Source organism: Nicotiana sylvestris, chromosome 3, assembly GCF_000393655.2.
Source record: "Nicotiana sylvestris chromosome 3, ASM39365v2, whole genome shotgun sequence".
Classification (NCBI taxonomy): domain Eukaryota; kingdom Viridiplantae; phylum Streptophyta; class Magnoliopsida; order Solanales; family Solanaceae; genus Nicotiana; species Nicotiana sylvestris.
The window spans coordinates 161460917-161533005 of record NC_091059.1 but is presented as its reverse complement, the minus strand read 5'-3'; the positions used below and the strand labels follow the sequence as shown (position 1 = coordinate 161533005).

Below are 72089 nucleotides of genomic sequence, written 5' to 3'. Positions count from 1 at the left end.
AAATTTCCAGGGGAAGTTGGAGAAAAATGGAAAAGAAACAGTTAAAAGGTTATGGGAATCCCCAGCAGATTTGCGAGATACAGGAACAACTCTGACAGGTTCTCGACCAAGCTCTGCAATGGTCGGACAACACAGAGCGGGGAAGGAAGAGAAAAGAAAAATCATCCCCAGCATGAGTATCACCCTCAGCAAATAATATCATCCTCAGCAAGTTTTGTAGCAAAGTAGGGAAAGGATAAAAGAAAAACCATCCCCAGTAGAAGTGGCATGACCACTCACCACGTTTTAAACTAACAAATTTCTCTTTGATTTTAAGCAGGGAAAGGAAATATTATTGACAGCAGGAAGACAGGGTCACAAAGAAGATTATCAAATTGGGGCAGAAAATTTTCTCTCATTACGAAAATTTTCTTGAAATTAGATAGCCATATGGGAAAGAGAGAAGATAACACAAGTTTTGAAGGAAGTAAAATCCCCAGCAATATACGAGAAGGGAGATACAAGTTTTAAAAGAAAAGCAATCTTGGAAGAAGCAAGATGACATATTGGTGAAATAAAATATTGGTGTTATCCCAGAAGGTTGCAGAGGAATAAAACATCAGTTTTAAGAAATTGTAGAAGTCAGGAGCCCGCCCGGAGAATGGAGGTGTTATTTTTAAGAAATTGTTGAAGTCAGGAGCCCACATGGAGAATGGAGTTGTTATTTTTAAGAAGTTGTTGAAGTCAGAAGCCCGCCTGGAGAATGGAGGCTGAATTATTTTTAAGAAGTTATTGAAGTCAGGAGCCCGCTTGGAGAATGGAGGTGTTATTTTAAGAAGTTGTTGAAGTCAGGAGCCCGTCTGGAGAATGGAGGCTGAATTATTTTTAAGAAGTTGTTGAAGTCAGGAGCCCTCCTGGAGAATGGAGGTGTTACATTTAAAAATTGGAGAAGTCAGGAGCTCGCCTGGAGAACGGAGGTGTTATTTTAAGAAGTTGTTGAAGTCAGGAGCCCGTCTGGAGAATGGAGGCTGAATTATTTTTAAGAAGTTGTTGAAGTCAGGAGCCCTCCTGGAGAATGGAGGTGTTACATTTAAAAATTGGAGAAGTCAGGAGCTCGCCTGGAGAACGGAGGTGTTATTTTAAGAAATTGTTGAAGTCAGGAGCCCGCCTGTAGAATGGAGGTGTTATTTGAAGAAATTGTTGAAGTCAGGAGCCCGCCTGGAGAATGGAGGCTGAATTATTTTGAAGAAATTGTTGAAGTCAGGAGCCCGCCTGTAGAACGGAGGTTGTTAAATGTTAAGTTGAAGTCAGGAGCCCACCTGTAGAACGGAGGTTGTTTATTTTAAGATGGAGAAGTCAGGAGCCCGCTTGTAGAACGGAGGTTGTTATATTTTTTTAAGTTGAAGAAGTCAGGACCCCGCCTGGAGAATGGAGGTTGTGTTATCTTTCAAAAGTCAAGTTGGAGTCAGGAGCGTCCCCGCCTGCAGAATGGAGGAATACATTTCATGATCAAATCAGAAGTCAGTAATGAGGAAGGTTACAACAAAAATCCCCAGCATAACAAGCTCTAATGTAGGAAGAAGTGTCCCTAGCAGACAGAGCGGAATGATAAAACTTATGTTCAGAAAGGCAAAAGGCCAGTGTCATCCCCAGCAGTTTTCGAAAGAAAAGCACCAGAGGAAACACAAGCCGACTAGAAAGCAAGGCAACTAGAGCAAGTGGAAGATAGATAAGATTTTGTAATTCCTAGTTTAGTCTAATTTCTTGTTTTCTTTTGGCACGGTGTAATAAGGAGATCGGTAAGCAGTAGCAACATCATGCAGCAGCAGTAATAACAAAATTGCAGTTCCATGGTAGTCCCAGCTACCAAAACTTCCCGAACTACATCAACCTGATTCCCTTCTAGCCAGGGATATGTAGGAAACCTTTGAAGCAAAGGTTCGGTTAAATCTTTTTTCAAAAAATGCTTCACACGGAGTATTCCAACGAGCAAAAATAGCTCGTATCCGCTCACTTTATCTTTGCACGAAAACCCTTCATGTTTTCGGACAAAGAGGGGCAGCTGTGAGCACGTGATTTTTGCTTCACGAAAAACTACTCCAAAAGAAATCAAAAAAAATAAAACATAATTCTCTTGGTGAGCAATTTTTAGGATTTGCGTGGCATTTTTGGATAATTGTTTGTGTTTTTTTCCTTAAATGTTTACTTTGTTGTAGTTAATTGGAAAATACAAAAAAAATACATGTTGCATATCTAGGATTTAATTATGCATTTAAGAATTAATTAAACCATTAATTGGCTATAAAAGGAAAATCATAAAAATATGCGTTTTATTCTATTTGTTGTCATTGTGTGATTTTATTTTAAGATTTTAATTTGTGTGTTAATTGTTGTAAGTGGTTAATTAATATTTGTGTAGTTTTATTTTTGATTTTACAATTTAATTAGGAATTGTTTTTAAATTAAATTAAAGAAGGAAAAGGAAAAGAGTTCAAAAAAATGAAGTAAATTCGGACTGGGCCAGTTTTAAAAAGAGAGTTCAGGCCCAAAAGTCACACGCCCACCCGGCCCAGGTCTGTAAACCCAAAAGATCATCAAACGACGTAGTCTAGGGTAAGAGCTATGTCGTTTTGATGGTGCCCGTCCAGATAATCTCAAAAGACAACCAAACGACGCCCTATTGGCATTTTCCATCTGGACCGTTGATCAAATAGATCAAATAGTCCAGTTCAGTTCTTTCATTAAACCAAACGATGCCGTGTGATTGTATTTAATCGGGACCGTTCATTGCTTTTGATCTAACGGCTCCCAGGCCTTCCTTCATGACCCGACCCACTCCCGTCTGAGACCGACCCAAATCCCTCTGTTTAAACAAAACGGCACCGTTCCCTTAAGTGAAGAGATCCTGGCCATCAATCTCACCTGATCCAACGGCCAGGATCCATCCCTCCCCTTTGTATATAAGCCCCAATTCTCACCCCATGCCCCAAACCAAACACCCCCCTTGCCCTGTTCATCATCGTCTCAGAGACGAAGCCCCCCAAACCCTAGCCGCCCTAGCTCCCCTTCGCCTGAAACCTGGCGGCAACAATGCCGTCGACCACCACCTTAACACCATAAGATCATCTGACCACCCTCGTTCCAAATATGTTACTCGTTTGTTTCGAATCTTCCCCCATCTTCTCGAATCTTCATTTGAAGATTCGAGCCAAACAGAAACCTACACCAACTAACCCCAAATTCATACCAGGAACCCCCAGACCTCCCTCATACCATAAATGACTTTGGTTCCGTTCAAATCTATCTAGAAATGTTCGAACCTTAAATCAAAAACCAGGAACCCTAGAAATTCCAAATCATGGAATCCGTCCAAATTAAGTGAGGATTTGGGGTCTAATCGACCTTAATCGAAGTGTTCTCAGTTGAGAACACTTTGACTAAGGTCTTTTCGACCTCAAAGTGTCTGAGTCCAAGTTTCGAGCCTGGGTCCGTATAGTTATGGTATTCTGAGGTATTTTTCTTCTTTCCTTTGTCCGTGTTCATGTTTTTTTTATCTATGTATCTGTTTATTTGTTAGTTTAGTTTTATTGTTTTAAAATTCTTTTTGTCAATTGATTCTGTTCATCTTCAGTGGACCTTTTATTTGGTCCGATTCTGTCATTTATTTATGTTTGCTGTAATTATTATGTGTTATAAATTGTGTAATCGATTAATAAGTTGCGTCGATTAATCAGTTTCCTGTTAGTCTATGATTCTGTCAATAACACTGATTGCCTATTGCTTTGTTGCTGATTTGTTCAGTGTCAATTGTAATATGTAATCGGTTAATTAAGCTTTGTTGATTAGGTCGTTCGTATAGTTTGAATCATTCGGCATTCTGTTGTTTATAGTTTTCAATTTGTTAGTTATCCGATTAATTCAGATTCTGTTTTGATTATGAGCATTGTTCTGAATCCCTGATACCTTTATATTTGATGTATTTTCTGCCTTAAAGTACTAGCTGAATTGGTTATAACTGTAATCAAATAAATTCTGGTTAATTGTTAGTTAAACATATTTCAAATTTAAGATTTTAATACAGTTGAATAGTTGTATAAGGAGGCAGTAATATTAAGGGGTTTTCAGGGTTGGTTTAGGAATGAAATATTTAGGTTTATATTTTAGTGTTAGTGCTTTGTTAGTAAGGTATTAATTAATACACTAATGGAAAACAAAAGGGAATGGGGGCTGAAAATAAGGAAAAGCTTCCTTAGTGGAATTTAGAGCAAAAAAATCAGATTTTTAGTGGAAAATTCTGAGTTGAATAAGGAAAAGGGGCCGGGTAGTATGTTTGAAAGGGAGGGGGGGCAGGTTTGTATAAAAAGGAGATTGAGGACTGAATTTGGGAAAAAGAAGAAAAAAATTCAGAACTAAAGGGAGGAAAAAAAACTTGAATACTCAACTGGAAAAAAAAGTTGAATTCTAAAAGCTGGAAAATTCTGAATTCTATAGCTATTTTCATTATTTGGCTGGTTTAGGATCTGAGATTAGCCAGAACTGTCTTCCTTTTACTTCTGCTCTACACTTGGGGAAGTATATAGTTGCTGGCTATTTGTGGCTGCATTGCTAGTTACCATTTCTGTTTGCTATTACTGTTGCTGCTGACTCTCTCCTCCTCCTTCTCGTGTTGTCAATACCAATAATTGTTTGGCATTGTTGTTGATCAAGTAGTAATTTCCTAAAGTGTGCTATTGGACATCTGTTACTGTTTCATTGCTCTTTCTGGGTTTTTCTTCATTGATTTTCGGGACTGCTATTTGCCGGATTTTGTTCCATTGGTTTTAAGTTGCCTGTTGGTTATTGTTGCTGTTGCTGTTGTCTGCTACTGATCTACAAATCCTCACTTTCTTCTTCTGTTCTATTATCAGGTACATTACTTTGAATCACCTCGACGTTTGATTATTAAAGATTGAAATAAAATGGACAGAAGATTTCTGTATTTAATTATAGAATAATTGTATTTTAGTTAGATATTAGTTATGTGTTTCCAGTTATATGAAGGGTAGAGGCATGTTGTATTAAGACTATTCTTGTAAGATCGTTGATTAGCAGCTAGATAGGGCATAGCGTTAGATTACGGACCTAAGATCCTTAAAATAACGTGAATATATGTCAATACAATATGCCTGTTTAATTTGAGCAGAATTGTTAGATTGTTGAACTATTGGACGTATTTCCGTAGGAATTGCATAGTTATCAGTTTCAATTTTGTTAATTCATATGTTTAAAATAATGTAGCTTCGGAATCACATCCAACTCTAAATTGGTAATTAGTTAATGTGGTGAATCGATTTAATTGGTTGGTAAAATCTAGCTTTGAACTCGCGAATATAGGAATAGAAGTAACTTGAAGTTTGTGATTTTTTGAATCTTGTTAGTAATAAAGATCCGTAAGTATTAGGCAAATATAATTGGTTAGTAATTTCGTATATTCCGTAGGCTTGATATATTTGAAGCGTGATTCAATATAATAAGGCTAAGAACACTAACCCCATAGGTTATTTAAATTAATGATCAAGCTTTAGCAAACTTTCGTAATCATTAGTAATTAAAGTTGGTTTAGTTTCAAGTATTTGAAAACAATTAGTTCCATCGGTTCATTTCATCTAACAAGGTGGGTTTAAATTAGTTATAGGATGATTAGTTTTTTTTGAAAATATATTGTTTGTCAATTCCGTCTTTATTTATAATTTCAATTTCAGTAGTATTGGCTTATAGAATAGGGTATGAAATAATCTCCTTTTACGCAAGTTTGATTGCAATTTTCTGGTTGCGTTTTGCTTTAATCCGATAAATAAGTGATGGCCTTTTCAAGCATGTAATTAAAAGGATTTTTCTTCTTTTATTTTAGAGACAAACTAAAAATAGAAAATGTAGTCAATTTAGGATTGTCCTTAAAATAAAGGAGGTGTGCCTCGCCACAGTAAATCACAAATTGCGGGGCCCTCAATAAAAGGACTCAATAACCGGATGGACTTTGGAGTTGGCCGTCTAGTGAATTTTCACGGCCTCTTCCCAAAAATAACGATACGATAGTCTCTTTAGGAAGTGCCTTAATTAATCTTACCTTCCTAAACTCGGGTGTGCATTTATGCAACCAAAATCCAAATCTCGACAGAGTCGAAATGTGTCGACGACCACGTGTACACTGGTTGTGATGTAGTTCGAGATGCATTTCTACAACGTTGCAATTTTCCGTAAAATAATAACAATAATAATAAAATTGATAAAAGCGGTTCAAAGTTAAAATTTGCATATAAGTTCTTAATTGTTAAAAATCAGAAAAATAAGCCGAATATAACAGTTGAGCGACCGTGCTAGAACCACGGCACTCGGGAATGCCTAACACCTTCTCCCGGGTTAACAGAATTCCTTACTCGGATTTCTAGTTCGCGGATTGTTAAACAGAGTCATTCTTTTCCTCGGTTCGGGATAAAAATCGGTGACTTGGGACACCATAAATCTCCCAAGTGGCGACTCTGATTCTTTAATAATAATCCCGTTTCGATTGTCCTTTAATTGGAAAAACTCCCCTCTGCGTCCTTTGCGGTGACGCAGGCCAAAAGAAGGTGTGACAATCATGAGTCTTGTAATTTGACATAGTGGAAATTGGCAAAATTGGGTTGATGTGGGATGGTTCGAATGATTCTATTTAATAGCTTTTAGTTTAATTTTTCTTCTTCTTTTTCTTGTTTTTGCTTTCTTTTAACTCTTAGATGTCGTAGATGATCTTAGATGCTTTTTTTGTTCGAGATGTTTGATTTTGCTCTTCTGATTTGTATTTGTTACTGTTTGAATTTGCCTCTTTGTACAGAATGGGTCGTGGGGGAGTGGTAGAAAGCCGACGCCCATTAGCAATTAATTTGTTCCATGTTATAGGTATCGGGCTCGGCCTAATAAAAATGAGAAATTAAAAGAAAAACATGCCATAAATTGTTCTTTTTAGTTTTAGTTTTAGTTTTATTTATTTTATTTTTCTTACATTATCCGCTAGGAGCATGCTTAGGCCGTCATCACTTGGGTAGGCAACCCTTAGGATTTTTGTTAGTTTTGAGGCGAGAGGTTGTCCCTTAGTTAAATTTATCCGGAAAATGCCCCATAGACTTTGTATATATTTTATCCGGGATATGCCCCGTAGTAAATATAATTGGAGGCCGTGACGAACCTCGTGGAAGAAGTATGGTATATATATATATATATATATATATATATATATATTAGTATTTAGGACTTTATTTTCTCTTATATTTTCTTTTATTAGGTTGGGACGACCTCGAGCCTCTTTTACTTTTGCTTTCTTTTTTGTGCTTTTACCTCAGTTCGAATATTTTAAAAGCAAATAAGATCACGTATGCAATCGTACTAGTTACGGGACTCGGGGAATGCCTAACACCTTATCCCCGAGTCAAATGTACCCCCTTACCTGAATCTCTGGTGCAGACTTAGTTTTGGAGTCCAAAGTGTTTTAAAAGGAAAAAATATTTCTAAAAAACGGTGACATGACACACCAAAATCAAATGTCAGATGACGACTCTGAAAAATTCTTTTGAACATAATTTTGTCACTTTCAATTTTGAAAACCCTTTTTAAGCTTTACCAATCTTTTTATTTATTTTTAAGAGGGTTAATGAGGTAGGAAAAAAGTGGTGTGACAGCTTTGACGACTCTGCTGGAGAGTTGCAGGTTCGAGCTGATACCTGATCTTGTTGGCTTTTAGGATATTTAGTTGAGGTGTTTGTTTTATTTATTTGTTTTGTTTAGTTGGTTTGTTTGGCTTATTTTCTGTTTTGCTAGTTATTTGTTTATCGCATTTCCTTATGTGTTTACTCCTTTATAACTGTCATCATTTGCATAACTATGAGTCTTCTTTCTGCAACAAGTCTTCCGAAGTACGTTTGAGCGTACACGGCCCTTTTGTGAGTCATCTGTGTCTTTAGGGGGTGGCATGGGAGCATGGAGTGGGCGGACAGCTAGAGCAGCCGCCATCGACCACGTGCCGCCCCGAATTGCCTTGTCTAGTGAACCCTCAAACTTAGGTCGGTCTTTAGGTAATGCTTATTTGTATCTTGTCATTCACACTTAGTAGGGCTCGGTCCTAGGCACCGTGTCCCCTTTATATGAGACCTACCCAAATTTTATCAAAACGGGTCCATGGCCCAAAAAAGACATTTAATCATCCCTATGTGTTACATGCTGCATTCTTTAAGGGTAAAAGGGTCATTTGGCGTACCAATAATGGTTGAGGGTATATAGATGAAGCAAGTAGGGCGTAGTTATATTTTTCTTTCACCGCTTTTTCAAAAAAACAAAAAAAAAAGACAAAAAAATGAAAATGAAAAATCCAAAAAGATTTTGCACTTTCCCATCATTTTTCAAAAATAAAAAAAGAAAAGAAACCCAAAAAAGTTTTGCATTTTTCATCATTTTTCAAAAAGACAAATATGATTTTTCCAAATTAGTTGCATTTTTAAAGCTTTCTCCCATATACAATCTGCCTGAACTACGCATACCTGATTCTCTTCTTTCGAGGCGGGATACGTAGGTAGCCCACATAGGGTCCGGTCTTCCTAGTGAGTCTTAGGTTCTTGGCTTCGCGGGGTCTTAGCCAAATTTTGCATGTTTAGCCACATTTGGCCACATTGACCATTTTTTGCGGAATAGGTCTATTCTCTCAAAATAGCTTGTTATCCTATATCTTAGAGTCTTGTGTCTACAACAAGGTGTATTTTCAGTTTTAAAGTCCATTCCTGTTGAATTTGCATGTCTAGCCACTTTTGGTCACATCGGTCATTCTTGCAAAATATGATCATTTTCGCAAAAGTGGTTCACTGACCCATGTCTCAGAATCCTGAGTTCGCAACTAAGTCCCACTACCTTAAGATCCGTCCTTTTGAGTTTGCATCTTTATCCACTTCTGGCCATATCGGTCATTTTTGGGGCATTTCCGTAAATTAATTTTGGGCTATGATATTGGGAGTTTGAATTCATATAAGTCTTAGTGAGGAATTTTCCATGTCTATGAGGTCAATCTTGTTGAGTTTACACTTCTATCCACTCTTGGTCACATAGGCTCATTTTCACAATTAGCCCAATCGTGTCTTGCATGTGTCCTATAGGAGGTGTTGTGGCGTCGCATAATGTCTTGGGTTGCTAATTTTGTTTGGTCTTATTTTTCTCATTCAGGTATGGATCAGTGTACTAGAGCTCGAGCATGACAAATACCCTAGGACCGCTGCATTCAGGAGCTGCTTAAAGATACTTTTATGTTTTGAGTTTGTCATTTATATTGTCTTTTACTTTCTAGTCTTGTACAGTAATATCGAGTCTTTTGTTATATTACTTCCCATTTTGTATTTGAAAAAACCAAAAAAAAAATTAAATGAAAAATCCATTTTTTTTTGTTTTTTAGTTTATTTTGTCTATTACTTTCCCAGAGCTACGCTTGGTGTGATTCATGTGGAACATGATATGTAGGCAACCTACATAGGGTTCGATCGAGTCATTATTAAAAAAAAGTAAGGAAAAAAGAGAATGAAGTTGTGGGACGTAAGGGATGAGAAGAAAGAAAAGAGTAATAATAAGAAAAGAAAAAAGATGAAGGAAAATAAACAAGCCAAGAAGTGCTAGAATAGAACGAAAAGAGAAGATTGAAATTAACTAACTGGGATGATGCCAATTGACCTTGTGACCCTCGAAGTCATTCTAGAATCGTTAATCGTTGCTAGGGGCATTGCACGCAATGTGATATTTTCATCTGATAAATGCCTTTACGCTAACATAATGGATTTGTTTTGCTCTTCCTTGTTACTTTCATTGTTATCATAACAGAGGGTGGTTAGTTTGTGGCACTTTGGTGATTCGTCCATACAACACAAAGTCAAAAAGCAAGGAAGCCATGGCTAGCAAAGACTTGGACACAAGTGTTGTAGATTCGCCTAAGGAGATTGTTGAATTAGAATCTGAGTTGAAAGAAGAGGTCCTAAGGTTAAAAGGAAAGATGACTGAAATGTATCAAGCCTTGATTAGTAGGCGTCCTCCACCATTATTTCTCACTAACTTCATTGAAAGCCTCGTCACCATTCTTCCACTATCACAAATCCAGATTCTCACTGCTGCTGATATCTCCCCACAACCTTTTCACACTCCACCTCTCAAAACCACCTCATATCCCGCTCCTTTGACCACTCTTGTTTTTGTAGCTCCTCCACCAGCTACTCTTCCTCGATCCTCTAGCGAGACTGTGTTCAAAGCCCCCAATGCCCAATAAAAGAGACCCAAGGAAAGTTTTAGGGAATTTTGGTTCAGATGGAACGAACAAGTTGCTCGGGTCAGTTCTCCGATTGACATAAAAGATATTGCTGAGCCCCGCCAACGACATGATCCAGTGGGCATTCCTGCTAAATGCTTCCAGCCTCAATACCGACCCCATGAATATCCTCGTACTCCAGATAATCCTTACTAGTGATACTTTCCTACACAACATCCCCAAAGTCATACATCATTTTCCCAGTACTTTATCCACAATGCACCGTCGTATGCTCCACACCCACAAAACCTGCAACGGCTTGTACCGACTCCACAAATGTCTTACCCACCTCTACAAGCATCTCAATCGCCTACCCGGAAGAGGTTCCAACCAAGGTCGGAGTATAAAATGAGAAGGCAGCAGCAAAGAGAAAAGGTTTTCACTCCTATTGGAGAATCATATGCCAGTTTATTCCAAAGGCTGAGGCAATTGGACATGTTGAAGCCGATTCAGATAAAAATGTTGAACCCCCTTCCAAAGAATTTTGATTTTTCTCAAAGGTGCTCATATTGCTCTAATTCCCCGGGTCACGACATAGAAAAGTGTTGGTATCTGAAAAGAGCAGTCCAGAAGCTTATTGATGCAGGTGACATTACCATGCAAAATCTAAATATAGCAGATACTAGCCAAGGTCCATTGCCTGTTCATAATGAGATGCATATGGTGGTCATGATTTGTGTGGAAAAGGAATATGAGAACTCTTCTGAATCCCTTGGGGGGCCACCTACGGCAAAGTTTTCAAAGCTATCAGTCTCGATTCCAGAGGCTGATCTTAAGAACGAGTCGGCAAAAGGGACCCAAAAGTTATTTGTTAAGGTTAACATGATGGAGATTTGTGGAGGTTCTGGTAATATTGATGTGGAAATTAGTGTCTAAGATGTTGAGCTTGGTGATTAGAAAGACACTCATTTCTTGGCTAGCCAGGGAGGAGTTTTAGTGGTTTATTTTGTTGTCATTTCTGTTGTCTGGGTTATTTCAGAGTTATAATTCAGATATCGTCTTATGGCTCAAACGCTTTGTCTTCTTATTTTGCCTAGTTCGTTTAGTTGTAGCAACTCGTCTAGGGTTATCTAGGACTGTTCCAAGGTTGTAACCCATGTCTATTTTGCTTGTTTTGTTCAATCCTTTTTCACCATCTGTCTAATGCAATCTCCTGTTTTCTGTTAAGTTTTTTTAGGTCACTTTTTTATAGTTCTTTTCATCCTGACTCTAGTGGAATGACATGCACACATAATTCTCAGCCTGGTCTTGAAAGTAAGTCTAATCATGAAGCAATGACACGGTTTTGAATATGATAAAAGGAAGCATTTGAGGAAACAAGTAAAGATTCACGCATTCTAAGATAACCTGAAGCTTGAATTGAGTGAAACTGAGGCAGCTAGTCTTGAAATCAAGAGGTTGATGAGAGCATACAACAAGGGATTGTCTCTCAAGCAGTTTGAGGTAGATCAGTCAGTGCTGAAATACATTCTTCTACATCAAGATAAGTTTGAATCAAGTCTGCTACGAACTGACAAGGATCATTCATTGGGACAAAGGTATTCCCCATTGGCACTTTGCGTTTGTGTTGATGCCATCAATAGATATTGTGTATGATTTCTTTTCTTATCTTCAATTGCCTGTTTGTACTTGGCATTTCTAAGTTTGGTATGATGAAGGCATTTTATTCTGCTACCTAAACACTTTTATCTTTTGCTACCCCTTATGAGCCTTAATTTATTTTGTTCCATACCCCTCTTTTGGAATCAGAAGTAGAGTTAGGAACTAGAAAAGAAAAGGAAAAGAGAAAAGGAAGAAAAAGAAAAGAGAAAAAGAAGAAAAAAAAAAGAAAAGAAAAAAAAAGAAAAAGAAATAAAAGGAAAAGAAAAACAACCAAAAACCAACTTTGTGTTGGAGCTACGTTCGACCTGATTCCTTTTAAGGATATGTATGGAGCCTTACTCTGAGGTTCGGTCCTATCAAAGCAATAATCTCAACAAAACAAATCTCCAAAAAAAATATCCCAGACTCCAAGAAACTGGGGCAGAAGTTTTAATTTGGCCAAAAGATCTGATTCCAAAAGTTGTAATTTTGAACCTTTTCATCTTAAATTATTTTGAGCCTTCATGCCACCCTTTCTTTCCAACCCTGTCCAAAAGCCTACATTACGATCCAAAGAAAGACCTTCCGACCAATCTTTGAGGATGCCAAATCAAGTGTGTGGTAAAAGTATGATCTTCCAAAAGTTGTAATTTTGAACCTTTTCATCTTTCAGGTCATATATTTTGTTTTAGGAGATGCACTTCCTAAATTGAGATTTTACTCCTAGGAAACGCACTTCCTAGTCTTGGTCATTTAAGTTCATTCCTAGGAGACACACTTCCTAGTTTGAGTCATTTAAGTTCATCCCTAGGAGACACACTTCCTAGTTTGAGTCATTGAATTTTCACCCCTAGGAGACGTACTTCCTAGTTTGGGTCTTTCAGGTTATGTTTTTGTTTTAGGAGATGCACTTCCTAAGTTGAGATTTTACCCCTAGGAGATGCACTTCCTAGTTTTGGGTCATTTAAGTTCATTCCTAGGAGACGCACTTCCTAGTTTGAGTCATTGAAGTTCACCCCTAGGAGACACACGTCCTAGTCTGGGTCTTTTAGGTTATACTGTTTAGGAGACGTACTTCCAAAATTGAGATTTTATCCCTAGGAGACGCACTTCCTAGTTTTGGGTCATTTAAGTTCATTCCTAGGAGATGCACTTCCTAGTTTGAGTAATTAAAGTTTCACCCCTAGGAGACGCACTTCCTAGTCTAGGTCTTTTAGGTTATACTATTTAGGAAAAGCACTTCCTAAATTGACATTTTATCCCTAGGAGACGCATTTCATAATTTTGAGTCATTTAAGTTCATCCTTAGGAGACACACTTCCTAGTTTGAGTCACTAAAGTTTCATCCCTAGGAGACGCACTTCCTAGTCTGGGTATTTTAAGTTATACTATTTAGGAGACGCACTTCCTAGATTGAGATTTTAACCCTAGGAGACGCACTTCCTAGTTTTTGGGTCATTTAAGTTTATTCTTAGGAGATGCACTTCCTACATTGAGATTTTACCCCTAGGAGACGCACTTCCTAGTCCGGGTCTTTCAGGTTATATTTCATTTTAGGAGACGCACTTCCTAAATTGAGATTTTACTCCTAGGAGATGCATTCCTAGTTTTTGGTCATTTAAATTCATTCCTAGGAGACGCACTTCCTAGTTTGAGTCATTGAAGTTTCACCCCTAGAAGACACACTTCCTATTTTGGGTCTTTCAGGTTATACTGTTTAGGAGACGCACTTCCTAAATTGAGTTTTATCCCTAGGAGATGCACTTCCTAGTTTGGTTCATTCAAGTTTCACCTGTAGGAGACGCACTTCCTAGTTTGGATCATTCAGGTTTTATTCTTAGCAGACGCATTTGCTAGTCAAATATTTTTGGTTTTACTCACAGGAGATGCACATCCTAGTCAAGTTTTTAGTTTTACTCTCATTATTGCATCAATAACATAGGTGATTTACAATTTTTCTAATAACTCATAAATCTTCCTAGTGCAAACTGGGGCAGAAAATTTTGTTTGTTCTGTTGTTTGATTGCAGGAACCTACTTGGAGAATGAAGGAATTCGTTTAAGAATTATTTCAAGTTTCAAGTCAGTAGTAGGCACCCACCTGGAGAATGAGGGAAGTCATTTCAGAATTCAATTCAAGTTAGAAGTAACAGAAGCTCGCGGCAAGAATGCAAGTCAATTGTTCGAGGTGACCAACAGAAGTAGTCTTATTTAAAAAAAAGGGAAAAGAAAAGAAAGTGAATCCAAAATGCAGAAGCAGAAAAAAGTTGTAAACTGATCAAGACGTGGTTGAAGTCAGGAGTACTACATGTCCGGTATTAATCCGAAAAACTGAAGAAGAATGAATGAGCGTCAAGGTTCAAATCTAAGGTCTGCATGAAGAACCATTCAAGACTCAAGATCAAGCTTCAGAAGAGTTATAGATAGGAATTTTGTAACTCATAGCTGACAGGCTTAGTTAGTCTTTTTTATTTTTTAATTTTGATGTAATAACAGGACTCCGGACCGAACCTCAACGGAACGACACTTCAATCGGGCTCTCCATCTCAGTATACTCCATCACTGTTCCGATTTTTGAACTACACTTGGCCTGATTCCTTTATAGCCAAAGATATATAGGCAGCTCAGATACCAGAGCTCGGTCACATTCTCCCTTCTTCAAGTTTTTGGTCTCTCTAAATAATGGTTGGGTCAATAATGGTTCGTTCTTTGTCTGAAAAATCTTCGTGTTTCCAGTCAAAGAGGAGCAACTGTAGACATATAATTTTTGATCCTCCCCGAGATTTTACCACTTTTAGCGTTTAAATATTTAGTTTAGGTTTAATATCGTTATTTTAACTAGTTTTGACTCTTTGACTTTATTTTTATCACAAAATTGAAAAATACAAAAAATAGTTTCATTTTTCTCTATTTAATTAAGGTATTAGGTAATTTTAAAAAAATATTATTTTTAACCTATTTTTATTTTTAGTGTATTCCTTGAAAATATCAAAAATAGTTTCATGTCATAATATAGTTGTTTTAGTTAATTAGGATTAATTTTAGATTTTTATGGTATTATTTTAGAAAAGAAATTAATATTTCTAGCCAAATTGCAAGAATTATAGAATTAAAAGCCAAATTTATAACCCAATTCACCAAGTCCAATCTTTTTGGCCCAATTGACCCACTAACCTAACCCTAAGACCTAAGACCTAAGATATCTTCCGCTTTAATTTATCATCTCTTTCACTTGGGGGAAAAGAGAGAGGAAGCAGATCGGCGCCCCCCTCTAATCTCCAAGACCTTAGAACCAAACACACTCAAGAACACCAGATTGTATCATCTTCTTTACCTCACTGTCGCCGCCGACCATCTTATCTCCAGCCACACCACCATAGCTGCCAAACCTCGACCACCCTATGATTCCACCTCTCACCAGCCACAAACCCAAGAAGAACTCCACCCTAACAACAAGCAGCCACAGCTGCTCACACTCCTCCTAATCTAAAGAACAAAACCAGCCGCCCCAATTTCCCCAAATCATATAAAATTTTTAGTTTCCTTTTAATTCCGTTTGTTCTCAAATCCAAACAAGAAAATATGTTTCTTCTTCTTGATTTAAATTGCGTCTTTTCAGAAATAGAGTTTGATTGAGGTCATTTCGGGTTTGGATTGAAGCAGTCATCCGAGGTCGGTTTGTGGTCTTGGTCGGGGCTCCTTTGTTCGATTTTGACGTTGTTTCTCGTCTGATTTTTGGGATCGAAGGAGTGCATGTTTGCTGAATTTTTTTAACGTTGATTAAAAGAATTTCGGTTTAACAGGTTCATTTCTGTCTTCCCTGTCTCATTCGATTTTTGTTAGATTTAATTTTCCTTCTGTTACTTGGATTCTGTTTCACTTTCATGTTTAAGTGCTTATGGGTTTGAATATGTTTGCTTGGAAATATTGATTGCATCGAGTCTTACATGAATATGTGGTGTGTTCGATTAGTCTTCTTGCTTGAATTTTAACTGATTCGCCGCTCGAGATTGTCCTAATTCGCTTGTTGATAAAGATTTGTTTGTGCCTCTGTAGTATGGTTTGAATTGGTTATGGCTGTCATCTTTCAGGATTCCTAAGATAAGACAAAATTTCACCTATTTGAGTTCGAACTTCGAATTAGTGTTCGTTGTCAAATTTTCTTGATTATGTATTAAAATCAGCATGTAATTGATCTTCTACTATTAGAGATGCTAGAATAGAACCTAAAAACTAGAAGTTATTTTGCTATTTGAAAGGATTTGAATATCTCTGTTTTAGTCCATGGTGTTGGCCCTCAAAATATCAAGATCTAGTTCCTCGACTCGTTAATTTAGATTAAATGGGTTTCATGTGCCGAGTGTGATGTTTGGCATTTTATCCTTACAATGATATAGTTTTTACATAATCGATATGAGTCTTGAAATTTGACATAGTGGAAATTGGCAAAATTGGGCTGATGTGGGATCTATTTGATAGCTTTTAGTTCAATTTTTCTCCTTTTTTTTCTTCTTCTTGTTTTAGCTTTCTTTAACTCTTAGATGTCGTAGATGATCTTAGATGCTTTCTTTGTTATATATGTTTGATTTCGCTCTTCTGATTCGTATTTGTTATTGTTTGAATTTGCCTCTTTGTACAAAATGGGTTGTGGGGGAGTGGTAGAAAAGCCTAAGCCCATTAGCAAATAATTTGTTCCATGTTTTAGGTATCGGGTTCGGCCTAATAAAAATAAGAAATTATAAGAAAAACATGTCATGAATTGTTCTTTTTAGTTTTAGTTTTATTTATTTTATTTTTCTTACATTATCCGCTAGGAGCATGCTTAGACTGTCATCACTTGAGTAGGCAAGTCTTAGGATTTTTGTTAGTTTTGAGCGAGAGGTTGTCCGTGAGTTAAATTTATCCGGGGAATGCCCCATAGACTTTGTATATATTTTATCCGGGGTATGCCCCGTAGTGAATGCAATTGGAGGCCGTGACGAAGCTCGTGGAAGAAGTATGGTATATATTAGTATTTAGGACTTTATTTTTCCCTTATATTTTCTTTTATTAGGTTGGGATGACCTCGAGCCTCTTTTGCTTTTGCTTTCTTTCTCCGTTCGAATATTTTAAAATCCAATAAGATCAAGTATGCAACCGTACTAGTTACGGGACTCGGGGAATGCCTAACACCTTCTCCCTGAGTCAAATGAACACCCTTACCTGAATCTGTGGTGTAGACTTAGTTTTGGAGTCCAAAGTGTTTTAAAAGGAAAAATTATTTCTAAAAAATAGTGACCTGGCACACCGAAATCAAATATCAGGTGGCGACTCTGCAAAATCTTTTTGAACACAATTTTGTCACTTTCAATTTTGAAAACCCTTTTTAAGCTTTACAAATTTTTTTATTTATTTTTAAGAGGGTTAATGAGGTAGAAACAAAAGGGGTGTGACATTAAATTTATTTAGTTATTTCAATTTTAACTTAGCTAGGATGTTTTTAATCAAACTAACTTATCAATTGTTACTTTAATATGTGCTTCCTTAATTATTAATACTAGTCTTATGAGTATACTATCTTAAGTGGCAAAAAACTTTTTTTTAAAACGTATAAATAATATTGAAATATTGTGCTTGAATGATAAAATAACAATACATATTCCTAAAACTAATAAATATTGATCCTATATACATCACTCAATAAAAGATTGAAACTGACAGAAGAGAAGTTCTCAATCATTAATCATTACCTTCAACTACAACATTGTTCCATATTTTAATTTTATTTTATACTAAATAAATATGAAGTAGTGCTTGAGATGTATCATATTAATCATTACAAATTTATACAAAAAATATCTCTCTTTTATCTTTGTAATTTTAAAATTCATTAGGTAATGAAATGTCTCTCATCTTTAAAAATTTTATTTTCGATTCATTAGGTAATAAAATATCTCTCATCTTTATAATTTCGATTCTGTTACATCTCGCGTTTTCGTACGTTAAAAGTTTCGTCTTCAGTTAATTGACATAGACTCAGGGATGAGATTATCTTGAGGTTAACGTATTTACGCTTTTTATAACAAGCGATAAGTAAGTGTCATGAAGGATAAATGGTACATGAATTAAAGAAAACGAGTTTCGTTGAAAGTGGCCAATTTGGGATAAAATACGGGTCGAGCGATAATATCCGATAATTATGGACTAGTATCATACAAGGTACCATATGACCACGGTAGTGCGATGTATAAAGTATATTAAAAATAAATAGAATTTTAAATAATTTGAGATAATTTTTAAATTACGCAGGTAATTGATTAATTAATTACCGGGTAACAGAATATTATTCAGTTAACTAATAATTGAAAAAAATTAATAAATTAATCCCCAAAACGGGGCATAAAGCCACAATGACTAAACATGACTCTTAGTCATGTATGCCTAGGTGGCTACCCAAGAATAAATGGGAATTTAATAAAACAAGACTTATAACAAGTCTTGTTATATTTCCATATTGGAAAAAGGAAGAAACAAAAAACGTTAACTATCCTAAAGTAATATCCTATCTTCTTGGTTTGAATGTTTCAAAGACAGAGGCTTAAAAATCCGTTCAAACAACTTCAAAGAAGTAGAAGAAATTTTCGTTCAAGAATTTCAAAGAAACAGAAGTAAATTTCGTTCAAGAATTTCAAAAAGCAGAAGCTTAATCCGATTTTTGGAGTTCTAAGGAATGTTATACGGAGTTTTCGTTACTCCAGGTATGTTAAGGCTATCCCTTCTTTCTTTTGGCATAGTCTAAATTATACAAAAAAAACGAGCAAACGCACAGTTTCCATAAATTACTCTATTAATAGAAATACTAAAGGTGTCTATATTCTTGATTCCCTATGAGAATTTATTATTATTATCTTTTGTTCATAGGTCTTAGAATAATACGCAGTTGAAAAAAGTTTATCTGAAAGAAATATTGAGATTATTACGTATTTTTCATGCATTTTACCCATTCATACATGTGCATTGACCCATGACCAAATGGTTTTATATACGCGTGTATATGTAAATATATGTATATGAGATATAAAAAAAGGTTACATCGTTATATACGCACCACCACCTGATCAGTTGGTATATATTGATAATGTTGCCCACAGTGGCCGAGACGATATGATGGGATGCCCGCAGTGGCTTGATGATATTATGTACACCCATACGTATGCATGACACGACATTTATACGCACGGGCATGACAGTATAAATGTTTCAGAATTTACAAAGTAATTTAGATTTACGGATGGGTTTCTTTATTCCATATTTCGTCTATGTCATTTACGTACTAATTTTCATGCATTACATACTCAGTACATTATTCGTACTGATGCCCTATTTCATGGGGACTGCGTTTCATGCCCGTAGGTGCAGGCAGGCAAGCTGACGGTCCCCCTTCTTAGGATCCTTGATCAACGAGAGTTGGCACGCTCAACTTGATCCGGAGCTGCTTTTGATTTTGGTACGATATGTTTGTATATATATATGGGTATGACGTAGCTCAGTCTCATTTTTGTACAGTTATATTTCTATTAGAGGTATGTAGATAGTATGTCTAGTTGGGTTGTATGTGGCCTTGTCAGCTTTCAGTTTTGGACGTATAGTTGTCTTTAGCAACCTTTCCAGCTCGCCCACTGTATTCTGCATGTATACGTACATATGCTTTTGTGGCAAGTTTCCTTCATGTATGTTATTTTCATAATTCAGCAGATGTTATTCAGGTTCATATGTTAGTCTCATACATAGGGGTGTTTGACAAGTAGGACTCAGGCACCCGTCGCGGCCCATCGATTTGGGTCGTGACAAAAGTGGTATCAGAGCAGTTTTGCCCTAGGGTTGTCTACAGACTGTATCTAGTAGAGTCTTGTTTATAGGTGTGTTGTGCACCACACTTATCGATAGGAGGCTACTAGATATTTGGGATGGTTACTTTTCTTTCTAATCTAGATTGTGTGATAGAACTGAGTCATAAGTATCCACTCCTAATCTTTACCTTATTTATGGTTTTAGTGATGCCAGTTACTACTAGACGACAGACACAGACCGCTAGCACAAGTTAGAAGGCTACGGAAGTGTTAGAAAGAGATATAAGTTACATTATGGAGTCAGACCCATTAGAGATCATAGTTTCTATTGAGGAGGATCCATCCGAGGATCCATATGAATCATTCATTCGAGCTATTTCGACCACTTTGGCAGCAGAAAGGGTGAGAGGAATTACGATCTCACCAAGGCCCTTAGTTTCATTACCATAGCCCGTTGATCAGGGTATGAGGGGAGTAGAGCATGGATTGGCACAGCCGAGTTTCCCTTAAGCTCAAAACTATGTCAAGGTATTTGCAGACACTAGCTCTTTTGAGGTTCCAGATAGTCCACAGTCTTGGGAGTCCGTCAATCAAGGTTCATTATTGTATGTTATGGGATAAAGGAAATGGATAGTAGTCGGGCCAAGAGGAGGAAGGTAACTGATAAGGATATGAAGGTTTCGCTTTGAAGTGTGTCTGATTGAGGTTCTTATATAGGACGAGGCAAGGACCCTCTACTGTAAACTTCCTCCAAGTGTCAGTTTTTGGTTGGTGAGTTCCACCTCTTCTTGGAGTATTACCAAGTCAGGGTTGTAAAGGTGTTAGGTTGTTATGAGGACGTATAGAGCCCCATCCCGACTTGTATATATTATGGTAATGCCTACTTAGAGGTTTTGCAGACAGTATCCTATATATAATTTTGGGTATGATATGTCTATAGCCTTGCCGACCCATATGTATATAAACCTTTTTCTAAATTAGTTATGTGAGTTAAGTCTTAATATTGTTACTTAAATATATGGATGTCGCATGTAATGGTGCGTGATAGATTTGATAATAAACAAGGATAAGGTACATGGTGTTCGGTTGGGTAGAACTTAATATTACAATGGGTACGGATTGGTTGGCCTTTTGTTATGCTAACATCAAGTGTAGGTCAAAGATGATTTGATTTAAGTTCCCAGGAGAGCCTATTTTAGAATGGGAAGGTAATACGGCATCTCTAAGAGGTAAATTTATCTCATATCTCAAGGCAAGGAAGATGATCATAAAGGACTATATTTATCACTTAGTTTGGGTTTGGAATATAGAAGTAGAGTTACCAACCATTCAGTCCATCCCGGTGGTTAATGAGTTTCCAGATGTTTTTCCCAATGAGCTTCCCAGTCTTCCGCTAGAGCAAGAAATTGATTTTGCCATTGACCTACTACCAGATGCTTATCCAATATCTATTCCTACCTATAGAATGGCCCCCGCAGAGCTGAATGAGTTAAAAGAATAACTAAAGGACTTGCTTGAAAAAAAAATCTTTATCAGACCTAGTAAATCACCATGGGGAGCACCTGTATTAATTGTGAGAAAGAAAGACGGTTCCTTACGGATATGTATTGATTATAGATAGTTGAATAAGGTGACAATCAAGAATAAGTACCCGCTCCCGAGGATTGATGATTTATTTGATCAGTTGCAAGGTGCCAAGTGTTTTTCAAAGATAGACTTGAGGTCCGAGTACCATCAAGTAAGGGTTAAGGATGAAGATATTCTGAAGACAGCATTCAGGACCAGATACGAGCACTTTGAGTTTCGTGTTATGTCATTCGGTTTGACCATTGCCCCAGCGGTATTCATGGATTTGATGAACCGTGTGTTCAGGCACTTTTTAGATCCATTTGTAATCATATTTAAAGACGATACATATTGGTATATTCTCGTTCAGAGGCTAAGCATGCAAATCACTTGCATACTGTGCTCAGAGTTCTACAAAAAGGGAAGTTGTATGCAAAATTCTCTAAATGTGAATTCTGGCTGAACTCTGTAGCTTTCCTTGGGCATATCATTTCCGGTGAAGGCATCCATGTGGATACACGAAAGACTGAGGCAGTGAAGACTTGGCCTAGACCCACAACACCGACAAAGGTTCGTAGCTTCTCCGTTTGGCAGGTTATTACGGGAAACTTGTAACTGAATTTTCTTCTCTTCTAAGCACCTTTAACCAAAGTGGTATGTGGTATGTCGCTTGATGTTCCGGAATAACATAAGGGAATCTATGGAACAAGCAAGTTGAAGAGAGGTTGCGAATAATTATAAATAGATAGGTGTAGGTCGCAAGCTAAAGTAGGGTAGAGCAACAAGGCTTTAGGAAGACAGGAGGAAGGATAAGAAAAGATGAGTGAAAAGGTAATGGGAACGGATAAATCCTTAGGGTTAAACTCATAAGAGAGCTGATAATTTCTCTAAGTTACAGAAGGCTCAATTTAGCCCGAATGAACTCAAAGAAGTCTAAGACTAGTAGCTTTTAGAATAGATGAAATGCTATCTTGATAGTGGAATAAGGGCAAAATTATGATGGATAAAGGATGAAGTTTGGGCCTCCGAAGAGGGAAATTTCATGAATTGTAAAAGGTTAGGATACCCATGTAAGTTAACTTAGGAGGGAACTAAGTTTCAATGAACCGATGCTTGTGAACGGAGTTTCCAGGCATTGAAGGGACCGATGGTTATGTTATCTATTGTGACGCTTCAGGCGTTGGATTGGGTTGTGTGCTAATGCAGAATGGTAAGGTTGTTGCTTATGCTTCTAGACAACTAAGAAAGCACGAGAAGAACTACCCGACCCATGACTTAGAGTTAGCCGCAGTGATTCACGCACTAAAGAGGTGGGGGCACTACTTGTATATCATTCATGTTGATATCTATACGGATCATAAGAGCCTACAGTATATCCTCAAGCAAAAAGGAATTAAATTAATGTCAAAGGAGATGGTTGGAACTACTTAAAGACTATGACGTTGATATTTTATACCATTCGGGGAAGGCAAACATAGTAGCTGACACCCTCAGCCGTAGATCTATGGGTAGCCTGTCATATTTACAGCCAGAAAAGAGGGGAATAACACATGAGGTTCATCAGCTAGCTAGTCTTGGAGTTTGGTTACTGGACTCAAGTGATATTGGTATTACTATTCAGGATACGACAACATCCTCTTTAGTAACTGAAGTAAAGGGACGCCATTACGAGGATCCTGTGTTAGTGCATTATAGGGATACCACCCCTCAGAAGGAGAAGACACCATTTGAAATTGTAGAAGATGGGGTCCTCAGAGACCGAGGATGATTATGTGTCCCTAATGTTGCAGGACTGCATCGGCAGGTTATGGGAGAAACTCACTATTCTCGTTATTCTGTCCATCCAGGAGCGACAAAGATGTATCATGATATCAAGGAGTATATTAGTGGGACGGAATGAAAAGGGATATAGCGGAGTTTCTTGCTCAGTGTCCTAACTGTCAGCAGGTTAAAATTGAGTATCAGAAACTCGGTGGGTTATTGCAGGATATGGAGATTACAATTTGGAAATAGGAAGTAATCAATATGGATTTCATCGTAGGCTTACCTCATACCCAGCATAAGTTCGACTCAATATGGGTGATTGTTGATAGGTGTCGTGCCCCGTTTTTTCCAACCTCGCGGAGGGAGGTCCAGGTTTCGGCATTCATAGGGGTGCAATGACTCATTTCCTTTTGGAAACTGGGTATTTGAAGAGTCGCCACCTAATGGATTATGGTGTGTTAGGGCACCTAGAGCAATTAACTCTTGGATTGGTTTGTATTACCAGAGATTAGGGTAAGGGCTAGAAATAACCTTAAGGGGAAGGTGTTAGGCACCCCTCTTGGTCCACAACTGTGGGTCCCGATCGAACTTATATTTACAAATTAGTCCATATAAACAAGTAAGTTGTAAAGCTCATTGAACATGTCAAGTAATGAAATAAAGGTTTGAACAAATTATACAAACAAAGTTTTAAATAAGGAGAGGATTTGGGGTAAGAAGGGGTCCTAGGTTGTTTATCCTATTGGATCACCCCACGTAATATTCGGTAAACACTTCTCAATGAGGGGCTACACGTGACATTAACGCGTAGTCATCATATCCCATGTCTACCCTTCCCATCCTCTTATTGGTCATGCAAAACGAGTGTTTGGTCATTGATTCCTATTGTGTGCTGCTACTCGTCCTTTCTTAATAGTACCGTAGGGAGTTGGGACCTCTACCTATAGATAGTTCTAGACGTACCCCTAAGGTTTTAAAGGCAAAAATCTAAGGCGACAAAATATCTGTTTACAAAATATTATAGGCCGACAAATGAATTACATAAATGAAATAAAAACTAAGAAGCTATTCTATAGGGAGCCTGCAATCAGGCCCAAGTTTTCCAAAGCCTCCAATGGTCTTTCAAACCTCATTTCCATAGACAAATCAGGGTCTAGATGCATCAAAGTTCTCTAAGGGTCTCAAGGACCCCGGGTAATGCTTACACCTAGACTTAGTAGCCAAGCATTGAACCAGTGTAGTGTGGAAAGCCAGCCTCAGTATGCCAGAGTTCCAAGGGTTCTCAAGAGGATCCCAAGGCAGTACATATACTAGAAGGGGCAGAACTTATTAACTAGGAGTAGAGTGAAAGTGCAGACACATGTTTGAAAGAAGCTTATTAAAGACTGGACTTAAAGATCTGTTTTGAAAGCAATTAGTAAAGCAATGGAGGTTGTTTGAAATAGGTTGGAGTAGTAAACATAGTTCAAACACTTCAGGATAAGACCACACACAGCAAGTTCACAGAATCTAAATGTATTCAGTAATCACACAGGGGTTAAGGGGTTTGGGGATACACACATTGCTTGCAGACACATGACCCTAGCAGGAGTACTAGGACTGGTATGGACATGCTCAGAGATACCTTGACATTGGCATAATCACAAACCAGTCATGAGAAACATAAACATTTAGAGGGGAATAGGGATTTGGGATTCACAAAATAGTAAGTGCATAGTAGGTAAAGGAAAACAATTGTCCAGACATGTTTGAATCACACAATGGAATACATAAGCTTAAAGGGAGGGGTGTCATACTAGCATGTGTAACTACAAACTCCACAACAAAATCATAAGTAAAAGCAAGCTAGAAATAAAAGAAACTGAATCATGAAAAGAAATGTAAGCACGTGATTTTTGCTTCACGGACAATCGCTCCAAAAGAAAATAAAAATAATGACAAATGACTTCGCTGTACAATTTTTCGATTTTTCCGTGACATGTGTTATTAGTCATTTGTGGGTCTGTCCATTTCGCATCTAGTAATTATCAAACAAAATACAAAAAATATTTGTCGTTAAAAGAAAATTCAAAAATATATGTATGTGTGCATCGTTCATTCTAGGCTGTGATCTAACCATTTTTTTTATTTCATTTATGTGTGTTTATTGTTGTAGGTGTTACACAATATGCGTGTAAGTTTTATTTTAATTATTTACCTTGTTTTTTAGGAATTTTTGGTTAATTGGTTGAAATAAAAAGGGAAAGGAAAATCTGATTGGGCCCCAAAACGAGGCCCAAAACCAAAGCACTGATCCAGCCCAAGTCAGGCCTGCCCAAACGCTGATTCAAACGACGCCGTATCAGCTCCCTTATCAGAACCGTTGATCTGACTTAAACAAATGGTCCTGATCAAGTTGATCACTTCACTTCGACGACGTCGTTTCAGGCAGATTAATCTAAGCCGTCCAACTCCTTGATCCAACGGACCTAGGCCATTTCCCTTAAACCCGTCAAAACTCTGACTCGATCCAGCCTCACCCGGTCTCACCCACTATCAAACCCAAAACGACACCGTCTTCCCTAAGTAAATAGATCCTGGCCATAGATCTCGTTTGATCCAACGGCCAGGATCTAAACCCCTAGATCATATATAAGCTTTCTATCGTACCCCACGCCCCCTATTCGAACCCCCCTCCACTCATCGTCTTCACCAAAGCACTGAAACCCCCCCAAACCCTAGCAGCAGCCCTAGTCTCCCTCGCCATTAAAGCTGGTGGCATGGACGCCGGTGACCATCTCCTGAACACCCTAGGACCACCTCACTGTCCTAAACATGGATTTGCTATCCATTTGCCTCGAATCACCTTCCTTCGTCTCGAATCTTCATTTGAAGATTTGAGACGAAACTCGATCTATACCAAACCACCCCATCTTCATACCAGACACTCCCCGGACCCTCCTCGTGACCAAACCAGACTTGGTTTGGTCCGAATCTACCCACAACTCCTAAAAAACCAGATCTGAAAATCTAAAACCTAGAACACAGATAGCCTTGGAATCCAGCCGGCCTTAACAAGGGTTTGAGGTTTAACGGATCTTAACCAAGGTGTTCTCATGTGAGAACACCCTGGTTAAAATTTGTTCGGCCTCAAATGGTCAAAGTTGAGTCAGATTTGGGTCAGTTTGGTTTAAACATTTTTCGGTAAGTTTTCCTTTCCCTTTGTTTAGTTCTAATTAAGTTGTCAGCATGTTTCGTTGTGTTTGTTTGTTCTTTTTGTTATTTTTCTGATTTCTTCCATCTCTGTCAAAGACCTTTTATTTGGTCGATTGTTTTCTGTGTGTGATTTGAATGTATCCTATGATAAACATGTTCGATTAGGATAGTCGTCGCATAAATAGTTCATATAGGTTCCCAGTAATTGAACAAAAGTTGTCTGATGCCCTTTGGGTCCCTGTACGTATAGTTTATATGAGCGATTGATTATTACCTATTATAATTAGTATAGTCGACTTGATAAATGTCGTCGATTAACTCCCTACGACTGAATGATCAGATATGCTAATACGTACAACCTCACATGACTGAACAAACCTGTATTGTGAAATGAATATTGGACATTATCTGTGAATGCTAGTTTGTAACTACATTGTAAAAACAATTAAAAGAATCAGGCTAGGGCAATTCTGAAATTGAACTTTCAGAAGTTCAAAAATGCCCTGATGCTGCAATGGGCATGACAGTAATAATCAAGGGCTAACAGGGGTAGTCTGGGGTTTGAAAAGAACAAAAATGATTAGTTTAAATGAGCTGACAAGTAGGGTACTAATTTGGGATTAAACTAATACCAATGGGGAACAAGACACAAGAGTATGAGGTTTAAAGTGAATACTTAAATGAACCCATAACTCTTGATTAAAGAAAAACCAGGCGTGGGGAACAAATGGCTGGCATCAAAAGATGCTTAGGCATGGGGTTTAAAGGGTATGGGCAGTCTGCAAATGGCAGAATCCAGGCAGCTTAACTACACTGGTCGTTTGGCTTATAAATAGGCCATTTCAGAACTAAAAAAGGGCTGGGGAAAATTTAGTCTTGAGGAGAGGTCTTGTGAGTTGAAGAAAACTGAAAAAACAGAAAGAAATTTCCAGAAATACTGTAACTGAACACTGTCCAAAAATTGCACAAAGAAACCAAGTCGGTTATCCTAACTGGGATTGTTATTTGTTCCATTAAGAGAAGTCTGTGTTCTTCTGCTGTGATTGTCACTACATTGAGTTTTCTGTGTGCTGTTGGTTTGAGTTTTAGTCTCCTTGATTGTCGAAAGTGTGCTGGTTACTTGCTGAGCCTTGGTGGTTATTGAACTTTTGTGGCTATAGCACAAAAAAATTCTGTTTCCTTTCTCGACTGGTTTTGTTTCCTATCCTGTTTTCCTGGGATTATTAGTCCATTGCTCGATCACTTGTTGAGCTTCATCATTGTGGCTATTTTGGTGGTTGCTGTGTTGTTGCTGTGTATTTGCTGTTGCTGTGTTTGTTGCATATTACTCAGCTGATCATTCCCCTTCTGCTTTTGCTTGGCTATACCAGGTACACGTTCTAAATTCACTGATGTAATGATATGTTTGGAGCTGTATAAAAGCACAAGGTTATGGTAGTCCAAACATGAGCATGGCTACCTTTATTTTGCTGATCATTGTTTAGAATGTTGGTATTTAACATGTAAAGTTTAAATTTCAAACTATGTAATAAGATAGTTTCTCAGTCCATAAGGAGTTTGGTCTAGCAATCCATTGTTGTATGTAAATCAGTAAGAAGTTAGCTGGATAGTAGTAATACTCGGCCAGCAATGGCGTCGCGTCTGTTAAAATGAACGCAGTAATCACACTTGTTTCGCCTTGATCCTTCAGTGAATATGCGTATCTTGAGGGTACACTAGGCAATCTGAATTACAGCCAAAAGATAAAAATCGCATAGCTAAACACGTGATAACACCACTTGAGTTAGACAGGATCATCATGCAGTCGTTTCGTTTTGTTAGTGGCAAGCATGTGATGAATAATTAACTGAACCTCCTACGTATGCTCGTTAATATATAAGGTCAAATATGCCTAATTTCTTCGCCTAAGGATAATCCGTTTCGATACTGTTGTGCGTCAATCCCATGTTTCAGTTTCTTGAATAATAGAACATAGAACGAAGGTCATCCCTCTTTGTACAAACTCTGCTGCAATTTCCTCATTTTTGTGTCAGTTGTACGCTAATAGCTAATTAGTATTTTCTCAGCATGCAATCAATCAAGGTATTCTCTTGTGTTTTTTTTAGAGACAAACTTAATAGAAGAATGTAGCTGCTATAGGATATCCTTTTAAAATAAAGACGAGATGAGCCTCGACAAAAAATAAAGAAAAACGTACGAATTGCGGGGCCCTCGTTTAATATATATATTGAAGCATTCAATCCCTAAGGTGGGTCGTTTAGCAAACCTCACGACCCTCCCATAATAATAACGCGATAGCCTCTTTAAGCGCGTATCTAATAATTTTACCTTCTTAAATTCGGGTGCGCATTTATGTGACCCAAATCCAAATCTCGACGGATTCGAAATGTGTTTCTAATCACGGGTACATTGATTGTGACGTGGTTCGAGATGCGTGTCCATGACGTTGTAAATTCATTTTAAAAAAAATAAGAATGAGATGAGCCTCGCCCAAATGAAATACAAATTTGCGGGGCCCTCAGTAAATATTTGCTTTAAAAAATTGTTTAGACTTTGGGATGGACCGTTTAGTAAAATTCCACGGTCCTACCCAAAATAAATACGCTAGTCGCTTTAGGCGCGCCTTTAATAATTTAATTTCCTTAAACTCGGGTTCACATTGATGTGACCCAAATCCAAATCTCAACGGAGTCAAAGTGTGTCGATGACCACGGGTACATTGATTGTAACGTGGTTCGAGATACATTTTATAACGTTGCAATTCTCGATAAAAATAACAGTAAATGATAAAAGCGGTTGAAAGATAAAATTTGCACATAAGTTCATATTGTATTTAAAATCAGATAAATAAGCCAAATATAACAGTTGAGCGACCGTGCTAGAACCACGGAACTCGGGAATGCCTAACACCTTCTCCCGGGTTAACAGAATTCCTTATCCGGATTTCTGGTACGCAGACTGTAATATAGAGTCATTCTTTTCCTCGATTCGGGATTAAAATTGGTGACTTGGGACACCCTAAATCTCCCAAGTGGCGACTCTGAAATAAATAAACCAATCCCGTTTCGATTGTCCTTTAATTGGAAAAAACTCCCCTGCGCCCCCTCGGGTGCGGAAAAAGGAGGTGTGACAGCTCTGGCGACTCTGCTGGGGATCATTTATGCCCAGAACCACTGGTTCAGGGTTAAGAATTCGAGCTTAGAGTAATTGTTATTATTTGGCTTTATTTATTATCTGATTTTTTACATGATGTATGCCTAATGTGCTAAATGATGCTTTTACCGCTTTAATATTATTTGAATTGTGAATATATACAACTGTTACGAAACCCCCTTCTTTCTGAGTCTTCTGAATTTATGGTGTACACGTGCGCGTGACCCACCTTTCTGTTAAAGTCATACCAAATAAGACGGAGTTGGGACAAGTAACTAGGCCGGGCAGACTTTCGTGCTCCCGGTACGTTGCCCCCGCTTCGGCTCAAACTGTCTGTTTGGGTAAGCCAGGTTTAGAACAATCAACCTCAGGTTTTACACTTAGAATAACTCAGCCATGTACCGGATCCCTAGTAGGAACGTTTATTTGCATCACGTGCATTTGACTTAGGGGACTCAACACAGGGGTTGGGTCTGTCTAAGACAGGTGAACCCGAAATAAAAAGACCATCCTGATGCATCCTACTTGCTATATGTGCATTCATTTGCCTCGAACATGCTTGCTGACCGGCTTAAATGAAATCATGGTAAGAGCCGAGGAATAAAATGGGGTTTTTTTTTTCATAATTAAAAAAAAAATTTATATATATATATATATATATATATATATATATATATATATATATATATAATAAAAAATAAAATATAGTTTTCAAATCTTGAAATAAAGGTATTTAATCTTGAAAGGTATTTAATCTTGAAAATAGTTTGAAAAATTCCCAAAAATAGTTTTAAATCTTGAAAATAGTTTTGACTGAAAATGATTAGAGTATGTTTTCAAAATGAGTCTTGACTTTATTAAATTAAATTTCAGATACAAAATGAGCACCACACAAAACCCCTCCTCCGCAAATACAGAAGAGTTTCTGTTCCAGCTTCAAATGTGGTGGTGTGAATTAGGCGAAGATGGTCAAAAGTGGGTCATCAAGCATTTGGGAAATCTCCCGGACATTATGAAAGTTAAACCCCGTGATGATCTGATTGCGGCATTAGTAACTTTTTGGGACCCTGTTCACAATGTCTTTCGTTTCTCTGACTTCGAGCTCACTCCTACATTAGAGGAGGTAGCTGGATATGTTGGTTTTGACGGAAGTTTAAGGAATCAAAGCTTGATATTCACGAAGGCTCCCTCGGTACATCGATTCTTCGGTCTTCTGAACATCAGCAGTCAAATCAGGAAAAGCAATGTCGTCAACGGATGTTGTTCTTTCAACTTTTTGTATTCAAGGTTCGGAAAGTCAGATGGGTTCGAAATTCATGAGAAAGGCCTTACTAACAAACAAGACAAAGACGCATGGCAGGTTCACCGTCGCTTCGCCTTCATGGTGGCTTTTCTAGGAATCATGGTCTTCCCGAACAAAGAACGAACAATTGATATTCGCACCGCAAAAGTTGTGCAAATCCTCACCACCAAGGAAAACCACACCCTTGTACCCATCATTCTCTCAGACATTTATCGGGCTTTAACTTTATGTAAAGCAGGAGCGAAAGTCTTCGAAGGATGCAAAATTTTGTTGCAAATGTGGTTGATTGAACATCTCCAACAACAGCCCAAGATCATACAGTATGGGCCAAGCAACGATAATTACATCGAGGGTTATGAGGAAAGAGTGAAAAATTATCAGGTTCCAGAAGGGATAGAAGCATGGGTATCTCGGCTAAGGGCTCTAACGGCAAATCAAATTGAATGGACTCTGGGATGGCTCCCGATGAGGGAAGTGATACATATGTCAAACTCAAATAGTTATCTGCTACTATTGGGATTGAGAAGCATCCAGCCGTATGCGCCATTGAGAGTCCTAAGACAACTAGGAAGATATCAAGTAGTTCCTGATGATGAAGATTTGAGTACGCAAGAAATCGAATTACACCCAGAGGCCACTATTCCTGAGGCGTTACTTCAGCAGATGTGGAATGGATGTCGATACTTGAAAAGCGATACTCAAGTCCCAGACACTACAAAGGGTGAGATAAATCCTGGATATGCAAGGTGGTTCAAGAAACGGTCTCGCGTAGATGATGTACCAGAGCCTGAGCTAAGAGGGCCAACTAAAAGACCCCATATTCAAAGCTTTAATGATAAAATCCAAGAGCGGTTGATCTGGGGAGAAAAAGAGAAGGGGTACAAAGCAACTATCCATGCCCTAAAGGAAAATCTAAGGAACCTCAGTCTGGAGAAGGCTTTGCAAGCACAAGAAGCTGAAGGCGAGAAGAAGAGTCTAGCCTGCGAGAATGAAAGTCTTCATGCTCGATTTCTGAGAATGAAAAGGGCTTCCGAAAAGCCAATGAGCAATTGGAAGGATCAAAAAACCATCGCCAATCTTTTTGAAAGAATGCAAGATTATGATTCCGTTCTTGCTGCAAAAGAAAGGGCGTTGAGCAAAGCGAAAGAAAGGATCCAACAGTTAAACGAAGAAGCCAGATCTGATAAGGAACGCCAAGATAGGCAATCCGAGAAAGACAGGGCACAATTCAAGAAGGAAAAAGACCATTGGATACGATCAGAAGACCAACTTCGTGCACAACTAGAAGAGGCAAGAAGGTACAGAGAGCATCAACAAGCGGACACTGATAGAGAAAGAGCGCAGATGAGATTAGAGCAGGCCAGACTCCGAGCTCTATTAGAGTCAGCCCTAGATCGTGAAGGCCGTATCCGAGATATAGCCACCACTCGCCAGCAGCAGTTGCAGAATCAAGGCCAACATCTCCAAGATTTCAGGGCACAGATCCACGACCTGGCAGTCTACACCTCTCAAAGTTATGTAAACTGCCAAGGAATGGATTATGAAAGGTTTACAGAGCATGCACCCACCTTTGCCCGTCATCTAGCAGTGGAGTTGGAAAGGATGTATCGAACATTGGGAGGTCATCCGGGTCAAGCCCCGCCTTGAGCAAATGATCTAATAATTTACAACACAAGTGGAAAGTGGGGCACGTTATGAGATGTTAAGAATTGTATCTGTTTATTTCAATTTGAATGTGTGTATTTCAAGACATTGTTTTTACAAAGTTTTTCAACTGTAATGTTTGTTCATCTTTTTATATAAATGTTAGCCTCATGGCAGAACTACGCCTGGTCTGATTCGCGCGGGGACGTGATACGTAGGCAATCCCCATAAGATTCGACCGCTGTTAATAAAGAGAGAAAAGAAAATACATAATAAAATAAAACACAGGGTTTCCCAAAATACTTTAAAGGGACGAATGAGAAAACCGGGATGACGCATGTTGTTTGAAGCAAAACATGTAGAAACGGTTAACTGCCTAGGTGCATTGCATCCTCTATGTGTTATGATCAAATCTGTTAAACTCTAACGCTAACAAAGTTTGTTGTTGTCTATACCAGACAAGTTAGTTGTTAAAGAACTCTGGCAACACACTCCTACCAAACCAGATCCAAAGGACCGGTAGCAACAAGCATGACTACTTCAGAGAATAGTAATGAGGAAGAAAGGCCAATGAGCCAGTTGCTAAAAGAAGCGATGGAAAAGATTGAAAGGATGGGACTAGAGATGAATGCAATGCAGCTAGCCCTAGCCAAAACACAAAAGAGCCCTGAAACACTGGGACACATGCCGGAATACCCTCACTCTGGCCCTTCCACAAGCCGTCCAAATCCCCTTTATCATCAAGAAAGAAGCCCTCATGATTCCCAAGCTCCACCACCCCATCAACCTCTCCCAACACCCAATATTCCCATTTTTGTGGGACCCACATCAGCTCCTTTGCAAAGAACGACCAGTGAGCCATTGTTTCAGGCTCACGATACACAATACTATCCCCCCGAGCCTACGTTTCATGCTCCCGAACCACAGGCTTACAATCCACATTTGGAAGTGCCGGCAGAGGTTGAGAAGCCGGTTAAGGCCCCTGAACAGGATGAAGTATTGAGAAAGTTCAAAAGCCTGGAGCAGTCCTTCAGGAACTTGCATGGTTTGGGCAATCAAGTCAGCGTAGCATACAAAGATCTGTGCCCTTTCCCAGACGTCCAACTCCCGGCTGGGTTCAAGATGCCTAAGTTTGATTTATATGAAGGGCACGGTGATCCCATGGCACATTTGCGGGGATTCTGTAGCAAAATGAGAGGGGCAGGCGGCAAGGATGAGCTGCTGATAGCTTATTTCGGCCAAAGTCTGAGCGGATCTGCACTAGAATGGTATACCAGGCAGGATTCCAGCAGGTGGTACACGTGGGATGATCTGGCGCAGGCTTTTGCAGGTCATTTCCAGTACAATCTCGAGATAGTCCCTGACCGTCTCACATTATTGAGAACCGGGAAGAAACCCGGGGAAAGTTTTCGCGAGTTCGGGTTCCGCTGGAGAGAACAAGCAGCTAGAGTCGATCCTCCCATGAGAGAGGGAGAGATGGTGGACTATTTTTTACAGACATTGGATCCAACCTACTTTGGTCACTTGGTGACAACGGTTGGAAAATCTTTCAACGAGGTGGTCAAGATAGGGGTCATGATAGAAGAGGGTTTGAGGTCTGACAAGATCTTGAACTATTCGGCACTCAAGGCCACAACCCAGGCTATTCAAAACGGCACGGGAGGTGCGTTGAGAAGAAAGAAAGAAGAGGTTGCCACGATCGAGGCAGGCAGTTGGTCCAGGGCTGGCAGGCCACACTACAACCAACCCAGACCTCACAGGTCAGAATACCCATACAACTCACCACAAAATTTCTATCCACCTCGAGAACCACATTGTTCCGTACACCAAGCCCAGGCATACACTCAGCCTCCGGTTCGCTCACAATGGCGCGCACAGGCTCCCCAGAACATATATGCACCACCACAAAACACCTACCCTCCACCAAGGGCGTATAGAAACTCTTCAGGGGCAGGTTTTCTGGGAAATCCAGATGCTAGGAATGACAGGTTGCGGAAGCAGAGAACTTTCACGGAGTTGGGAGAAACCTACACCGTTTTGTTCCACAAGCTGAGGCAATTGGGTTTGGTTAGTCCTGTCCAGACTCGAGAACCAAATCCTCCACCTCAGAATTTGGATCGATCAATCAATTGTGAATATTGTTCAGGGATGCTCGGGCATGATACCGAGAAGTGCTGAAAATTAAGACATGCCATACAGGATCTTATTGACACCAATAAGATCGAGGTCCAGACACCAGAAGCTCCTAACATCAACCAAAACCCACTGCCAGCGCACCACGAAACTCACATGATTGAGTTGGTGTGTGAGGGAGGAGAATTGAGAAAACCCTCACAAACAGTGATGATGATCCAAGCCGCCCCGAAAGAAGTCTCAACCAGTGGAGGAACGAGTGTACAGTCGCAGGGAGAAGGCGTCAAGCCGGTAGTGATATTGGGAAAGAGCCCGTCCGCCATAACAAGCAAACCCGAGCCAAGCAAGTTGGTAATACCAGGGATCCCGCCCACACCGGCGGTCGTGTTGAAAGGGGTATGTAGAGAACGGGTGACCATAAAGCCTGTGGTCCAGCTGCCGATGATTGACAGCAGGGCTGTGCCTTGGAAATATGAAAAGGCGGTGGTGATGTACAAAGGAAAACAGGTGGAAGAAGTCAGTTGTGAAGCGCAAGGGCTGACTCGATCAGGTCGATGTTTTGCTCCGGTGGAGCTAAGAAGAGCCAACCCAGTTGCAACCAAGAAACCTGTGTCCGAAGAAGAGGCTGAAGAGTTTTTGAGGAAGATGAAAGTACAGGACTATTCTGTGGTCGAACAGCTGAGAAAAACACCGGCCCAGATCTCACTGTTGTCGTTACTGATCCATTCTGAGGAGCATCGTCGGGCCCTGTTGAAGATATTGAACGAAGCTCATGTACCCAGTGAGATTTCTGTAAACCACCTGGAAACCATTGCCAGCAAGATTTTCGAGGTGAACAGGGTAACATTCTCAGATGATGACCTGCCGGTGGAAGGTACGGAGCATAATAAAGCTCTATACCTAGCTGTCAAATGTGAAGACTCGGTGGTAACTCGAGTATTGGTGGATAACGGCTCAAGCGCCAATATTTGCCCACTACCTACTTTGAACCAGTTGAAGATCGGCCACGGAAGGATCCACAAGAACAGTATCTGTGTCCGAGGGTTTGACGGAAACGGAACGGCCACTGTAGGGGATGTTGTACTTGAACTAACCATCGGTCCGGTCCTGTTTACCATGTAATTCCAGGTATTAGACGCCACGGTATCTTACAAACTGCTATTAGGTCGACCATGGATTCATGCAGCCAAAGCGGTGCCTTCCACCCTACATCAGATGGTGAAGTTCGAGTGGGAAAGACAAGAGGTCGTGTTACACGGCGAGGATACAACGTGCACCATGGGCGGAACCATTGTACCTTTCATAGAGACCGCTGATGACAAAGGTCCTTGGGTCTACCAGATTTTCGATACAGGGTCGGCCAACAAAATTTCTGAAGGAGAAATCATCCCGCACCCTAGGGTAGCTGCCGCAACAGTCATGATGGTCTCAGAAATGCTGGGTAATGGATTTGTGCCGGGAAAAGGCCTGGGAGTCGAGCTTCAAGGGATTGTCCAACCTGTCTCCCTTCCTAAAAATCTGGAAACTTTCGGATTGGGGTTCAAACCAACCGCAGCAGATAGGAAGCAAGCGCGAAAAATGAAGAAGAGGGTCTGGTTTCTGCCTAAACCGGTGCCACGTCTCTCAAGGTCTTTTGTCAAAGCAAGTGCCAAGGGGTCTCCGGTCCCAAAGATTCGATAACCTTTTATCGGTATAAATGAAGACTTGAATCAGAGTTTTGAGAGGCTATTCGCGGATGTCAGTATGGTGGAAGCTGGAGAAGGTTCCAGCAGAGCAGAGATACAGTTTGTGGGGCCTGAGGCCAAGACCAACAATTGGACAGTTACTCCTCTTCCTGTCCGAGGGGAGTCTTGGTAGTAGGCTTTGATTTATGTTTTGTGTGTTTTGTTTTGTCCGGATTATTCAAGGGTGTAATCCAAATTTTACTTTCGTTTTTGTAAAAGTGTGAACCCTTTTATCCTGCAAGTTTAATAAAGTTCTTTTCTTTTGTCCCATTTTAATTTTGTTTTGTTCTTTTTCTTTCTGAACAGTTCTCTTTTTACTGGTTCTAATGACATGGCATGCACAGCGGATCTTCGACCTAGTCTAATAAATCAATCTGAATCTGACTCAATGATGCAAGAGGTCGTTTGTGATGATGAATCTGAATGTGATGAAGGTGAAGCCTTCGAAGAGATAAACCGAGAATTATGCCAATTTGAAGAAAAACCCAAGCCTAACCTAAATGACACTGAGGCTGTAAACCTAGGAGACGCTGATAACGTCCAAGAAACCAAAATCAGCATCCACATTGAGCCGAATGTCAGGGAAGAATTGATCAGAACCCTCATGGAATTCAAAGATGTTTTTGCATGGTCCTATGACGATATGCCTGGATTAAGCACAAATTTAGTGGTTCACAAATTGCCCACTGACCCGGCATACCCTCCGGTCAAGCAAAAACTAAGGAAATTTAAAACAGAAATGAGTGTAAAAATCAAAGAAGAGGTGATTAAGCAGTTGCAGGCAAAGGTCATTCGGGTCACTCGATATCCCGAGTGGTTGGCCAATGTGGTGCCAGTCCCAAAGAAGGATGGAAAAATCAGGGTGTGCGTCGACTACCGCAACCTCAACAAAGCAAGTCCCAAGGACAATTTTCCGTTACCCAACATTCATATCCTGATCGATAATTGCGCTGGGCGCGAGATCGGATCCTTTGTGGATTGCTATGCGGGTTATCATCAGATCCTAATGGACGAAGAGGATGCTGAGAAGACAGCGTTTATTACGCCATGGGGAACCTACTGCTATCGGGTAATGCCGTTCGGGTTAAAGAACGCCGGGGCAACGTACATGCGAGCAATGACTGCTGTGTTTCATGACATGATACACAAGGAAATCGAGGTGTACGTCGATGATGTGATCATCAAATCTTGGCGTCAGGAGGACCATGTAGCAGACCTAAGGAGATTTTTCCAAAGACTCCGGAGGTATGATATCAAGCTTAACCCGGCCAAATGCGCATTCGGGGTTCCATCAGGAAAGTTGCTAGGATTCATCGTCAGTCGACGGGGGATTGAGTTAGACCCATCCAAAATTGAATCCATCCGAGATTTGCCACCGCCAAGGAACAAAACAGAGGTAATGAGTTTGCTGGGTAGACTCAATTACATCAGCAGGTTCATCGCTCAACTCACAGCAACTTGTGAGCCCATATTTCGGCTGCTGAGAAAGGATGTTGCAGTAGGTTGGACGGCAGAGTGTCAGGAGGCTTTCGACCAAATCAAAGGGTATCTGTCTAATCCACCCGTATTGGTCCCGCCTAAGCCCGGGAAGCCCCTAATTCTTTACCTGACGGTCTTGGAAAATTCATTTGGTTGTGTATTGGGGCAACATGATGACACAGGAAGGAAGGAGCAAGCCATCTACTATCTTAGCAAGAAATTCACAGTACATGAGGTCAAGTACACTCAACTCGAGAAAACATGTTGCGCCCTAACTTGGGTAGCTCAGAAGTTGAAGCACTACCTGTCTTCATATACTACTTATCTCATATCCCGTTTGGACCCATTGAAGTATATCTTTCAGAAACCTATGCCCACGGGAAGGTTAGCAAAATGGCAAATTCTGCTCACAGAGTTTGATATCGTCTATGTGACGAGGACAGCCGTGAAAGCCCAGGCGCTGGCCGATCATTTGGCGGAGAATCCCGTTGATGAAAAATACGAGCCCTTTAAGAACGTATTTTCCTGACGAAGAGGTAATGCATACAAACGAGTTGGAATTACCCGAGGAACCAGGTTGGAAGCTTTTCTTCGATGGAGCTGCAAACGCGAAAGGGGTTGGAATAGGAGCAGTACTCATTTCTGAAACAGGACGGCATTATCCTGTTACGGCTCAACTACGCTTCTATTGCACCAACAATATGGCCGAGTATGAGGCTTGCATTCTGGGTCTGCGCTTGGCTGCTGACATGGATGTCCAAGACGTCTTGGTCTTGGGAGACTCGGACCTCTTGGTACATCAAATTCAGGGTGAATGGGAAACACGAGATCTAAAACTCATACCATACCGACAATGCTTGCATGATCTGAGCAAGCAATTTCGATCGGTGAAATTCAAACATATCCCGAGAGTTCACAATGAGGTTGCGGACGCCTTGGCCACCTTAGCATCAATGCTGCACCACCCTAACAAAATGTATGTTGACCCTCTGCACATCCAGGTCCGTGATCAGCATGCCTACTACAATGCCGTAGAAGAAGAAGCAGATGGCGAACCCTGGTTTCATGATATCAAGGAATACCTCAGAATGGGGATATATCCAGAACATGCCTCTGGAGACCAAAAAAGAGCCCTTCGGCGTTTGTCGAATGGTTTCTTCCTCAGCGGAGGAATATTGTACAAAAGAACCCCGGATTTGGGATTGTTGAGATGCATAGATGCCAGTCAAGCAACGACGGTTATGGCAGAGGTACATGCTGGAGTTTGTGGGCCACACATGAGCGGATATGTATTGGCAAGAAAGATCCTTCGAACAGGGTGTTATTGGCTCACCATGGAACACGACTGTATCACTTTCGTGAGGAAATGCCATCAGTGCCAGATACATGGAGATTTGATTCATTCTCCGCCAACAGAGTTACATACGATGTCAGCACCCTGGCCGTTTGTGGCATGGGGCATGGATGTCATTGGGCCCATCGAACCGGCAGCATCCAACGGTCATAGGTTCATTCTAGTGACCATTGATTACTTCACCAAATGGGTTGAGGCTAAAACCTTCAAATCAGTAACCAAGAAGGCAGTGGTGGACTTTGTTCATTCCCATATCATCTGCAGATTTGGGATCCCAAAAGTGATCATCACGGATAACGGTGCGAATCTTAATAGCAGCCTGATGAGAGAGGTATGCCAACAATTCAAGATTACACACCGCAATTCCACCCCATATCGCCCCAAGGCGAATGGAGCAGTCGAAGCAGCCAATAAGAATATCAAGAAGATACTGCGAAAGATGGTGGAAGGGTCCAGACAATGGCACGAGAAATTACCCTTTGCTTTGTTGGGTTACCGCACTACCGTCCGAACTTCCATAGGTACAACTCCTTATTTTTTGGTGTACGGAACTGAGGCCGTAATACCAGCGGAAGTCGAAATTCCGTCCCTCCGAATTGTCGCTGAAGCCGGGATTAATGATGATGAATGGGTCAAAGCTCGATTGGAACAGTTGAGCCTGATAGATGAGAAAAGATTGGCAGCAGTGTGCCATGGTCAGCTGTACCAGAAGAGAATGGCAAGAACATATAATAAGAAGGTGCGCCCCAGGAAGTTTGAAGTAGGGCAGCAGGTATTGAAGAAGATCCTCCCACATCAGGTCGAGGCAAAAGGCAAATTCGCCCCAAATTGGCAAGGGCCTTATATCGTGACCAGAGTATTGACCAACGGTGCTTTGTGTTTGACAGATGTCGAGGGGAGATGTGTCGACATGGCTATCAATTCTGATGCAGTCAAGAGATATTATGCGTAATTTCTTTAATTATGGCAATTTTTGGTTTATTTGTTTGTATTTGGCATTTATTGGATAATGAGATGACGGAGGCAATTCTTTCTTCTATCCAAACACTTTTAACCCTTGCTTCCCCCTTTGAGCCTTAAGTAATTCTTTCATACCCCTCTTTTGGAATCACTAATGGAAAAGACATGAAAAAAAAGAGAGAAAAAGAAAAGAGAAAGAAAATGAAAAGAAGGAAAAGAAAAAAAGAAGAAGATAAAATCATAAGAAATACAAAACCGTGGGAACTACGTTTGACCTGATTCCTCGAAGAGGATACGTAGGCGCCTCACGACTCGGTCATAGGGTGCATCATAATGAATATAGGATGCATAATGTACATAGTGTGCATAATAGGCACAGCGTGCGTAACGCACATAGCGCAACATAAGTGTAAAAATAAATTCCCCAAGCAAGAAAACTGGGGCAGAGGTTATGTTTTAAGTTCCAACAAAGGTTTGATTCCAAAAGTTGTAGCACATCACCCATCAAATTATTTTCATTGTTATAGCCTTCCGTTAGCCCCACACCAAAACCAACATCGACGTCCAAAAGACCTCCCGATCAATATCCAACAGATGCAAAGTCAGGCAAATAAAGCCGAGAATAATACACCGATCCCCAGCAAAGAAGAGATCATAAGACTGGGATTGAATTGATGGTCAAAGGAATCTCCAGAAGAGAGGGTCGTATCTACAACACCCCGATTCCTCGAAAGAAATAAAATGAGAGAGTCTTATCGGTGAAAACCTTCACAGGCACCGAGAGGCGATGTAAGATGAGGGATATGAAATGAGAGAGTCTTATTGGTGAAAACCTTCACAGGCACCATAAGGCGCCGGGAGATGAGAGAAAAGAGAGAGTCTCATTAGTGAAAACCCCTCGAAGGGCACTATGAGGCGACAAGACAGATCAACAAAAAGCGACCACATTTGCAACGAAATGGACAGTCATTTATCATCCCCAGCAAGTCAGACCATCGGGCAAATCGATTGATACAAATAGACTGGGTCGGGAATCTATGGTGCACGTCATGATCACGGGGACCAGTCATGTCCTCCAGATAAGTTCTTCTGAGTTTCTTCTCCCCACCAAATATGGGTTCAGAAAGATTTTCTCCTTCTAGATTTTATTTCTCTTCCTAAAATTTGTCTTGAAAAGAATTTTTCAAAGCTTACTACCAGAAACCGGAGGGGAATTCATCCAATGCAGGATAATACAAACAGTCTTGAAAGCCGATCCCAGGCAATGCAGTAATCGTGCCCGGCAATTTTGGAGGAAGTGAGCTCCTAAAGGGAGTGGTTTCGGGAGTTAAAAGCAGACTCCCACAGCATGTGCTTAAAGAGAAAGCAGAAAAGGGGATTAATTGAAAGCCAATCCCCAGTAGGCTAGAGACCCCCACCAGTATAATGCGGGAATACTTTTAAGTTCTAGGTCGCCCACCAGTATAATGCGGGAATACATTTTAAGTTCTAGGTCGCCCACCAGTATAATGCGGGAATACTTTTAAGTTCTAGGTCGCCCACCAGTATAATGCGGGAATACATTTTAAGTTCTAGGTCGCCCACCAGTATAATGCGGGAATACTTTTAAGTTCTAGGTCGCCCACCAGTATAATGCGGGAATACATTTTAAGTTCTAGGTCGCCCACCAGTATAATGCGGGAATACATTTAAGTTCTAGGTCGCCCACCAGTATAATGCGGGAATACATTTTAAGTTCTAGGTCGCCCACCAGTATAATGCGGGAATACATTTAAGTTCTAGGTCGCCCACCAGTATAATGCGGGAATACATTTTAAGTTCTAGGTCGCCCACCAGTATAATGCGGGAATACTTTTAAGTTCTAGGTCGCCCACCAGTATAATGCGGGAATACATTTTAAGTTCTAGGTCGCCCACCAGTATAATGCGGGAATACTTTTAAGTTCTAGGTCGCCCACCAGTATAATGCGGGAATACATTTTAAGTTCTAGGTCGCCCACCAGTATAATGCGGGAATACATTTTAAGTTCTAGGTCGCCCACCAGTATAATGCGGGAATACATTTAAGTTCTAGGTCACCCACCAGTATAATGCGGGAATACATCTAAGTTCTAGGTCGCCCACCAGTATAATGCGGGAATACATTTAAGTTCTAGGTCGCCCACCAGTATAATGCGGGAATACTTTTAAGTTCTAGGTCGCCCACCAGTATAATGCGGGAATACTTTTAAGTTCTAGGTCGCCCACCAGTATAATGCGGGAATGCTTTTTAGCTCTAGATTTTAGAATCAGTAACCCCACCTGAAGACGGAAGGTTACAACAGAGATCCCCCAAGCAGGAAACAATAAAATCCCCCAGCACCAAGAAGCAGAAGGCTGCAAAGGCAAGCACGCGATTCAAAAGGAAGAAGGAACGCGTCTCAAAAGAAGCAGTTTGGGAACGTTATAGCATGCCCAACATAACAATTTTGATGAAAAGCCATACCACCGAAGAAACAATTGAAATGCTTGAAGAAGAGGGCATGTTCCCAGCAGATCAAGCGAAGTGATGAAAACTGGCATTCAGAAAAGGCGAAGGACTAGTATCATCCCCCAAGTTCACAAATAAAGGCATCAGAGGAAAGCATTAGCCGACAAGAAAGCAAGGCAACAAGAACAAGTCGAAGATAGATGAGACTTCATGATCCATAGTCTAGCTTAGCTTCTTGTTTTTTCCTTTTAGAGCAATGTAACAGGGAGATCGGTTGAGCGGTAGCATCCTGCAGCAGCATGCAACAGCGCACAACAACAGCGAGCACTACAGTCACACGGTAGTCCCAGCTACCAAAATTTCCCGAACTACATTGACCTGATTCCTGTTCAGCCCAGGATATGTAGGAAACCTCTGAAGCAAAGGTTCGGTCAAATCTTTTTCAAAAAATGCTTCACACGGAGTACTCAGACGAGCAAAAATCACCCGCTTTATCTTTGCGCGAAAACCCTTCGTGTCTTCGGGCAAAGAGGGGCAGCTGTAAGCACGTGATTTTTGCTTCACGGACAATCGCTCCAAAAGAAAATAAAAATAATGACAAATGACTTCGCTGTACAATTTTTCGATTTTTTCGTGACATGTGTTATTAGTCATTTGTGGGTCTGTCCATTTCGCATCTAGTCATTATCAAACAAAATACAAAAAATATGTGTCGTTAAAAGAAAATTCAAAAATATATGTATGTGTGCATCGTTTATTCTAGGTTGTGATCTAACCATTTTTTTTATTTCATTTATGTGTGTTTATTGTTGTAGGTGTTACACAATATGTGTGTAAGTTTTATTTTAATTATTTACCTTGTTTTTTAGGAATTTTTGGTTAATTGGTTGAAATAAAAAGGGAAAGGAAAATCTGATTGGGCCCCAAAACGAGGCCCAAAACCAAAGCACTGATCCAGCCCAAGTCAGGCCTGCCCAAACGCTGATTCAAACGACGCCGTATCAGCTCCCTTATCAGAACCGTTGATCTGACTTAAACAAACGGTCCTGATCAAGTTGATCACTTCACTTCGACAACGTCGTTTCAGGCAGATTAATCTAAGCCGTCCAACTCCTTGATCCAACGGACCTAGGCCATTTCTCTTAAACCCGTCCAAACTCTGACCCGATCCAGCCTCACCCGGTCTCACCCACTATCAAACCCAAAACGACACCGTCTTCCCTAAGTAAATAGATCCTGGCCATAGATCTCATTTGATCCAACGGCCAGGATCTAAACCCCTAGATCATATATAAGCTTTCTATCATACCCCACGCCCCCTATTCGAACCCCCCTCCACTCATCGTCTTCACCAAAGCACTGAAACCCCCCCAAACCCTAGCAGCAGCCCTAGTCTCCCTCGCCATTAAAGCCGGTGGCATGGACGCCGGTGACCATCTCCTGAACACCCTAGGACCACCTCACTGTCCTAAACATGGATCTGCTATCCATTTGCCTCGAATCACCTTCCTTCGTCTCGAATCTTTATTTGAAGATTTGAGACGAAACTCGATCTATACCAAACCACCCCATCTTCATACCAGACACTCCCCGGATCCTCCTCGTGACCAAACCAGACTTGGTTTGGTCCGAATCTACCTACAACTCCTAAAAACCAGATCTGAAAATCCAAAACCTAGAACACGGATAGCCTTGGAATCCAGCCGGCCTTAACAAGGGTTTGAGGTTTAACGGATCTTAACCAAGGTGTTCTCATGTGAGAACACCCTGGTTAAAATTTGTTCGGCCTCAAATGGTCAAAGTTGAGTCAGATTTGGGTCAGTTTGGTTTAAACATTTTTCGGTAAGTTTTCCTTTCCCTTTGTTTAGTTCTAATTAAGTTGTCAGCATGTTTCGTTGTGTTTGTTTGTTCTTTTTGTTATTTTTCTGATTTTTTCCATCTCTGTCAAAGACCTTTTATTTGGTCGATTGTTTTCTGTGTGTGATTTGAATGTATCCTATGATAAACATGTTCGATTAGGATAGTCGTCGCATAAATAGTTCATATAGGTTCCTAGTAATTGAACAAAAGTTGTCTGATGCCCTTTGGGTCCCTGTACGTATAGTTTATATGAGCGATTGATTATTACCTATTATAATTAGTATAGTCGACTTGATAAATGTCGTCGATTAACTCCCCACGACTGAATGATCAGATATGCTAATACGTACAACCTCACATGACTGAACAAACCTGTATTGTGAAATGAATATTGGACATTATCTGTGAATGCTAGTTTGTAACTACATTGTAAAAACAATTAAAAGAATCAGGCTAGGGCAATTCTGAAATTGAACTTTCAGAAGTTCAAAAATGCCCTGATGCTGCAATGGGCAGGACAGTAATAATCAAGGGCTAACAGGGGTAGTCTGGGGTTTGAAAAGAACAAAAATGATTAGTTTAAATGAGCTGACAAGTAGGGTACTAATTTGGGATTAAACTAATACCAATGGGGAACAAGACACAAGAGTATGGGGTTTAAAGTGAATACTTAAATGAACCCATAACTCTTGATTAAAGAAAAACCAGGCATGGGGAACAAATGGCTGGCATCAAAACATGCTTAGGCATGGGGTTTAAAGGGTATGGGCAGTCTGCAAATGGCAGAATCCAGGCAGCTTGACTGCACTGGTCGTTTGGCTTATAAATAGGCCATTTCAGAACTAAAAAGGGGCTGGGGAAAATTTAGTCTTGAGGAGAGGTCTTGTGAGTTGAAGAAAACTGAAAAAACAGAAAGAAATTTCCAGAAATACTGTAACTGAACACTGTCCAAAAATTGCACAAAGAAACCAAGTCGGTTATCCTAACTGGGATTGTTATTTGTTCCATTAAGAGAAGTCTGTGTTCTTCTGCTGTGATTGTCACTACACTGAGCTTTCTGTGTGCTGTTGGTTTGAGTTTTAGTCTCCTTGATTGTCGAAACTGTGCTGGTTACTTGCTGAGCCTTGGTGGTTATTGAACTTCTGTGGCTATAGCACAAAAAAATTTTGTTTCCTTTCTCGACTGGTTTTGTTTCCTATCCTGTTTTCCTGGGATTATTAGTCCATTGCTCGATCACTTGTTGAGCTTCATCATTGTGGCTATTTTGGTAGTTGCTGTGTTGTTGCTATGTATTTGCTGTTGCTGTGTTTGTTGCATATTACTCAGCTGATCATTCCCCTTCTGCTTTTGCTTGGCTATACCAGGTACACGTTCTAAATTCACTGATGTAATTATATGTTTGGAGCTGTATAAAAGCACAAGGTTATGGTAGTCCAAACATGAGCATGGCTACCTTTATTTTGCTGATCATTGTTTAGAATGTTGGTATTTAACATGTAAAGTTTAAATTTCAAACTATGTAATAAGATAGTTTCTCAGTCCATAAGGAGTTTGGTCTAGCAATCCATTGTTGTATGTAAATCAGTAAGAAGTTAGCTGGATAGTAGTAATACTCGGCCAGCAATGGCGTCACGTCTATTAAAATGAACGCAGTAATCACACTTGTTTCGCCTTGATCCTTCAGTGAATATGCGTATCTTGAGGGTACACTAGGCAATCTGAATTACAGCCAAAAGATAAAAATCGCATAGCTAAACACGTGATAACACCACTTGAGTTAGACAGGATCATCATGCAGTCGTTTCGTTTTGTTAGTGGCAAGCATGTGATGAATAATTAACTGAACCTCCTACGTATGCTCGTTAATATATAAGGTCAAATATGCCTAATTTCTTCGCCTAAGGATAATCCGTTTCGATACTGTTGTGCGTCAATCCCATGTTTAGTTTTCTTGAATAATAGAACATAGAACGAAGGCCATCCCTCTTTGTACAAACTCTGCTGCAATTTCCTCATTTTTGTGTCAGTTGTACGCTAATAGCTAATGAGTATTTTCTCAGCATGCAATCAATCAAGGTATTCTCTTGTGTTTTTTTAGAGACAAACTTAATAGAAGAATGTAGCTGCTATAGGATATCCTTTTAAAATAAAGACGAGATAAGCCTCGACAAAAAATAAATCACAAACCGCCGGGGCCCTCAATAAAATACATAACCATTGACTAGACTTTGGATTTGGCCGTTTAATGAACCTTCACGGCCTCTTCCCAAAATAACAATACGTTAGACTCTTTAGGACGCGCCTTAATAAATTTTACCTTCTTAAACTCGGGTGCACATTTATGTGACCCAAATCCAATTCTCAACGGAGTCGAAATGTGTTTCTAATCACGGGTACATTGATTGTGACGTGGTTCGAGATGCGTGTCCATGACGTTGCAAATTCATTTTAAAAAAAATAAGAATGAGATGAGCCTCGCCAAATAAAATACAAATTGCGGGGCCCTCAGTAAATATTTGCTTTAAAAATTGTTTAGACTTCGGGATGGACCGTTTAGTAAAATTCCACGGTCCTACCCAAAATAAATACGCTAGTCGCTTTAGGCGCGCCTTTAATAATTTAATTTCCTTAAACTCGGGTGCACATTGATGTGACCCAAATCCAAATCTCAACGGAGTCAAAGTGTGTCGACGACCACGGGTACATTGATTGTAACGTGGTTCGAGATACATTTTATAACGTTGCAATTCTTGATAAAAATAACAGTAAATGATAAAAGCGGTTGAAAGATAAAATTTGCACATAAGTTCATATTGTATTTAAAATCAGATAAATAAGCCAAATATAACAGTTGAGCGACCGTGCTAGAACCACGGAACTCGGGAATGCCTAACACCTTCTCCCGGGTTAACAGAATTCCTTATCCGGATTTCTGGTACGCAGACTGTAATATAGAGTCATTCTTTTCCTCGATTCGGGATTAAAATTGGTGACTTGGGACACCCTAAATCTCCCAAGTGGCGACTCTGAAATAAATAAACCAATCCCATTTCGATTGTCCTTTAATTGGAAAAAACTCCCCTGCGCCCCCTCAGGTGCGGAAAAAGGAGGTGTGACAAGAAACATGTTGTTGTAGTGGCTGTAAATTAAACTAGAACATACCGGTGAAGATAGAAGTAAGCAGAATGAAAGAACCAAAGAGCACAGATAATTAACCTTGGCTTGCAGCCAGCTAATAGTAATAGAATAACACAGAGATATTAAATAAGAGAGGGGGTTTTTGGAAGCCAAGTGTGTCTTGTTTGTGAAAGACTTAGGGTATTTATAGTTGAAAGTATGTAGTGGAATAAGGTAAAAAACATAGTAATATACTAATTTAAGAACTGAGAATCAATCACTTAGAGAATCAAGGAAGTACTTCCTTGAGTTAGGGGAATCAGGGTCAAATGGAAAGATTCAGCACCATATAAGGGGGAAAGGAGGAATTAGTGCATAATTAAACAAGGAAAGGAGCCAGAGTCCATTAGGCATAACGTAGTCGATTAGGACCAAATTCAGAAAGACCCAATTAAGAAAAGACTAAGTAAAACCAAGTATCATAGTAAATAAGCTAATAAAATCAGTAAATTCAAAAGGACGAGTAGAATTCTAGGGCTTTGAAGGAAAATCTTTCAATTACCAATAGTTAAGGAAAATCAGAATCAATCATGAGGGGTCATGATTCTGCGTGTTTCAACATATAAATAGAGATGAATGAACAGAAGTAGCAAACAAAACAAGGTCAATTATATAGGCAGAAAGAAATAAGAGATGAGCAAGCATAGTCATATAAAGGTGATGTAAGTAGGCTAGAGATTCAGTAGGATATATATTCGAAGCATGGTGACCACGAGAAATTAACAAGACCAAGTCAAAGATAGTTATGCTAACACACAGAGCCTAGGCAAAGAGAATCGTGCTAACACACGGAACCAAAGTGAAGAAAATCGTGCTCACACACAGAAACAAAGTAAGAAAATTATGCGAACATACAGAAACAAGTAAAGAAAAATCAGGCTAACACACAGAAACAAGTAAAGAAAATCATGCTAACTCACAGAAACAAGTAAAGAAAATCTTTTTAAAAATTAGGTATTTTAACAGAGTCGAGTTAAAAAGCAATAAGAACATAAAATCGGTCAAAACAAACAAGAGAAAAAGGTTTAATCATGAAGAAATCGGTTGAACCAGGTATAGAAAGAACTCCGAGAAAACTCTAGTTTTCAAAGAAAGTAAGAACGGTTTAGACTAGAGGATCTTTCAGAAGAAAGCTCGAAAATAAGCAAATCATAGAAGGAAACAGGTTTAAAGTATGAAAATAACACAGGTCTGAGAGATCCAAAAGAGAGTTAGGGTTTTAAAAGGCAACCTAGGTAGAAATCGAAAGAACCTGTTGTAACTTCATAAATCATAACACACATGGTGTGATTTTGCCTAAAATCACACCAGAGGAGCCTTGAACAACAGAATCAGAAACCCTAGGTCCAAATCGACATGGCCCAGAACCCTTGAATGCCTTAGAGATGATGATCAAGGTGATAAGAGTGACCATTGGAGGCTTGGGGTTTGAGAGATAGTTGCCAGAGATGACCGAAGAAGGAGGTAAGTGAAGGAGTATAGGGTTAGGTTTGAGAGAAGAGTGGAGATGAGAGAGCATCTGAAGGCGGCGCCTTTGGAAAAGTGACTTAGGGTTATGAGTCATTTGAAAATTAAAAAGGAAAGGAATTATTTGGATCGTTGATAGGTGGGTTCCGGATTTGGGTAAGGATTAATAGGGTATAGGTCGGGTGATTTGGATGTGAAATTGGGCTGGAAATGGGTTCAATTTTGGTTATAATTGAAAGCCAAATTTGGCTGTTATTTAAATAGCCAATTTTCCCCTATTTAATTTATAAAACTAGTAGGTCATTTTTAAAAAATAAATTAAGTTACAAAAATGATTTAAAATACATAATTAATAATTTAAAAATACAGGATCCAATATTATGCATATAAACATAATTATATCTAAAAATGGGCTAACATAGCAAGTATATGCAATTTAGCTTTAAAAATACCAAATATAATTATAAAAAATACATAAAACTTACATTAGTCATATTTTGACATAAATATAGAAATTAAATAAAATAATTATCAAAACAATAATTTTGGAAATAAGTATTGGGATTTTTATGGATAAAAGGGGAGAAAATAAATCAATTAAAACCCTTAAAATTATGAAAATAATAATAAAAACTGTGTGCATGCTTATGTATGCATATATATGTTATTTTGAAGGTATTTGTGAATATTTAAAATATATAGGAAAAAAATTAGGTATCAACAGCTACCCTTCTGTACCCGGGAAGGATGAAAGAGTTTTCGGGTAAAGAAATGATGGTCAATTTTGACTGGATGGGATGTTTCAAAAGACGGAGGCCGAACTCCTGTTTTCGAGTTGCCTACATATTCCTGGTTTTACAAGAATCAGGCAATCTGTAGTTCTAGATTCACCTGCGGAGTATGCCAATGTAATCATTGTAAGAATGGACACAATATGTGGAAGCGGCTATGGTGAGCGTTTAAGGCTCAGGACGGTTGGAGGGAACTGGAGCGAGATTTATCCTTTTAGGATAGTGGTTGCTTACTAGTTACCTGCAGATAAAGATGCTACAAACGTGTTTGCGAAAAATTTAAACTTGATGCAAATTTCGTTTTGGACAATGAAGGCTGTCTTCGGACGGTTAAAGATGACGTCCTGGGCCATGAATTGTTTAATAAGGGATTCGTAGGCCATAAAATGATGTTCTCGAGCCATGAAAATGGTGCCTCCGAACCATGACGCCTTTGAATAATGATATGCAAATTTGAGAGATCCTCAGGCCATGGCATGGTGTCTTCAGGCTATGAGGATGGTGCATTTAGACTATGATGCCTTTGGATAGATTGGCGATGTTTTAGCCCATGATATGCAATAATATGATGTAACAAGACAAGGCTTAGGCGAAGTAGAGGTCAGAGCTTAGCCCGATTGAAAAGCAGGTAAATAGTAGTAGAAAATAGAGCAATATTGATGCAAGGAGGGACAGTGCTTAGTCCCATGCGAGTGGGGAGGCAAGGATTATCCCTATGCAAATGGGTAGGTAAGGATTAGCCTCATGCAAATACGAATTCAGGGCTTAGACTCATTCAGGTATGGAGGCAAGGATCAGCCTCATGCAAATATGGAGTCAGGGATTAGACTCATGCAAGATTGGAGACCGAGCTTAGTCTCATGCAAAGAGAAGACATCGCTTAGCCTTATGTAAATATGGAGGTAGATCTTAACCTCATGCAAGATTTGGGACGGGGCTTAGTCCCATGCAAATGGAAAGTAATGCTTAGCCTTATCCAAAATGGAGGCAGAGCTTAGCCTCATGCAAATATGGAGGTAAAGCTTAACCTCATACAAGATTCGGGACAAGTCTTGGTCCCATGCAAATATGAATTCAAGTATTAGACTCATGCAAATGTGGATTCAAGGCTTAGACTCATGCAAATATGGAGTCAGGGCTTAGACTCATGCAAATATGGAGTCAGGGCTTAGACTCATGCAAATATGGAGTCAGGGCTTAGACTCATGCAAATATGGAGTCAAGGATTAGACTCATGTAAATGTGGAGTCAGGGCTTAGACTCATGCAAATATGGAGTCAAGGATTAGACTCATGCAGATATGGAGTCAGGGCTTAGACTCATATAAATATGGAGTCAAGGATTAGACTCATGCAAATATGGAGCCAGGGATTAGACTCATGTAAATATGGAGTCAGGACTTAGACTCATGCAAATATGGAGTCAGAGATTAGACTCATGCAAAGAGAAAATAGCAGATAAGGGTAGAGTATATCTTAGCTAGGATAGGTTCAGCATCTAACGGCCAGATGGATGGTGAATTTGCTTTGTGTTCGATTGCTATCGTCAAATGTGCCTGCGTTTAAAGAAAAATTGTAAGTTTCATGGGGGGAGGTTGGTTCTTGCTTCGTCTGTCGGGCTTGCTTTGCTCCGCTCTGGAAGCTCCCTTTGAGTTCCCCTAGGTAGCACCTGACCGTTATAAAAAATAGAATTTTCGAAAATATGCATTCATTGATAAAAAAATGGAATTATTTTGGAAGCTTATTGATATATCAAGTAACTTTTGATGAACTAGTGACTGTGACACATTTCAAAGGCATTGCAGCTCTTTTATGTTGGAATTTTGAGGGTCCTCCTCAAAATTCTACCTCAGTTTGGTAGATGATTTTTAATCGTTTGCGGATGGCGGACATTGCTGAATCTTCTTCGGAATTTTGAGAATCCTTCTCAAAATTTTGCCCCAGTTCTTGACTGATGACTGACTTTCTGGCATGTGATGGCGCTGGCTGGACTTGCTCCGAAATTTTAGGACCCTCCTCAAAATTCTTCCCCAGTTCTGATTTTGGGAAAAAGAAAATTTTTATTATGATATGATCGAACTCATAAGGCTGCCTACGTATCCAAATTTTTATTATGATATGATCGAACTCATAAGGCTGCCTATGTATCCCCTCTTAAACAGGAATCAGGTCAAGCGTAGTTCAATTATATCAGAAAGGAAAATGTGAAATAATGTAAGCATGGTATCTCTTGACTGCATCTGAATTGATTGGTTTTGGCCAGATCTTTCCATCCATCTCTGCAGGTATGAGTGATCCTCCTGTTAGTACTCTGTGAACCATATACGGACCTTTCTAGTTGGGAGAGAATTTCCCTCCGGCTTCATCTTGGTGTGGAAAAATCTTCTTCAATACCAGTTGTCCTGGTGCGAACTACCTTGGTTTGACCCTTTTGTTGAAAGCTCTGGACATTCTATTCTGATAGAGTTGGTCGTGACATACTGCGTTCATCCTCTTTCCATCGATAAGGGACAATTGTTCATAACGACTTCTTACCCATTCTGCATCGCTGAGTTCAGTTTCCGTTATGACTCTTAAAGAAGGAATATCTACCTCGGTCGGGATGACCGCCTCGGTACCATAAACCAGCATGCAGGGTTGCCCCGGTTGACGTGCGAACTGTGGTGCGGTACCCTAACAGAGCAAAGGGTAACTTTTCATGTCACTACTTGTAATTCTCTACCATTTTCCTTAGTATCTTCTTAATGTTTTTGTTGGCGTTTTCTACAGCTCCATTCATTCGAGGTCTATAGGCGGTGGAATTCTTGTGCTTGATTTTTAAGGTTTCACATATAGCTTTCATCAAATCACTATTGAGGTTAGTGGTGTTGTCAGTGATAATGGACTCAGGAACCCTGAATCGACAGACGATACGATCATTGACAAAATCTGCGACGACCTTCTTAGTTACAGCTTTGTAAGATCCAGCTTCCACCAATTTTGTGAAGTAGTCAATGGCTACCAGAATAAACTGGTGTCCGTTTGATGTCGTGGGCTCAATTTGACCAATAACATTCATTCCCCAGGCAACGAATGGCCAAGGTGAGCTTGTTGCATTGAGCTCGTTTGGTGGCACTTTTATAATGTCGGCATGTACTTGACATTGAAAGCATTTGTGGACATGCTAAATACAATCCGTCTCCATGGTCATCCAAAAGTAACCATTCATATGCGGGCCACATGTCCCAGCATGCACATCCTCAAGTAGCTTAGAAGCTTCCTTTGCTTCGACGCACCTTAGCAAACCCAAATCCGAAGTTCTTCTGTACAAGTTCCCTCCGCTGTGGAAGAAATGATTTGACAACCTCCGGAGTGTGTGTTTCTGAATGTGATTTGCATGCTCCGAATATTCTTCTTTTGATAGGTACTCCTTAATGTCATGGAACCAAGGGTTTCCATCTTCTTCTTCCTCGACATGAGCATAATATGCCGGTTAATTATGGATCCTCATCGGGATGGGATCAGTATAGTTCTTATCTGGATGCTATATCATTGATGACAAAGTGGCTAATGCGTAGGCGGACTAGTTTTGAATTCTGGGCACATGTCGGAATTCTATCTTCGTAAACCTCCTTTTTTATTCCTGCACATGGCGCAGATACGGCAATATCTTGGAATTCTTGGTAACCCATTATCCTAGCACCTGGTGCACAAGTAAATCTGAATCGCCGATCACCAACAACTCCTTAATGTTCATGTCGACTGCCATGTTGAGCCCTAGTATGCAGGATTCATATTCTGTCATGGTGTTGGTGCAGGGAAATATGAGTTTAGCAGATATGGGATAATGCTTACCCGTTTCTGACACAAAAACTGCTCCAATGCCCACTCCTTTGAAATTTGCAGCTCCGTCAAAGAACATCCTTCAACCGTCATATGCTTCAGTAATGTATTCTCCTACGAATGATACTTCTTCATCAGGAAAATATGTTTTCAAGGGTTCGTATCTCCTCCCACCAGATTTTCGGCGAGGTAATCTGCCAATGCTTGTCCCTTGACCGCCTTTTGAGTTACGTAGACGATGTCAAACTCATTCAGTAGTATCTGTCATTTAGCCAACTTCCCCATAGGCATGGGCTTCTGAAATATGTACTTCAGAGGATCCATCCTGGATATGAGGTATGTAGTGTATGCACAGAAATAATGCCTCAATTTCTGGGCTGGCCAGGTCAAAGCACAACAGGTGCGTTCAAGCAGAGAATACCGTGCTTCATAAGGTGTGAATTTCTTACTCAGGTAATATGTGGCTTGCTCCTTTCTTCCTATCTCATCATGTTGTCCCAAAACACATCTGAAGGCTCCATCTAACACAGTTAGATAAAGTAGCAAAGGCCGTCCTGGTTCTGGTGGGACCAGAACTGGCGGTGTGGACAGGTATTCCTTGATCTTGTCAAAAGCTTTCTGACAATCCTCAGTCCAACTTGTCTCGACATCTTTCCTTATCATCTTGAAGATGGGTTCACATATTATTGTGGATTGTGCTATGAATCGGCTAATGTAGTTGAGCTGCCCTAGGAAGCTCATTGCGTCCTTCTTGCTTTTAGGTGATGGCAGCTCCTGAATATCTTTGACTTTAATCGGATCCAGTTCGATCCCTCGGCGACTGACAATGAATCTCAATAACTTTCATGCAGGAACCCCAAATGCACACTTTGAGGGGTTCAACTTCAAATTGTACCTCCTGAGCCTGTCGAAGAATTTCCTCAGGTCTGCTATGTGATCTGCGACCCTCTTGGATTTGATGATGACGTCATCCACATATACCTCTATTTCTTTTTGTATCATATCATGGAAAATGGTTGTCATAGCTCTCATGTAAGTGGCCCCAGCATTCTTCAGACCGAATGGCATCATCTTGTAACAGTATACACCCCAAGGCGTAATAAAGTTGTCTTCTCGACATCTTCTTCATCCATCCAGATCTGATGATAACCTGCGAAGCAATCTACAAAGGATTTGAGTTCATGCTTGGCACAGTTATCAATCAGGATGTGTATATTTGACAGCGGGAAGTCGTCTTTGGGACTTGCTCTGTTTAAATCCCGATAATCGACACATACCCTAACCTTCCCGCCCCTCTTCAGAATTGGCACAATATTAGCTAACCATGTTGGGTACTCAACCACCCTGAGAACCTTGGCTTTGATCTGCTTGGTAACCTCCTCCTTGATCTTCAAACTCAGGTCTGGTTTGAATTTTCTGAGTTTCTGCTTGACTGGCGGGCACATGTGATTGGTTGGCAACTTGTGAGCTACTATAGATGTGCTCAAACCGGTCATATCGTCATACGACCATGTGAATATATCCTCATATTCCTTTAGAAAACGGATTTACTTATCCTTCTCTGTTGGTGACAAATGAATGTTGATGGGGGTCTCTTTCACAGTCTCGACGTCTCCCAAATTTACTGCTTCTGTTTCGTCTAAGTTGGATTTAGGCTTGTTCTCAAAATTCTCAACCTCCCTAACAATTTTCTTGGGTATCTCATCTTCTTCCTCTAAGTCACTATTCTCATGTTGCGTTGCCTCATTACATGTCACAGTCATTGGTTCATCGGGAAAAGTAATAATAATACTGTAGAAGGGAAAAAGTATAAAAATAGTAATGAATAATGATAAAAGATAAATGCATTTGATTAAAACTGAGAAAATTGTTCAAACAAAGCTGGGCTCAGTGAATCGAGCATTTATTTTGAAACAAAGAAATCTTAAAACAAAATTGCTGGAAATTTTAAATGCCTAGAACATCTTATAAATTCTGCCAAACTACCCAGGGACTCGGCGGGCTCGGGATGGTGTAACGGTCCAATTTTTGAGAATAGCTCCCTTTGCCACAGTCTGAATGGAGATGCCTTCTTCCTCCTCCTCCTCCTCAATTACGGCACTGCAGTCCATATCCTCATCTTCCAAGAACAGATCCTTCAGCCCAACTAGTGTTTCTTCTTCAGCAGTTCCCCATATTGTGTCCGCCCGATGGAAAGCCTGTTCCAAATGGGGTATCGGTTGCTCAAGAGGGTAATATGGTTCATGCCATGGGGGCGACCATTCCCTGTACTCCTGCCATGTATATTGGTATCCGAGCCCAAAGGTGGTACCATGATTTTTTAGTCGTATCAGCTTAGTGATACCCTGGAGGTTCTTTCCCAACCTTTTGTCGGGTTCATATATGGACCATGCTAGTATGCTTTCTATTTTGTTACTCCACCACTTATCTTTCTCGATGGCATTGACCCATTCAATGTGATAATAAGTTTCCCCTACTAGCCTCCTTCTATGTTCGATGGCCAAGATGGTTTGACTAGTGTAGATAGGATTGCTCCCATCCCCATGAATGATTACCTCCTGAAGGTTCCATTCAAATTTTATGACTTGATGTAATGTGGAGGGTACGACTCCAGCAACATGGATCCATGGGTGGCCCAACAAAAGATTATATGAGGCTGGTATGTCAAGCACTTGGAATTCAACATCAAACCAAGTTAGTCCCATCTGCAAGCAAATGTTGATTTCCCCAATCGTGGCCCTCTAGGACCCATCGAAAGCTTTCACATTCATGCTTCCGGTCCGTATTTCATGGAAACCTTTGTCCAACTTTTTCAGGGTATCCAATGGACAAATATTCAGACTAGACCCTCCATCAACTAGGACCCTGGCAATGAACTTGTCTTCAAATTGTACCGTAATACGCAATGCTCGATTATGATTCAGACCTTCGGGCGGCAGCTCATCTTTGTGGAAGATAATCTTATGACTCTCCAGCATTTTACCAACCATGTTGGACATTTCTCCACCGGTGATATTATTGGGTACATAAGCCTCGCTCAGTACTTTTATCAAGGCATTCTTGTGTGCCTCTAAATTCTGTAGTAGTGATAGGATAGATATTTGAGCAGGGACTTTGTTCAGATGATCAACAACAGAATATTCTTTCTCCTGTACTCTCCTCCATAAGTCATCTGGTCGGGTCTCAATGACAGGTTGTCTAGCAGCGGCATCTTTGCTTGAACCTCCCAGGTGTTCAGGTGTGTAGACTCTTCCAGTTCTAGTCATCCCTTATGCGGTGTCAGATTCCTCCATCTTAGTCTTCCCTTTTTGCCGAGCCTTAGTGATATAATCCCAGGGTAATGCCTTTGAGTTCAATGGGGGTGTGGTTGACACTATCACATTAAACGGTGTGACCACTTCTACTTCAAATGGAGCGGAGGTGGCTGCGGGCGGAGTTACTTCCACCTCGAATGGAATTGATGCAGTCACCTCAAAGTCAATAGGTGACTGAGTCTGAACCACAATGGGAGTAAGTGTAACTGCAACCTTAAAGTCATCGCCTTCTCGGATAAGCCCGATTGACCCTTCGAAGACCCATTCTTCATTTGTTTCTATAACATGTACACCGTCACCTCTATGATCAGGGAGGGGATTATTGCGGACATTATGTGTGGCTTCCTTCGCTTGTATGACCTTGTTGTCAATGAGTGTCTGAATATTATCCTTCAATGTTCGGCACTGAGCTGTGGTGTGCCCCTTCATGCCGGAGTGGTATGCACAGGTTTTGTTCGGATTGACCTATTAGGATGGAATTTCTAGTGCCACAGTGGGAATAGGAGTGACGTAACTTGCGGCCTTTAACCTTTCATACAACTGGTCAATGGGCTCAGCAATGGTGGTGTATTGTTTGGATGGCTTGTGGTTGAAATTGGGTCTTGGTCTTGGATAATTTTGGCGATTTGGTGGTGATTGGAAGTGGGATGGTTTTGAATTATAGGTATGATGGACAGCGGCTGGTTGGGAATATCTGGGAGATGAGGGTTGATATGTAGGTGGTGATGCTTGGTATGTGGATGGAGATGCTTGGTATGTTGGTGGAGATGCTTGGTATGTGGGTGGAGGTGCTAGGTATGTGGGTGGAGGTGTTTGATATGTGAGTGGAGTTTTTGGGCCCTAGGCCACCATTACTGCCCCAACATCTCTCTTCTTCGATATGCCACCTGATTGTAGTGCCTTGTTCGTGGCTTGCAGCACCTCGAAATTTATTACCATCCCGCTCTTGATTCCTTCCTTGATTCTTTCCCCGAGCTTGATGATATCAGAGAATTTGTGATTTTCAATGACCATCAGTCTCTCATAATATTGTGGATCCTATGCTCTGACGAAGAATTTATTCATCTGTCCTTCGTCCAAAGCGGGCCTGACCTTGGTGGCTTTCGACCTCCAACGAGTAGCATATTCGCGAAAAGTCTCAGTGAGCTTCTTCTTGAGATTCTAGATGTAGAAGATATTAGGTGCATTTTCTGTGTTGAACCTGAACCGGTCCATGAAATCTGACGCCACACTTACCCAATTGGACTATTTCTTGGGATTCTGGCTGATATACCAAGACAATGCGTCCCCAATAAGGCTCCTCATAAAGAGCTTCATCCGAATCTTTTCATCTTTTCCAACCCCGACAAGCTTATCATAGTAAGTCCTTAGGTGAACCCTCGGATCACCTGTACCATCGAACATTTCGAACTAGGGAGGTTTGTATCCCTCTAGAAGTTCCACATCGGGCTGTATACACAGATCTTCATAGTTCAAACCTTCTATTCCTCTATCCCCTTCAACACCTTGAACTCAGCTTGTTAACTTCTTGAGTTCTTTGGCCATGTTCTCAATGAACAGGTCCTTTTAGGAGTGTTCCGTTGCACAAGAGATTGGCTGGGTAGAATGTGGTATAGTTTTCACATATTTGGGGTTGCTCTGATGGGTGCCAGGAACTTGAGTATAGTGATGGTCATTGGTGGAGTTTTGTTGATCTGGAATGAGTGGTGGTGTATTTTGGGGAGTGTGGTAAGTGGTGGTTGGTGGGTATGGAATTGGTTGATGTTGTGGTGGAGTTGGTATCAGTAATGGATTGACATTTTGAGGTAGAGTTGCATATTGATCTGGTATGGTAGGGTTTTGTAGTTGTTGGTTTTGAGGAGGTGTTGGGTTCTTTGCGTTCTGTTGGTGGATATCAGGGACATTGAGGGTGAGTGTCAAATTAGCCAAATTACGGTCCTGATCAAGTTCTCCTTGCAGTTCTAGTATCTTTTGTTCAAGACTCAAAACCAGGTCATTCGGGGCGGAGTAGTACGGCCATCGGAGGTCTCTACATTCTCAATGTTTTCCTTTTGAATTCCACTAAAGTCGTCCATCTTTGCTTTCCTTCTACCTTTTGTGTTGCTTGGAGGAGGAGGAGAAGGAGGAGGTGGAGGGCCTCTGGATCTGGTATGATATGTTGATGAGGTCAATATGGATGAACCAACCTATGTGGATGGGAATAATAATAATAATAAATAAACAAAACAAAAAGGTAACAAGTTAGCGAGGATCTTAAAATGTTTGCAGTATTTAAACACACGTAGTGCGAGATTTAAATTTGTATCCTAATTTGGGAGCCTCGTTGTGCCCGAGGTAGGCCTAGCAACAAATAACTTTGGAGAACTTAAAATTCCAATAAATGCTTCATTTCATAATATAAAATAGACAAATCTAAAACGACACTAATATAATAACAAAAACAAGTCACTACTGGAACTTGGCCTTACTATATTTTAAGAAAAGCAAGTAAATCTAATCTATTTGTTCTCAGAAGAACCTTCCCCAGATTCAATCATCCGGACTCCATCAAACATATCTCTCAGCTTGCGCAGTCCCAGCAGCAAGTAAGCTCGGGCCAGATGTCCTCCCTCAGCTCCTTCAGCATTCTGACAGTTTTCAATCCTTTTTATGAATTTGCCCTCTAGATCCACTATTCCTCGCTCCAGGTATTCCAGTTTTCTGTTGGAAGTGACTGCCATCTCTTTCCATTCCTCGATCAACCTCACGTTTCTCTCATGTATCTCTCGATGCTCATTCTCAGAATCGTGGACTCTCTTGTGCAGCCTGTTGTACTTGAATTGGGCTTCATCTTCCTCGTCTATGATTCTGTTCCCTCGACTAGTCCTCGGTGTCACTGCTCCTTTCATATTGTCCTCCAATCATACAGGGTAGAGAGGCTCGCACCCCACGTGATATCTTTCTATCTCGACAGTGCTTTTCTACACAATGATTTTGCAGTGCCACATGTGCTGAGCTTGGCACTTGTAAGGTATGTCATTGTCTTGGAAATCTACCCTGAAATGACTCATCTTGACGACCCTTGGTACAACCTGCTTTCTGCCTGCTTGCCTCATAACTCGTATAGGAACATATGGATATATCCCTCTCAACCTGATCAATACCAAATGCGGAGCATCCCTGGACCTGATAATGAACTCGTCTGTTGGAAACCATTCAACCATCCACTGCACATGTTCCTCGATCAGATTGTCGAAGAACTCTACCCATTCGCTAGCACTTTCCGGCTGAGCAAATATGTCTGAAATATAGGTCATCTGATTAGGGTGATGGAAAGTGATGTGGTCGTTACAAGCCCTTCGCGGAAATTCTTGGTGATAGCAACCCTTTTGGAGATGCTCCAACAACCATAACTGTAGAAGCAAGTTGTAACCCTCGAAATGTTGGACCCCTCTTTGACAGCGCTCCAGGGCCCTATTGATATCAGCTATGATCATGGGGACTATGGTATACATCTACCCATTAATCCCCTCCATCAGAGTTTTGGCGACCATGGCCAACCTGGTGTGGATTCTTCCCTTTTTCATTGGGAACACTATCATCCCCAGAAGGCATACGATGAACACGAACACTCTGTGGTGGATGTGACCTAGTGAAGTGAGGGCAATCTCATCATGATAAGTGCGGAAGGACTTGTTGTGGCCATACCTCTTGTAGAGATATTCGAAAGGTATGAAGGAGTCCTTCAGGCACATTAAGTCGACATTCTTTTTCAGTCCCATCATTTTCAAAAATCCCATACCTGTACAGTTTTCTAGTACCAAAAGCCCGGGACTGTCCCAAGTTAACCCGACAAGTCCTCCTATTTCCTCTAGGAGCAGTGTCATTTCTATGTCACTGAATCAGAACACGACTCTTTCACTATCCCAGAATAGGGTGGCAGCCTCGATCAGTTTCTTGTTTGGTTCAATATCTAGCAGGGAAGGCAAATTACTCAAGTACTTTTTCACATGTTTCCTGTCACTTGAGTAAAGATTTTCCCACCAATTTAGCAACATTGAAGGGATATTGCTAACCATACCGAATATGGGGATTTCATGCCTCATTTTATGCAAGACAAAAGGGTTAGGCCTTACCCCCCATCGGACTCGACTACTTATACATTTACGATCAGCATATTGACATTTAGTCCTCCAAATCAATGCACAGAACGTGATTGCATCCATTGGGATTATGGAAAACCCGATGGACTTTGGATAAGGCTTATCTTAAAGGATCATTATGTGGAAAACATAACTGATCCAACTAGGTTTGACCATGATGCATGCACAATTTAAATAGAGTAAGGTTTCTATGAGGTTTTAGACTGTACCCTCAAGCGGACAACTTGAGGGGGAAGGCACAGAACCGTCGACTGCACCGCTGATCGACTGGTTTTACCACAAATAAGCCTTTCCAAATTTAAGGGTAACAAAGAGGAAGAGCGCAACCACTCATTAAAGAGTTGCTATAGGATTTGAGACGCACGAGTGGAATATGATGTAAAGCATGATTTATGGAACAGTTAATAACATATAGGAAAGTATTTTCACGTAGGAAAAAATAAATACAACATTTAATTAATTGAAAGACAGTTATATAAAAAGGAAAACAAAGAGACAATTAAACAAAGTAGACAGTAATAAAGGAATCATAAACGCTTGAAAAAAACAAAATAGACAATTAAATCTAGATAAGGGAGTAGGGTATGGGATAAGCATGCTTGGACTAATTTGTAAAAACAAGTTTGTTATGGTAAGAGCCTAAAGATATCCCCAGCAGAGTCGCCATGCTGTCGCGCCCCGTTTTTCCCATCCTCGCGGAGGGAGGTCTGGGTTTCGACATTCATGGGGGTGCAATGACTCATTTCCTTTTGGAAATTGGGTATTTGAAGAATCGCCACCTAACAGATTATGGTACGTTAGGGCACCTAGAGCAATTAACTCTTGGGTTGGTTTGCATTACCATAGATTAGGGTAAGGGCTCTAAATAACCTCGAGGGGAAGGTGTTAGGCACCCCTCTTGGTCCACAACTGTGGGTCCCTGTCACACCTCTTTTTTACCTACACCCCTGGAAAGGGTATAAAGGGGAGTTTATACCAACTTAAAGTGACAATCGAAATAGGATTATTTATTTATTAAATTTAGAGTCGCCACTTGGGATAATTTATGGTGACCCAAGTCACCGATTCGAGGAAAAGATTGACTCTGTATACAGTCCACGAACCAGAAATCTGGGTAAGGAATTCTGTTAACCCGGGAGAAGGTGTTAGGCATTCCCGAGTTCCGTGGTTCTATCACGGTCGCTCAACTGCTATATTCGGCTTAACTCTCTGGTTCTAGAAACACGTTTTAACCTATGATGCCATTTTAAACTTTTGACCGCTTTTAATTAATTTTTTTAAGAAGATTGAGCGTCATTTAAAACGTGCCTTTGGATCGCGCCACATGAAATGCACCCGCAATCCTAAACACATTTTAGTCAACGTTTTAAGATTTTGATTTGGGTCACATGAAATGTGCACCCGAGTTTAGGAAGGTAATATTATTAAGTTACGCGCCTAAAGCAACCACGCGTATTCGCGAACTATTTAATCTCTTGCAAATCCGATTTGTCAAATACCAAAACCATTATTAGGAGGCCAATTATTGAAACGGACGGCTGAACAAATTCCTATCAATACTTCAGTAATTAAAACCAAAAATAACGTGCCAATGTAAGAACCCATATTCAATTTGGATTTTGAGGAAATTTACGAAGCCTGCAATGGGAATACTATGCAGTGTTACATTTTTAACTGAACTCTATTAAGCAATGACATTTTGTCTAAAATATATACCAATCCTCAAAACCCTTTTTCTTTTCTCATTCAATTTAATTTCTAATGGGAAAATACAGCTAATATAGGCACATAACATGTCTGAGACTAAAATTTTGCAATTAAAAAAATGCCAATAATTTTGCAATCAAGAATAGATAACCCATAAGAAATTACGCTTTGAAAATTTGCTAACTAACTAATATCAACTAAAACGCAAAACAAACCATATGACAAAACGCCTTCCTCATACATATTTCACAAAAAAAACAAAAACATGTATTTAATAACATAGTAACAGAATAAAATACAATGAACGGAATAAATCGGAAACTAAACCTTCATAGAAAATGGAACGAGCTATTGCTGACCTTTATGCTAACGATTCGACGTCGAACAATGCTGAATTTCCGATGAAACACGGCTTCATTCACAACATTGTTTCGACGCTCGATTAACAGACACGGACTCGAACGGAGAACGTAGCAGCGCCGGAACCTCGAACAACCATCCAGATCGCACCCATATCAGTTTTTGCTCAAAGTTTCTATCGAGTTTGATGTGTTGAAGAAGGTGAAAATGGTTGTGTGTATCTAAGTTCAAAAAGAAGGAAAGGCTGAAATGTCGTTGGACAACGAGGTGGATAAGCAGCCACTGGTGGTACTTTTCAGCTCGTTTTCCGACGGGTTCGCTGATGAGGGAGCGGCTGGCGTCGGGGTTTGTGCTCATTGGGTCGCTGGTTTGATGAGAGGAGAAGTTGAAGGGTGGTCTGGTTTGTCAGTTGTTGAAGAGAGCAGGCATCGATGGAGGTTTCGAAGCTGAAGGAGAAGGGTAGAGGGTTAAGCGCTGCTACATGAAGAAGACGACCTGGGGGAATTTCAGATCTTATCTCTCATATTCAGTCCAAACAGCGCTCTTCACTGTACCTCCCCCCCCCCCTTCAGATTTTTTTAGGCCTTACCTATATGTAGAGTCTAGGTTTAGGTGTATATTTTATGTATTCTACCAATTAGTCCCTAGGTCTTTTTGTGTTAAGTCCTTAGGGTCTTCTTTATTTATTTATGTTCCAAAGAAGAGTCTAGAAGGGTCCCTAGGCTTAATGGACTAATCCAAATTGGGTCAAGAATTGGGTTCTAAAACTCTTAAAATTGTGATCCAACACCTTAATTGACTCCTTTTAAAATAAGATAAAAATACTACACAATCCAAAGCTAATCCTAATTAATTAAACTAAACATGAAACTATTTTTGTGTTTTATAAAGATAAAAATAAGGTACCATTTTTAAATATTGTTTTAAAAAAAATTATGCAAAATACATAAACTAAAATATAGTTTTTTTCATTTTTCTTGTAATAAAATAAAGTAAAGAGTCAAAATGAGTTGAAATAGCTATATTAAGCCTAAACTAAATATTTACATGCTAAAATATAAAAAATCTTGGGGAGGGTCGAAAATCACATGTCTACAGCTGCCCCTCTTTGACTGGAAACGCGAAGCATTTTCGGACAAAGAACGACTAGACATGTATTTTGACCCGACCCTTATTTAAAGAAACCAAAACTAAGAGAAAAGGGGAATGTGACCAAGCCCTGGTATCTAAGCTGCCCACATATCCTTGGCTATAAAGAAATCAGGCCACGCATAGTTCAAGGGTAAGTGAGATGATGGAGTATGCCGAGGTGGAGAGCCAGTCGAGGTGTCGTTCTGCCAAGGTTCCGGTCCGCAGTCCTGTTATTACATCAAAAATCAAAACATGAAAAAGACTAACTAAGCCTTTCAACTACGAGTTACAAGATTTCTATCTATAAGTCTTCTGAAGCTTGATCTTGAGTCTTGAATGGTTCTTCATGCAGACTTTAGATTTGAACCTTGGCGCTTGTTAGCTGCAGGTGCTAGCTCGTTCTTCTACAGCTTTTGGATCAAGACCGGACATGTAGTGCTTGTGACTTCTACCATGTCTTAAGCAATTCACATCTTCCATCAACTTCTGCATTTGGATTCACTTCTTGCCTTTCTCTCTTTTTTCTTTATTGTGACTAACTTCTGTTGATCACCTCGGACTGTTGCCTCACATTCTTGCCGTGAGATTCTTTGGTTGCTGACCTGAATTGCAATCTGAGATGCTTTTCCTTTTCTTCAGGTGGACGCCTGATTGTTGAACTCGAACTGTATTCCCTTGCTCTCCAAGTGGGCGCCTGACTGCTGAACTTGAATTATATTCTCATGCTTTCCAAGCGGGTTCTTGATTGCTAAACTTGAATGTATTCCCTGTTCTCCAGGCGGGCTCCTGACTGCTGACTTGAAATGTATTCCCTGCTCTACATGAGGGCTCCTGATTGCTGAACTTGAAATGTATTCCCTGCTCTCCAGGCGGGCTCCTGACTGCTGAACTTGAAATGTATTCCCTGCTCCCCAGGCGGGCTCCTGACTTCACCAAAATAGACAAAATAAAGAAAATTTTCTGCCCCCGTTTGGGTATCTAGGCACACATGTAAGTCTAAAATGGATCATATTACCAAATATCAATAAGAACTTGAAAGCTAAAACTTGAATTGTACTCCCTTGTTCTCCAGGCGGGCTCCTAATTGCTAAACTTGAATACATTCCCTGCTCTTTAGGTGGGCTCCTGATTGCTAAACTGAAATGTATTCCCTGCTCTCCAGGCGGGCTCCTGACTGTTGACTTGGAATGTATTCCCTACTGTCCAGGTGGGCTCCTGACTACTGAACCTGAAATGTATTCCCGTGCTCTCCAGGTGGGCGCCTGACTGCTGACTTGAAATGTATTCCCTGCTCTCCAGGCGGGCTCCTGATTGATGAACTTGAAATGTATTCCCTTCTCTCTAGGCGGGCTCCTGACTGCTGACTTGAAATGTATTCCCTGCTCTCCAGGCGGGCTCCTGACTTCAAAAAATAGACAAAAACAAAGAAAATTTTTCTGCCCCAGTTTGGGTATCTGGGCACATATGTAAATGTAAAACGAACCACATTACCAAATATCAATAAGAACTTGAAAACCAAAACTTGAGTTATACTCCCTTGTTCTCCAAGCGGGCTCCTGATTGCTGAACTGAAATGTATTCCCTGCTCTCCAGGCGGGCTCCTGACTGCTAAACTTGAATGTATTCCCTGCTCTCCAGCTGGCTCCTGACTGCTAGACTTGAATTTCTTCTTCCTATTCTCCAAGTGGGTATTTCAACAAAATAGACAAAATAAAGAAAACTTTCTGCCCTAGTTTGGTGGCTGGGCTCATATATGAGTGTTGAACTGAATAATGTTACAAAATATTCGTAAGAATTTGAAAGCTAAATCCCGTTATCCAGGTGGGTCCTGGCAACTCTCAATTAAACGACCATTATAAATCTAAGTTATGTCTTCTAAAGGTGTGACTTCCACTAAATCTTGTTATCTAAGAGGGTATTAAAGCTACGTCCCATTATCCAGGAGGGTCCTGAAGATCACAAGTCAAGTTTTATCTTAAGAGCGACAATTTTACGGCTAAATTATACTACCCTACAACAAAACTTACGCTAAATCTTGTTATCTAATGTAAATCTTAAAGCTAAGTCCCATTATTTAGGAGGGTACTGAAAACTCCTAATTGAATCCTATCTTAAACATATAAACTTTAAAGCCAACTTATATTCCTTTAGGGTACATTTATACTAGATTATGCTACTCATGATTGTTTTAAATTTTAAACTAGGTCCCATTTTCCAGGAGGGTCCTGAAAACTTTAAATTAAATCTCATTATCCAGGTGGGTCCTGAGAGTTTACGGTCAAACCTGTCTGGTGCTTGCCTTTCCTTTCGGTGGGTTTCTCCGAAACAAACAAGATTTCCTGCCCCTGTTTTAAATCAAAGAAAAATCTTGCCAGTTTAAAAATATGGTGGTTGGTTTGTGGCCTTGGATTTGAAGGTGGTTGCTCCTTCACTTCTCATGATAACCGATTTCCACTCGAAGACCTTGCTTGTTCCTTGAATAATCACTTTCTCTGTCATCCTTATCACAGAAAATACCTCTTCTCCGTTCAGACCCAATTCCCTTTATCTGTTGCATTGCTCATGAACTGACATTTACCAACTTTTGTGTTTCACCGAAAATACCTTTGATCCGTCCACCTAACACCCTCCATCTATTGTATCGTCCTCTTGTGTTGACATGAATTCCAAAGCACGTTAATTACCATCCACTTAGTATGCATGTTGTTCCTTCCTAACTTAAATCACTGGCCTTGGCCTTGAAGTCTATTGTTCCCTCACTTGTCACGATAACTTTGATTTCTTCTTGAAATACATTGCTTGTCACTGGTTAAACACTGTCTTTGTTGATCTCATCATAGAGAATACCTTTGACCCATTCACCCAACATACTCTATCTTGCACTGTTCAGGAATCGAAATATACCAAACCTTTGTATTTCTCATGGACTCCAAAGCATGTTGATTGCTACCAACTCAGTGCGCTTGTTGTTCTTTCCTAACTTATGCCATTTTGATGTGCTGGACAGATCCCGTTTGTGCAATTGGAAAGTTGGTGGAAAATTTTGAAGTCATTTCTCACTTATTCTGACCAAACAGACTCAGGAAAAAGAAGTAAACAAGACAAAAGGAACAGAGTAAAGGACAAAGGAAAGAGATGATTCCTAACAAGAAAACTACAAAGTAGAATCCTATCAGATGTGGATTCCAACTTTGATGACCATGACATGCACATGTTGATTAAGTGGACTAACCTGCCAAACAAGTCTGATGTTCAACTCTTGTTATACCCCTGAATCGTGAAACTGGACTTCAATGCTCCGATTATCCAATCTGATTCACAATCCTTATTCTACTTGTAGTGCCCGAATGGTTTTCACCATTAAGCCTCTCTCATTCTGTTCTTTCTTTCAACTTACCGTCGTCTTACGGTGCCCGCAAGGATTTTCACCAATAAGACTCTCTCATTTTTGGATTTCTCTCAGCTCTCGTCGCCCTACGGTGCCCGTGAGGATTTTCACCAATAAGACTCTCATTTTTATTATTTTTTTGCTTGGACCAGAGTATTGCCCCTAATATAAATTACCTCTCCTTGCTTGACTTGGCATCTCTCGAAGACTGATCGGAAGGTTTTTCTTTGGACTGTAACGTGGGCTTTTGGATAGGGTTAAAAAGAAAGGACATCAAAGGCTCAAAACAATTCACATGGGTTAAAAATTACAACTTTCGGAATCAGATTTCTTATAACAACCACAACTTCTGCCCCAGTTCCTTGCTTGGGGACTTCTGGATTTTTATTTTGATGAGACCGAACCGTGAGGCTACCTACGTATCCTTAAAAGCAATCAGGTCGAATGTAGTTCATGACATAGGAATTACTTTGTTGCTGTGATTTTCTCTTTTCTCTTTCTTTTCTTTCTCTTTTTTGCTTTCTTTTTCTCTTTTTGTTGTTTTTCTTCTTCTTTTTTCTTTTCATTCTTTTCTTTCTCTTTTTTTCCGTTTTTTTATTTTCATTTTTCTTCTCTCCCTTTTCATTCTTTTCTTTTCTCCTTTTCCTTTACTTATCTTTCATGCTTGTGTTCCTGATCTTTGCTACTGATTCCGAAAGAGGGGTATGAAAGAAAAAAAACAAGGCTCAAAGGGGTAACGAAGGATAAGGTGTTTAGATAGCAGAATAAAATGCCTTCGTCACTCCAATCTTCAAAACAAGCCAAGTACAAACAACACAATTAAACAAACCAAGGAAAACATTCGTAACATCTTTTGATTGCGCCAGACTTGATGACCATATCCACACATTCGCCTTCTACATCTGTTACATACAAAGCACCATTCGAAAACACTCTCACTCTCTCTACCATGAACGACCCCTATCAATTTGGCAAACTTGCCTTTAGCTTCCTCCCGATGCGGCATGATCCATTTCAATAGGGTTTCTTTATGTTCTATCTGCCCCAGTTTCACATGGTTCGGGCTTCAAGTGATCTCAAAATGCCTTTACTTATTTCCCTCAAATGTCCCTATCATCTTCAAAATTGTTCCATTGCTTCATAACTAAACTAACTTTAAGACCAGGCCTAGAATTTTGCATGCATGTCATGTCACTAGAACCAGCATTAGACAAAAGACAAAATGAAAGGATAGAAAAGAACTAAACAAAGAAAATGACTGGAAAAGACAGGACATTGCATTAGACAGACGGTGAAACGGTTCGAATAACAAAACAAGTAAAACAAACTAGGATACAACCATGGAACAAACCTAGACAGCACTAAATGAGATACTATGACTAAAGGAACTAGACAAAATAAAAGGATAGAAGGGTTTGAGTCACAAGACAATATCCGGATTACAACCCTGAAATAACCCGGACAACAGAAATGACAACAAAATAAACCTCCAAAACCCTTCCCTGACTAACCAAGACATAAGCGTATTTCCAATTGTCAAACTCAGCATCTTAGCCACTGAATTCCGCATCAACATTACTACGACCCTCACAAACCTCCATCACATTGTTCTTAATAAGTTGCTTTTGGGTTCCCTTTGCTGGCTCGTTCTTAAGATTAACCTCTGATAGCACTGAAAACTTTGCAGCGCGTAGACCTTCGAGGATCTCAGAAGAATTCCCACATTCCTTTTCAAAATAAACCATACCCACCATATGCGTCTCATTTTGCACAGGCGATGGACATTAGCTAGTGTCTGCTGCATCTGGATTTTGCACGACAATGTCGCCTGCATCAATAAGCTTCTGAATCGCATTCTTCAGATTCCAACACTTCTCTATGTCATGCCCCGGGGCATCTGAGCAATAGGCGCACCTTTGAGAAAAATCAAACTTCTTTAGAAGAGAGTTTGGCATTTTTATCTAGGTCGGCTTCAACATGTCCAATTTCCTTAGCCTCTGGAATAGACTGGCATATGACACCTCCAATGGAGTGAATGTTTTCTTCTTCTATAACCTCTCGTTATTAAAGGCTTGACTGGGCCGAAAACCTGATCCAGGGAGTTTTCGATAGGCTCGTGGGGGTAGATAGGCATTTTGTAGAGTTGGGTACTGGGAGAATGATGTACGACTTTGGGAGTTCTGTGGAGAGAAGGGGCATTGGGGAGGATCATCTGGTGCATAAGGATATCCACGGGGACGATGTCAAGGCTGGAAGTGTTGATCGGGAAAGCCCATTGGATCATCATTTCTGTTTCTCTTTCTTCCACCCAAGCTTACTAGGATGTTCTGAATGTTTTTCGAACAACTCATGATTTTGCCTGACTTGATTCCCTCTTCTACTAGCTCCCCCATTTTTAACACATCATTGAAAGGCTTCCCCAGGGCCGGGATCAAATGACTGAAGTAGGTGGGGCCTTGGGCTTGTAGGAAAAGCTCAACCATTTCTTCTTCACCAATCAGGGTATTGACTCGAGCAGCTTGCTCCCTCCATCTAAGCCCAAACTCTCTAAAGCTTTCCTCCGGCTTATTTCCCATTCTAGATATGGAGGAGCGGTCTGGGGTAACGCCTGATTTGTATTGAAAGTATTGAACAAAATCTTGAGCCATGTCACCCAATGTAGGCCACTTACCATCACCTTGACGAGCATGCCAGTCCAAAGCTGCCCCAGTCAAGCTCTCACTGAAATACACCATCATCAAGTCATCTTTCTCTCCAACACCTCTCATTTCACTGCAATAAACCTTCAGATGGGATACTGGATCCCCACACCCATCATACAAGTTAATTTTTTGCACTTTAAACCCCGCGGGCAGACGAACGTCAGGGAACATACATAACTCTTTGTAAGAAATGCTAACCTGGTTTCCCGTTCCTTGCATGTTCTTTAAAGATTGTTCTATGCTTTCTACCTTCTCGGATATATCATCTCACCCTTCTTTTCCTGTAACCCTTTCATTTTCAACATGAAGCTCATCCCGAGGGCTCTTCTTGTGTGAGTCAGGAACCTTGTGAGCAACCTTTGAGGGATAATATTAGGCACCATGAGCTTTGAGTGGGTATTCATTATTGGGAATAGCGGATATGACATGAGGGCCATTTTGTGGAGAGGTAATTGGAGGAAGAGTGATTGAGATACTGGGGTGGTTGGGAAAGTTGTGATAAGCGGGTGGATCTGGAGAGTATGGAGGATCATCTAGCATTGTGTCCGGAGCTTGGGTAAGGGCAGCATCTAGGAAGCTAGGTGGTGGCGGGGGTGGTGCCTTCCCAGTCATCCAAACCTGATACATGTCCGCCATGTATTGTCTTAGCATCTTTACCTCTTCAACAAAACCATTGTCCTGTTCAACCGACTATTTTCGGGCACCGGTATCAACCAACTCAGTTATGTTGTTGTCTGCCATTGCCTTTTGACTTTGTGTTGTAGAGAAGAGTTACCACTTTAAAAACCACAAACCAACCACCCTTCTGCTATGAGTATAACAAAATGAAGTCATCACGATAGCGTTAGGGCATTTAACATAAGATAATCTCACTTTATGTGCAATGCACTTAGCCACAGTTATCGGTTCTAAAATGACTTCGAGGATACAACGGTCAGTTGGCATCATCCCAATTTGTTCATTTCAACCTCTATTTTCTTTGTTTTTCTAGCACTTCTTAGCTCGCTCATTTTCCTTCCCCTTTTTCTTTCTGATTATCGCTCTTTTTCTTCATTCTCATTTCTCACATCCCATGACTTCACCCTTTTTTTCTTTTTTTTCTTTTGTTTGTTTTTTTATTTTATTTTTTAATAATAATAAAAAATGAGTCGATCGAACCCTATGTAGGTTGTCTATGTATCATGACGCCACATGAATCAGATTTTTGCGTAGTTCTGGAAGAACGGGAATAAAGTAAACAAACTAACATTTTCATTTTCTTTTCTATTCTTTTTTTTTCTTTTTTAAAACAGATACTCTATGAGAAATTATCAAGGAAAATCCCTAAAAGAGAAAAACACTTTTTGATTCTTTTTTTTTATGAAGGAAATCTAAGGAATAAACCACAGAAAAACATTTTGAATCTTCATTTGATATCCTGACGCAAGATTTCGAAGTAAGCAATGAAAAAGATAAAACATAATGTTTTTGGATTTCAATTTTGATTGCCTAAAGGAAAAATTCTAATTATAGACAAAAGAAAAAGTATGTTTTTTTATGTACAATATCCTAAAGTTCTAATGTAAATAAAAAGAATTTTTTTCCATTTTTCACTAGTTTCCCAAAGAAACTCCTCAAAAGAAAATCTTTTTGGATTTTTGAATTAACACCCTAAAGAAAGCTTTTAAAGAAATACTAAAAGAAAATTCTCTTTTTTGAATTTTGGTCCTAATATACTAAAGGAAACATAAAAACAATTCATTTTAAATCCTA

The 72089-nt window shown here is 40.1% G+C and overlaps 1 long non-coding RNA gene across 2 annotated transcripts; it reads left to right on the top strand.

The window, feature by feature from the left end:
* The first annotated feature begins 15117 nt into the window (after nucleotides 1-15117).
* Nucleotides 15118-27827, top strand: LOC104244418 (uncharacterized). Of its 2 annotated transcripts, XR_011406225.1 has the most exons (3): nucleotides 15118-15707; nucleotides 19297-19390; nucleotides 27629-27827. It is a non-coding gene; the product is annotated as an uncharacterized lncRNA (long non-coding RNA). The 2 variants fall into 2 exon arrangements; XR_011406224.1 differs by lacking the exon at nucleotides 27629-27827 and having other exon boundaries at nucleotides 15135-15707; nucleotides 19297-19654.
* The last annotated feature ends 44262 nt before the right edge of the window (nucleotides 27828-72089 follow it).